This window comes from Acipenser ruthenus, chromosome 45, assembly GCF_902713425.1.
Source record: "Acipenser ruthenus chromosome 45, fAciRut3.2 maternal haplotype, whole genome shotgun sequence".
NCBI classification, from domain to species: domain Eukaryota; kingdom Metazoa; phylum Chordata; class Actinopteri; order Acipenseriformes; family Acipenseridae; genus Acipenser; species Acipenser ruthenus.
Window position 1 is genome coordinate 5,215,623 of NC_081233.1, and position 71,443 is coordinate 5,287,065.

At 45.0% G+C, this 71,443-nt stretch overlaps 3 protein-coding genes and 1 non-coding gene across 7 annotated transcripts in view; 3 read left to right on the forward strand and 1 right to left on the reverse strand.

Annotated features, from left to right (window-relative positions):
* Window positions 1-13,285: 13,285 nt before the first annotated feature.
* On the forward strand, window positions 13,286-27,460 carry LOC117401067 (peripherin). The gene is made up of 9 exons (XM_059013357.1): window positions 13,286-13,867; window positions 19,237-19,297; window positions 21,139-21,234; window positions 21,727-21,888; window positions 23,457-23,582; window positions 24,376-24,596; window positions 24,866-24,915; window positions 25,024-25,097; window positions 25,718-27,460. The coding sequence occupies exons 1-9, from the start codon at window positions 13,338-13,340 to the stop codon at window positions 25,763-25,765; spliced, it is 1,368 nt and encodes a 455-aa protein (XP_058869340.1). The 5' UTR covers window positions 13,286-13,337; the 3' UTR covers window positions 25,766-27,460.
* Window positions 27,461-35,956: 8,496 nt separating this feature from the next.
* LOC117401065 (zinc finger protein 845-like) lies at window positions 35,957-46,435 on the forward strand. Of its 3 annotated transcripts, none has more exons than XM_059013439.1 (3): window positions 35,957-36,258; window positions 37,272-38,189; window positions 43,589-46,435. In XM_059013439.1, exon 3 carries the CDS (start codon window positions 43,895-43,897, stop codon window positions 45,653-45,655), a length of 1,761 nt encoding a protein of 586 aa, XP_058869422.1. In that variant the 5' UTR covers window positions 35,957-36,258; window positions 37,272-38,189; window positions 43,589-43,894; the 3' UTR covers window positions 45,656-46,435. The 3 variants fall into 3 exon arrangements, with proteins under 3 accessions (XP_058869422.1, XP_058869425.1, XP_058869426.1); XM_059013442.1 differs by having other exon boundaries at window positions 35,957-36,046; XM_059013443.1 differs by having other exon boundaries at window positions 43,589-44,707.
* Window positions 46,436-50,158: 3,723 nt separating this feature from the next.
* Window positions 50,159-50,240, reverse strand: trnas-cga (transfer RNA serine (anticodon CGA)). Its single transcript has one exon. It is a non-coding gene; the product is annotated as a tRNA-Ser (tRNA).
* Window positions 50,241-51,574: 1,334 nt separating this feature from the next.
* The window catches only part of LOC117967039 (protein timeless homolog), a 26,372-nt gene continuing 6,503 nt past the window's right edge, over window positions 51,575-71,443 (forward strand). For both annotated transcript variants that reach the window (XM_059013284.1, XM_059013285.1), the window contains exons 1-24: window positions 51,575-51,781; window positions 52,517-52,640; window positions 52,947-53,100; window positions 54,707-54,821; window positions 55,606-55,668; window positions 56,431-56,532; window positions 56,687-56,842; window positions 56,991-57,124; window positions 58,341-58,428; window positions 59,262-59,438; window positions 59,720-59,937; window positions 60,586-60,689; window positions 61,508-61,677; window positions 62,011-62,142; window positions 62,355-62,506; window positions 65,000-65,097; window positions 65,243-65,357; window positions 65,642-65,846; window positions 65,938-66,089; window positions 66,327-66,412; window positions 67,293-67,416; window positions 67,834-67,922; window positions 68,506-68,654; window positions 69,229-69,430. In XM_059013284.1, the coding sequence (XP_058869267.1) occupies window positions 52,559-52,640; window positions 52,947-53,100; window positions 54,707-54,821; window positions 55,606-55,668; window positions 56,431-56,532; window positions 56,687-56,842; window positions 56,991-57,124; window positions 58,341-58,428; window positions 59,262-59,438; window positions 59,720-59,937; window positions 60,586-60,689; window positions 61,508-61,677; window positions 62,011-62,142; window positions 62,355-62,506; window positions 65,000-65,097; window positions 65,243-65,357; window positions 65,642-65,846; window positions 65,938-66,089; window positions 66,327-66,412; window positions 67,293-67,416; window positions 67,834-67,922; window positions 68,506-68,654; window positions 69,229-69,430 (3,067 nt within the window). In that variant the 5' untranslated portion in view covers window positions 51,575-51,781; window positions 52,517-52,558. The remainder of the gene's footprint in view (window positions 51,782-52,516; window positions 52,641-52,946; window positions 53,101-54,706; window positions 54,822-55,605; window positions 55,669-56,430; window positions 56,533-56,686; window positions 56,843-56,990; window positions 57,125-58,340; window positions 58,429-59,261; window positions 59,439-59,719; window positions 59,938-60,585; window positions 60,690-61,507; window positions 61,678-62,010; window positions 62,143-62,354; window positions 62,507-64,999; window positions 65,098-65,242; window positions 65,358-65,641; window positions 65,847-65,937; window positions 66,090-66,326; window positions 66,413-67,292; window positions 67,417-67,833; window positions 67,923-68,505; window positions 68,655-69,228; window positions 69,431-71,443) is intronic.

The window sequence follows — 71,443 nt, forward strand, 5'->3', positions numbered from 1 at the left end:
ATATCTTGCTATACCTAAATAGATAGTTGACTTTTCAAACAGGCAAAGATTCAAAGATGGATTTCTGCAGTGGTGCCGGTCGGGAGAGTGGATTTTAAACAGCATTGGCAATGGCAATCAGCTTTAATCACTGGGAGTAGTTCTGAATGCAATGAGGGTTTGAAATGCTCAAAGTCTCAAAGTGCGTTTACCTGTTTAGAAGCTGCTCTTCAGTTCTTTATGGGATTTGCTTCTGTGTTCTGTTGCTTCAATATTGAGTTATTATCTCATATATAATTTTCTTCTCTAAGTCTCCCTTTTCCTGGCTTCCAGCTGTCTCACCGTCACATGTGCTGTGCAGTCCCGGCACTTAGGATTCTCCAGGCAAGCTCAAGGCAGCTCCCAGCCAGGTAAAGGCAGATTTAGAGACAGTGATGATAACTCAATATAAGCAGTCATGGGGAAGTTACTTTGAAAAGTAATCTGTTACAGTTACAAGTTACAAAAATGTAACTAGTTCTAGTTACAGTTACAAATAGTTACTTTTCAGACACAGTTTACATTTTAGAGATTTTTTTTTTTTGGTTTGGTCAGGCTGCAGCTGGAAATATCCTTTGAAGATCCAGCTGTGGAACCCCCTTGTTCCCTCCTCTGACTCTCTTCTAGCAGGATGAAGTGAGAACTGCGTTTGCCTGTTGAAGCGCGTTCTCATTTCAAGTGTAACTAAAAGTAACTACATTACTTGTAATCCGTCACCACATTTAGTTACCTGTCTTAAAAAGGAACCAATACAGTTACTGTACAAGTTACAAAAAAATGGAATCTGCTTACAGTACTGCGTTATTCCCTAAAAACCATGAATGATGTATGAGTCTTTTCTTTAATCAGTAAATTGATCCAGGTTCTAAAGCACATAATAAATTAATTCAATGTATTTAATGTATAATGCCACAGCGCTTCATGACTGGAGTAGCCAACCCCTGGACCTTAAAGCTTTTAGAGTAAAAGTAACCAAAATTACACTGGTAAAAAAACAGAGAGGCTGGCCCTCTGCGGGTGTAATGGTTGCAACAAAACATTTGTCATCCCATTTCATCCCTCAGTGGCTGTAAAAATAATGGAAATAAAGGCATGACAGGAGTGATGGAGGAGTTTACCAAGGGCTCCTTCGGGAGGCATTCAGGAAGAGACGAGACAAAGGCTCTTTGTTTCACCTCAGAGGGGCTCCGCATCAAAGACATCACTGTCCCAAATAAAGCAGGGCTGTGCAGACCCTCCCCTCCAGTTATAAAAGCCTAGCCGTTCTCTACAGAGCTCAAGGGTTAGTGATCACAGTGTATAATGTCATCTAGTGTAGTTTGGGAGAACTTAGAGGTTCTGGCTGCTAGACTGTGAGAAATACAACAACAGACACCCTACACAACTTATTAACTTATTATAAGAAAGGAAAAATACACCAATAAAGCTGCCAAACTGGTTTAATATAGAGGCTTGTAAGGATCCTTCAAGTCTTACAACCTGCAAAGTTTACAAGAAACGCTTTTCTTTTGCTGTGTCCGGATCACAGCGTTACATTTTGAAACATTTACAATTCTTGAAATTTGTAATCACACATCAAGGGTCATAAATCAGCTGGACAATACATTTCTCAACATTTACTCGGGAGCGTTCGCCAAGAGAAGAAAACGTCTTCTAAGGATCGCAGTGTATCTACAGCTATGGTCAAAGGTTTTGCATCACCCAATAGAATGAACTCATTTTGCTTCATAAAGTCGAATGAAACCTGCTGGATAATATTGCGTTAACATATTCTACAATTACATAACAGTTTGTAGTTTTCTGACTTTTGCGATATCATTTTGTAGTTTCATTGATTGAAATGATGTTAACTAAAATATCTAAATTATGTTCATATGGTTTTTAAAATATTTCAATTATGTCTCAATCTAAAATTCTAGGTGATGCAAAACTTTTGTCCATTGCTGTAGATCACGCTCCCTCCTGCAACATGCTGGATTTCTGTTCCCACAATACAACACTCACTTCAACCACCAGCATTGTTGCAGGAGGGAGCATGAAGCGAATACGCTGCCATTGTTATTATTCTGGGGAGGAGCTTCGTAATCTTAATGAATTCAGTCATTTAGTGACTATTGCCAACTTTAACCAGCTTTTCAACACTCTAAGGCGGTCGTGTTTTTGTTGTGAAGCCTGTGCGCCTGTCTTCCCAGGCTCTGCTCCGCAGCCCTGCTCTGGCACCTCCCCATCAGTCTGCGGGAGAATATAGGGTGGCATCTGAGTGCAGCTTCACAGAGCAGTGAAAACAGAAGGTCACATGAGCTCCCATGAAACTGCACTCTCACTAATGTGAGGTCGCGGTCAGGAAAGAGAAGCGCTAGGGGGAGGGGAGGGGCTCTTTGTCCACAAGGAGCTGTTCAGGATATGAGGCATTGCACTCACTTGTCTAAATTGGAGCAGCTGGAATAACCAATTAATCAGGGAGTGTGCGGCTATACAGAAGGACTGAATCACTAAATTAGGAGCATCTCAATCGGGCTTGGAGAACCTTAACCCACAATTTCATTTTCTTTACATATCCTTGCAGCCTTTTACACCTTAGAGAAGTTACATTTGCAGTAATCTTGCAGTTTTCCCATGGTTATACTATGCTTTTACCATAGTGTAACATGGTTTGCCACATCTTTACCATGTTGTCACTGTTTTTTAAAACACTATGCTATTACTACAGTAAGCTGAAATATTTGTGGGTTATCGAGATCTTTTTTTTTGATTTTCCAGTTTTTTCTAGTATTATTAAGCAATCTGATATTGGCATAGCAGACCCCTCTACTGTTAGAGAAATCTACCTAAAGTACAGAATAACCTGGTCCATAGCAAACCAGGGTTTGTTTTTAGTGAAGGGTTTTGATGAAACTGTAATGGTAGAAAATAGGGGGGACATAATTGAAGTCTTTCTTAAAAGGAGTTAACATGCTGGTAGTTAACCTGAATCAATACACTACATTTCTGATGCTCTTAAATGCAATTCCACTTCCAGACACCTGCATGCAATAATATTTGATTAACTGCAGCCCTAGAACAACTTTACTAGACAGAATAACATGTGACCATTTCATGTCAGAGCGCACAGGGAAGGAGAATTAAATAGGAATCCTGCCAAGCCCTCTGCAGATCTGCACATTTACTCTCCTGAATGATTTAAACAGAGGCCATGATAAAAGTTATACAAATTCAATGGAGCCAAGTAACCAATGGCAATCCATTAAACCTGACGTTGGTCGATAAGAGACAAATATATATTAAATAACAAGAAAGAAGAGAAGGCTTTTGGAAGGAAGAGACAGCTATGGCCAAAGGTTTTGCATCACTCTGTAGAATTAACTACAGAATTTTGCAAATGAAACCTGCTGAATAATGAACTTGCTGAATAATGTTAACATATTGAATTACATACAGCTTTGTAGTTTCCATAGACTTAACAAAAAAAATGCAACAATGTGACATTTCAAAATCTAAAAAGAAATACTGGATTACTATTATGGCTTCCGGTAAACTGTATCATTTTGTAGTTTCTTTGATTACATGATGCTAAATAAAATTATGTTCATATAGTATTAGAGGTATGTATCGACTGAATTCTACTGTGGAGACCAAAAGCACAAGTGGATCTTGAATGCAGAATCAGTTTGTCTTATAGTAGATAAAAATACATACTCTGTCTATCTCATTACATTTTTGTCTTTTAACAAAATACTCCATCATTTTTATTATACATCATACAAGTAGCCTATCAGGACCATAACAGGTATTGTGATGCTGTAGGTATCATATTGTAACCTGTGTATTGTGATACGCATCCCATTGTGACATTAGGATTAAACTGCTATGTTTAGGTGGCCCTGAAGTTTTATTTCCTGCCATGCATTTTAAAAGATGCACGCTATGTTTTTGAAGACACTCGTTTTTTTGGCATGCATTTTAAAAGCTTCATTAAAAAAATGCACACTTCTTTTAGAAAAATGCACACTTCTTTTAGAAAAATGCACACTTCTTTTAGAAAAATGCACACTGCTTTTAGAAAAAATGCACACTACTTTTAGAAGACACTTTTTTTTTGGCATGGTTTCTTTTTGTTTTCATTTTCCACTCCTGGGCCACTGTAAAAAATTGAAAAAAAAGTAATAAAAAGAGCAGGTTTAACCAGACCACACAAAGACTGCACTGCGCTCATTGAAACATGCTGCATGTTTAAACTCAACACCCGTTTGTTGCGTTGTGACTGAACTTGCATTCCCCAGTGACTCTTGCAGTCTTCAAACCCAGTGACTCCCTCCGATGGGATACTTCACCTCAGAGCTGGACTGTGGAGCTCAGCGTTTCCATTGGACAGGCCTGAACTAAAGAAAAGATTCAATTAGAAAATGACACAGACCTGTTACTAGAGACTTCAGAGCTGTCTTCTCGTTGCGTTAGTGGACAGGCTCCAATTGGATCTCAGCTTTTAGAAGTTTGTTCTGCATTTCTTGGGTGTTGCATTCTCAGAGCCATGTAGCTTGCACAGAAAGGTGGTTGTCGTATGTACTGCTGAATAATAGATGCAGTGAATTGTAAGGAGTAATGCACATCCGACTGTACTTAATAAGCCTGCCATTCCTTTGAGGGGTTTTGCTGTTGTATAATTGATCAGTGTCATCAGTAACCCAAGGTGGAATTACAGCCTTCTCTTTACAGTAGGACGGACTTGCTTTGTTAGTTGTGAACAATTCGGTCAATTTCTCTAGTTTCTTCCGTTCGTATTAAATGTGTTCAATGCTCATTGCTGCAGCATTTCTGTCTCCTTCTAAATCAAAATCATTTGCAATCTGGACGGCACTTTGACCTGTTGGTTTTGCTGGTTGATTTGTACAGCTGTTCTGTGGCAGTGAAGACGTTTCTATTTATTAACCATAAAGTCTTATTATCTTACAGGGACCGCAGAACAAATCCAATAAATTGGCATTTATACACATGGAGACATTTACTGCTAATTTTAAGGCTGTTATTTGCATTAATGATAACATTATAATTCATGACAGTGAAAGCATGATTAAGTTGTGATTAAAATACAAATCATGTGTAAATACAGCAACCCAAATAGTAACTTTATTTATAAGATATAAAAGAGTTGGTAAAAAAGAATCTGCATTTCATCTTAAAAACACTGTTAAACAAAAAACCAAATCGCAGTCACAGCAGTTTAAAAGATTCACTGAAACTGGGAAATGCATGTCAATGTGACGACACATCAAGGATTGACTTATTGATGTGCTGTTGCTGACTGTTTCAGTGTGTGATAGGACTCGCGTATACAGCGTTTATCCTTATATTGAAACAGTGCAGACCAGCGATCTATTCAGTCACTAATGTCAATGTGTCTTTCCCTGACCAGCTGTTCTTATCCAGTACATTTTACGTTTTCAGTTTGAAGGCAAGGATTTTAATTTTATCAAGGAAGTCATGAAATATTAAACATCTCTGAAGCCGAATTGTACTTTGCTGTGCGGTTATTCATTTTTTGACAATGTAATTGACTAGTGTAATAGCCCCAGGGTCCAATACGCTGTGATGTATTGGCAGGCCGTGCTGATAAGGCTCTGCACTGTACATCATGCTAGAAGAATGGGTTTACTGAGAAGTGTGCAATCCTGCTGTTAAGCATAAAAGGTTCAAACTTAGTTTTTTAAGCCAGAAACCATGCCCAGGTCTCCTCTTTCAAAACATCCAACCCACAAAAAAATTGTGACCCAGATCTGCTACCTGGAGTTGAAAAATCGAGTTGAGATCATCCCTATACACGTTTCCCACAGTAAAACAAAGAATGAATGCAATCAGTTCAGGTCACTTCTGTATCAGCCCCGGTTAGGATTGTGGCTCACAGTCAGTACTCAAAGAGATCAGTAGACGCTCTAGTTTGATGGTGCTGATAGAAAGTAATTTGCAATGACAGTTCGGAGGGACTCTCCTGCTTCTTGGCATCAATCGAGCACTGAAGAGCCGAATGCCCTTCTCTTATTAACTTTGGTGTGTCACAGTGACTTGGTTATTATGAGTTGAAGCTAATGACTGGAGTGTTTCTACTGAAGTGGCCACACCTCTCTTTCTTGATGAAACACCTATCCCATGACCCCCTGGGCAGTGTGTTACACAGCCTCCTCTCTCCCTGCTCTCAGTATTTGTAGTGTGTACTGCCTGCACTGCCAATGAAGATCATTCGTGTTTTACTTGCTTGAAGTTATAAATCTAAATGAACAGTTGCAAATAAATCTAAATGAACAGTAGCATTCTGAGATGTGTGCAGATCACGGGTGAGGTCTGATCCTGCAGTCTTGCATTCTGAGATGTGAGCAGATCACGGGTGAGGTCTGATCCTGCAGTCTAGCATTCTGAGATGTGAGCAGATCACGGGTGAGGTCTGATCCTGCAGTCTTGCATTCTGAGATGTGTGCAGATCACGGGTGAGGTCTGATCCTGCAGTCTTGCATTCTGAGATGTGTGCAGATCACGGGTGAGGTCTGATCCTGCAGTCTAGCATTCTGAGATGTGTGCAGATCACGGGTGAGGTCTGATCCTGCAGTCTAACATTCTGAGACGTGTGCAGATCAGAATACAATATGGTGCTGCTGCAGTGCAGGGATATGTGCTACACAGCACTGTGTGGAGTCTCAGATATCTGTTACAATAGCAGTGACTGGATGAGAGAGGAGCAGATCGATAGATGAAACCCGATCAACAGCCATCTGGGAGGTCTCTTACCAGAACTGTCTGCTAAGGCATTACTGCAGAACGTCATTTCCATTTGGACTCGAGACAAATCGCTTGCTTTTATTACATTATTGGTTATACTAATGCACCAGGAAATCTATTACACAGACAGCCAGACACAGACAGCCAGACCCTGGAAAGCAGCCAGATTGAATTTTCAGAATGACAATCAGAGTCGCGGGCGTGTCTGCTTGTTTAGAGTAGCACTATTGCTGCTGACTGCTAATTCTCTACAGCAGAACACTAGCCATCATTATCCCTGGAGCAGAGTGACCACAAGCAGTGGTCAGTCAGCTTCCCCACCTTGCTCCACGAGCATGGAATTGTGTCCTAAATTGGAGGGTCAGAGGGTGAGGGAGCAGTTCAGTCTCCATGCTTCAAGCCTGCCCTGAACTGGAGGAAGCACCCTTTCTCTTAGGGGGTGAGGGAGCAGTTCAGTCTGCATGCCTCAAGCCTGCCCTGGACTGGAGGGAGCACCCTTCCTCTTAGGGGGTGAGGGAGCAGTTCAGTCTGCATGCCTCAAGCCTGCCCTGGACTGGAGGGAGCACCCTTTCTCTTAGGGGGTGAGGGAGCAGTTCAGTCTGCATGCCTCAAGCCTGCCCTGGACTGGAGGGAGCACCCTTTCTCTTAGGGGGTGATGGAGCAGTTCAGTCTGCATGCCTCAAGCCTGCCCTGGACTGGAGGGAGCACCCTTTCTCTTAGGGGGTGAGGGAGCAGTTCAGTCTCCATGCCTCAAGCCTGCTCTGGACTGGAGGGAGCACCCTTTCTCTTAGGGGGTGATGGAGCAGTTCAGTCTGCATGCCTCAAGCCTGCCCTGGACTGGAGGGAGCACCCTTTCTCTTAGGGGGTGATGGAGCAGTTCAGTCTGCATGCCTCAAGCCTGCCCTGGACTGGAGGGAGCACCCTTTCTCTTAGGGGTTGAGGGAGCAGTTCAGTCTCCATGCCTCAAGCCTGCTCTGGACTGGAGGGAGCGCCCTTTCTCTTAGGGGGTGAGGGAGCAGTTCAGTCTGCATGCCTCAAGCCTGCCCTGGACTGGAGGGTGCACCCTTTCTCTTAGGGGGTGAGGGAGCAGCTCAGTCTCCATGCCTCAAGCCTGCCCTGGACTGGAGGGTGCACCCTTTCTCTTAGGGGGTGAGGGAGCAGTTCAGTCTGCATGCCTCAAGCCTGCCCTGGACTGGAGGGAGCACCCTTTCTTTTAGGGTGTGACAGAGCAGTTCAGGAAGGATTAGAGTACACATGATTGACTAAAAGATATTAGTCATGTTGGTCAAATAAGCATTTCCAGGTCACCACCAGCATATGAATATGTCCAACTAATTACCACCTAAGTGGTGCTGCAAACTAAATGCACCAGCAAGCCTGATCGTTGCTTCAAAGGGGTTCGGTCTCTCTGTAACACTGAGCAGCACCTTATAAGAACACCACTTTGCATTTTACACAATTGGCAAGACCTAAGATTTGATGGGCATTGGGACCTGCTTCTGAATCTGCAGTGCAGTTCAGCTCTTTTTAGTTCAATAAAGCAGCTTTTGCATCATATTCATTGTAGAGCTGTGCCGTGTAGTTGCTATTGCTTTGCAGTATAACTTTGCTGTGCCCTTGCAGTGCTGGCAGTAATGTCCTCTGCTGCGCCAGGCTCTTGTGCAATTCATTTGATGGTCGTTATAATCGAAGGACCTCTTCTGTTCCTTTCTGCAACTCATAAATCAGACACAGCTAGAGAAGGGTATTTGATGGGCTTGACCGTCTGACAACCGTACTGGAGACATAAGACAGGACCAGGTCATGTTACAGTGAATAAATACAGCAGTCCCCCAATAGTCTCGCTTTACTACCTATTCAGAATGACTGGGTGGGGCTTTTCATCTTCACTGTAATCCAAAAAAAAGTGCTTCTGCAGCGGTGACGTCAAAACAACTTCAAGGGATTGTAGCAAACAAATGAATTCCGTACATCTTCCACACCATGAACACCATTTCAATATAAACCTTCCAGGGACATCTTTCCTCTCAGTAACCAACCAGCTGCTTCGCTTAATAGCTAAAATGACCTTGAAGTGAAGCAGGCGCAGATTTCCTAGACAGCAAACTGAGAACTTTCACTAACCCAGTACCAGGTGTTTTATTATGATAGTACATGTTTGCTGTAACATGTGTTTCTTTCCAAACTGCACATTTATATAGTCCCCATTTTGAAGAGTCCCCTGTTCTAGTGTCATTGTATTGAGATGCAGTTTGGCAGGAATAGGGTCAAACCTCCTGCTGTCTACATGGAAATTAGCCCCAATACTTGCTGTAGTGCCGTGGATTGTTTGTAACAGTGCCACACCCTAGTAGGGAGAGCAGCGTGTGTTATTAAGCTGAGCAGCCTGCCGGGGACTTCCCCGGTCCCTAATGCAGTTTGCGCATTCATTATTCATCTTCCCAGCTCCCTCCTGGCACTGCGCTGGAGCTCAGCTGTGATCTTTAACCCCCGGTGCTTCAATCACACTCCAGGTTCCTGTGAGAGATGAGTCACTGGGGTGGGGGGAGGGGTGGACATGTTACCCTCTGTGCCGGGGCTGGGGCTCTGCACGGAAAATGTGTTTTTGAGTTTTGTTTATTTTTCTGGGGTTTTTGTAAAATAAATAAATAAATATAGTCTGACTCTCTGTCTCGCACATGCTACCTGCTGGTGATTGGCCAGCTGCGGATTCCAAACCAGCTGGTGGGCGTGTCCCTGCGGAGAGTCTCGCGATATAGGGGTCAGCTGACACACGTCCAGGCTGCAGCCAAGCACAGGACTGTCCACGCTACCCTGGACAAGAAACCTATCACCACTATACAGAAGGAACCGTGTGTGGAACCGGGAGTTTGGATTAATATTAGAAGTTTAGGGATTAGAAATCCTGGGAGTGTAGTGAGGAAGGCCTCCTGGATTAGCGGAGCTGCGCTCGCTGTACTAACGGACGCTTCTGTAGTTGTGTGTTTCCAGTCTTTTCGGTTTGCTCTTGTTTTGTTCACTTGTGAAGGGGTTCTTCAACCTCTCCATTGTTGGCAGCATCACGCGGTCTCTCTGTTCTCAATCCTGAGTGACGGTGTGGCATTTCAGCCGTGTCTCTCCCCGTCGTTCAGTGGGTAACCCACAAGACCCTATCCTCTCACTACCATCTCCTGGCAAGGCTTCCGTCTTTCTACTCTTCAATGGTTCACACGTGGAAGCAATGCTGGCAGCTCCGAGGTGTGGGAGCTGGAGGCCTCACACTTCGGCTTCTCAGTCACCAATTGCAGCTTTGCCTCTGTGTAAATCATGGGACTCAGAAGTGCATGACTGAAAAACTGAGTGTTAGGCAATGAATAATCAAATACACAGTTATCATAATGATAGGACCAATTACATTAGGACCGGTCCTGGAATTGTGCCTTCTTTTAAAGAGAAACGTACTCTGAAGAGACTCCCACACACACAGTGTTAGAGACACGTACTCTGAAGAGACTCACACACACACAGTGTTAGAGACACGTACTCTGAAGAGACTCACACACACAGTGTTAGAGACACGTACTCTGAAGAGACTCACACACACAGTGTTAGAGAAACGTACTCTGAAGAGACTCACACATACAGTGTTAGAGACACGTACTCTGAAGAGACTCACACACACACAGTGTTAGAGAAACGTACTCTGAAGAGACTCACACACACACACACAGTGTTAGAGAAACGTACTCTGAAGAGACTCACACACACACAGTGTTAGAGGCACGTACTCTGAAGAGACTCACACACACACACACAGTGTTAGAGACACGTACTCTGAAGAGACTCACACACACACAGTGTTAGAGACACGTACTCTGAAGAGACTCACACACACACAGTGTTAGAGACACGTACTCTGAAGAGACTCACACACACACACAGTGTTAGAGACACGTACTCTGAAGAGACTCACACACACACAGTGTTAGAGACACGTACTCTGAAGAGACTCACACACACACAGTGTTAGAGACACGTACTCTGAAGAGACTCACACACACACAGTGTTAGAGAAACGTACTCTGAAGAGACTCACACACACACAGTGTTAGAGACACGTACTCTGAAGAGACTCACACACACACAGTGTTAGAGACACGTACTCTGAAGAGACTCACACACACACAGTGTTAGAGACACGTACTCTGAAGAGACTCACACACACACAGTGTTAGAGACACGTACTCTGAAGAGACTCACACACACACAGTGTTAGAGACACGTACTCTGAAGAGACTCACACACACACAGTGTTAGAGACACGTACTCTGAAGAGACTCACACACACACAGTGTTAGAGACACGTACTCTGAAGAGATTCACACACACAGTTAGAGAAGCTGGTTTGTCAAAGTCTCATCCACATAAACAAAGTGCCAGTTTAGTTATTGGTTATTGATTAGGGAAGATGCATTTGACATATATTGACACATGATCATTCTAAAAGAGTTTTACAGTGCGATATTCATTAAATAAATCACTTTTAAACAAAGTCCCTGAACGTATAGCGAAACAGGCTACACATTAACTCATGTGAACAATATATCATGAAAACCAAATCTAACAAACCTGTCATGATGAAATACAGAGAGAGAGAGGGAGCAGGGATCAAAGATACCAGCTACAAACATAATGACAATGACCTGAGGAACAGGAACTCATGGTAGCTGTGCTTTGAGTGATTCTGATATGCTATCATGAACTGTAATGATTCAAACCACAGTACTGGGGTCCAGTTGAATACAGTGTAGCACAAAGTGTGTGTCGCTCATATAAGCAGGAACATGTGGGGCCTTTGAATCGATGGGAACTCATTTAAGATTTACTGGGATTATTTGGTTAGCTCCTTTTGAAAAGATTGCATACGTGCTGTGAAGGAATTATCTGAACACAACAAAAGGAGAGCATAGTTACTGATATTTTCACAGTAATAAATAACACACCCAATAAAGTTACATTCATGCTGAAAAACAGTGTGAAAATATGTGAATGATTAATAGTCAGTCATTGATAAATTATTGATGTAGTAGGTTTCACACACAGGTTGACATGACTACGCTGTGATCAATCAATCCTTTTTTTAAACAGGAGTCATTTGTGACAGTGATAAGGACTGATGCATGCTTTCAGTTTGCTTTCCTACACTATTCTTAAGCACATTTGAATTAGTTCCTGTGTGTGGGTGGGTGTGTGTGTTGTGAAACAGCTGTGCAGTGACAGGTGTAATGGTAAGGGGTGCTGAGTGACAGGTGTTCATGGTAAGGGGTGCAGTGACAGGTGTAATGGTAAGGGGTGCTGAGTGACAGGTGTTCATGGTAAGGGGTGCTGAGTGACAGGTGTTCATGGTAAGGGGTGCTGAGTGACAGGTGTTCATGGTAAGGGGTGCAGTGACAGGTGTAATGATAAGGGGTGCTGAGTGACAGGTGTTCATGGTAAGGGGTGCTGAGTGACAGGTGTAATGGTAAGGGGTGCTGAGTGACAGGTGTTCATGGTAAGGGGTGCTGAGTGACAGGTGTTCATGGTAAGGGGTGATGAGTGACAGGTGTAATGGTAAGGGGTGCTGAGTGACAGGTGTAATGGTAAGGGGTGTTGAGTGACAGATGTAATGGTAAGAGGTGCTGAATTATTTATAAATTTTATATTAGAATTCAGGACTGAGGGGTTAAAGTTAAGGATTAGAGAGATTTTACATCACGGTACAGCAGAATCATTGCTGTGTTTTTATTTGTACCAGTAAATGTAAGATATAGAATACAATTAATCTGTGGTTTGGCTTTGGTGTGTGTCTATCACTTATATTATAGGAAACAATGAAACAATCTCCATCATCAGTTGTCCACGGTAGTGAAGCTGGGAATAGTAAATATTTCAATAGAAAGCTGCATAGCCTCTGTTTGTAACCGTTTGCATTTAATAATGAAAACACTCCATTAGAAGAAAATCCTAAAGAAATGATACATTGCTTTAGAAAAACAAGATTTTTTTTCCTGCCATTTGAATCCAGATGTATCTGTGTATTACACCTGCTCATATAAATATGTATCTATTTCTAGATTTCTGTCATTTTCTACCTACGATACATTTCTATGAAAATCTATAGAATTCCACAGGGTTCCAAAAGGAATCAGGTAGCAATTTCATTATCAAATTATATCAAAAACTTCATGCTCACATATTGATAGAAATACCAAAGAATGTCAGCTTCGAGCTCTTTCATTTAATAGCTGCTTGAGTGTCTGTGTGTCAGCGTGTGGCTTTGTAGATGTGTGCCTGTGTGAGAGAGGGAGAGAGCAAGACTGAGGTGATGCAGTGATGTGGAAGGGAGTTTGGAGATTTTTCCAGAAGTGGTTTAAGGAGGGGGAGGGGGGGCATCGTCTAGCGGCAGGGAGGGGGGTTGTGAAGATGGGAGTGGCTGCACAGTGGAGGGCTGAACCGACACGGGGTATAAAACCCTCTGAACAGCAGCATCCTGAATCCTTCAGTCTCTCTTTCTCTCCACGAGCAACACAGACATCATGAGCCACCACAGGACTTCCACCACCTCCACCTCTTACCGGCGCACTTTCGGGGCGCCCCCGATGTTCTCCCCAGTCTCCTACACCCCAGTCTCCTCCCGCCTCTCAGCCGGGGGGCGGCTCATGAGCTCCCCGACCTCAGCCTCCTCGCACCGCTCCGTCTCGTACAGGGCCCGCAGCAGCACCCCGGCCCTGCGACTCGGCTACGACAAGGTGGACTTCGCAGGGGCCGAGGCCCTGAACCAGGAGTTCATGACGACCCGCAGCAACGAGAAGGCGGAGCTGCAGGAGCTAAATGACCGCTTCGCCAGCTTCATCGAGAAGGTGCACTACCTGGAGCAGCAGAACACCATGCTGTCTGGGGAGCTGAGCCAGCTCAGGGGCCAGCAGGAGCCGGGCCGGGCCAGCACGCTCTTCCAGCAGGAGCTGCGGGAGCTGCGCAGGCAGCTGGAGCAGGTGGGGGAGGAGAGGGACCGCTTCCATGTGGAGAGGGACAACCTGGCAGAGGACGTGGCGCTGCTGAAGCAGAGGTCAGTGTCATTACATCAGTTAAACTAGGGGTGGCATCAGTCGAATAGCCAAGTAACAGTGGACCTCACAAACTGGCAGTCCACTAATCTTTTATTTTGTCTCCTCTAAGCTAAAGGTACTGACAGTCCCCACGTGTAGCATTGGAATTCTATTCAGCTGAATTGAAATGGGTGCTTTCAGATAGACAGAGGTGGAGTTGCAATCCATGACATATAAATGAAGTTTTAGAACATTAATGAATAGTTTCAAAAATATAATAATAAATATAATGCGCAAACAGCAGTGTTACGAAACAGTACGTTCACAAATAGAGCAGCATTATAAAATACATGATTCATTCATTTCTTTTTTGAAATCATAACTAATCAACTATGAGAAACTAAGGTAGAGACAAAGAGAGAGAAGTTTGTGTGTGTGTGTGTGTGTGTGTGCCTGGAAATAAAGTGACAGTCTTGGTCCAGATGTAATCCCACCAGTTTAGATTAATTGAATAGCACCTCTTGAACTTGAATACATGTGTTTGGTCCCAGAACATTTAAACAGTTGAAAGGTTAGTAGGTTATGAATTGAGTAGATGACTGGGGTAGTAAGATGTCTTTCTGATTGTCTTTGAACATGTAGATCTATAAGAAACTCAGATCAGCTTTAAATTGAATTTCTTTGCTTACAACTAAATTATCTAATGAAATATGTTTTTTCTGTCTCATTTTGAGAACCTTATAAATTAGCAATACTCCTGACCTGGTCTGCATGGTGACTTGATTAAAATCCCATTGGATTACCCAGAACAAACTAGCAGAACTGTTAGCATAACAATATCCACACAATAGACCTGGAGCCAGATACTGTGCTGGATTACCAATCTATTGTACAACAGATCCCATTGTAGCTGCCCTTGTGCTAGCCTTGCCCCACCCTAGTATTGCCACTGCTGCACTGCTGTTGAAGAATATTCTGCTGGGGGATAATACAATACAATGCAATAGTATTGCTTAGAGCCCAAATCACTTCAGTTTAAGTTCATGCATTCGACAGGATAGATGCAGTAGTTTACCATTCAGTGAATTTATGTGTCATTCAAACATCATTATTTATTTAATTCAATCCAAATACTGATTCTCAAAAAGCTGTGGACGCTCATGAACTGTGCTTTTGCCCAAATGCATCTATTTTATCCCCGGTTGCAGTTGGTGTTTTGTGCTAATAAAAGATGTGGGCATATAAATGAAACGCTAAAGCCACAGGGTGATGCAGGATTACAAGGCGTTTCTGCAGGGGAGTTCCCAGAGGTGAGATGAGTTACACTGCAGTGCTGTGTCTGGAATACACTGAACAGAACTCCCTCTGCAGTAAAGAAAGGTGTGTCTCTCCACTCACTGATCTGGGGACAGAACAGACCATCTTACTGTGGAGACGGCCTGGGAGAACACATGGGACATATACCCATATACCTGGGAGAACACATGGGACATATACCCATATACCTGGGAGAACACATGGGACATATACCCATATACCTGGGAGAACACATGGGACATATACCCATATACCTGGTTGATCTCAACACTTTGTCTTTAAGGATGCCAGCGATTCAGGTGACCCATCCCATACTCTCACCCGTGTACCCTTGTAATACCCTTGTGCTTTTGCATGTTTCCCCCATGCTTTCTCGTGGTTATACTATGCATTTACCTACCAGTTTGACATGCTTTCCCTTGTGTTTTATTATACCATACCTCTCTGTGCTTTAAAGTGCTTACCTATGCTTTACCATGCTTTCAGTATGCTTTATTACACTTTGCAGTGCGTTGGCTATGTTAAAGTTTTATAAGGGTACATTTTATGACAGTGAAAACAACTCTGTCAAGTAGTGTTAATGTATGGAGTTCCATCCTCACACTCACAGACTTGTGTACTAAGTCCATGTAAGAAATATTATAAACGGTAACTACAGTGTGACTGCATGTCTTGAATGTATTTTGAAGTGTATGAAATTTGTGTTATCATTAAGCAACGGCTACCGGCACGTCGGGTGTACCAGGGTCCCTGCTCATGCCTTCTTTAGTGTTTCGGTCTTCCCCTTTTTAAATCAGTTAAGTACCTGTTAAGAGTCTCGCTTTATCTGAATCAGTCATTGGCAGCAGGCTGCTGTCGCCGTGCAGTCCATGGGAGCCTTAGTGACGTTTGTTTAGACTCCCTATGAAAGTAAATGGCTGAGATTCCACTTGTCGTATCAAGCTGTATTTCTAAAGCCTCTTATTCGAAGATCCTTAAACCAATTTGGTAATTGGCACTATGATCTTTGTGACAGCATCTGGAAAAATCAATAGGTCCCGTTAACGTGTCCTGTTACTGCAGTCACATTAGGAGGCACTCAGCTCCCTGCATGAATAATAGACAACACCTGCCTGTCTGACGTCCTGCTGTGTAACCCATTGGACTCTGCAGCCTAGCAACTAGAAGACCAGGGGTGTGTTCAGAACCAGGGACTCCACTTCAACTCTGCTGTGAATGCATACTGTCTGCTACTGTCATCTGTAGACAAAGGATTTGCATCACCCTATAGAATGAACTCATTGTGCTTCATCATGTTGAATAAAACCTGCTGAATAATGTTACGTTAACATATTGAATTACACACCGCTTTGTAGTTTTCCATGTACTTAACAAAAAACTGACAAAAATAGAGAAGTGTGACATTTCAAAATCTAATATGAAATACTGTACTAGTATTATGGTTTTGCGATATCATTTAGTAGTTTCTTTGATTACATGATGTTAAATTTAAAAAATAAGGTCTCATAGTTTGTTTTTTTAATTGTCTCAATCCTACAATTCTAGGTGATGCAAACCTTTTGGCCCTAGCTGTAGGGGTGTTAATAGTTGAGTCGTTTAAATGTTAGTCCATTGATAAACATCTAGAGTGTTTAACCATTGTCAGGAACATGCAGACAGATAGGTGTTAGCCTGCAGTGTAGGCCAGTTTCATATTCGATATTTCTTCCCAGTTTGCATGTACAGTGAAATGCTGCACACCACACAGTCTGCTTATGATGGCTTTGTTACAAATACCCCCGATTTAATCAAATTTAATTAAAAAGTTTAGTAAAAATAAAAACCCTGCATGAAGAACACAAGAAGCTTTTCCACACACTGTAAATCATTCATTTCAACACACTTTACCAGGATACTAACACTTTAAATTCCACCGATTTTCATTAAACATTTCATTGGCAATTCTTTTGATGGTTGTTCATGGAAGTTCATGGGAGTTGATGGGTGTTGATGGGTGTTGATGGGAGTTCATGGAAGTTCATGGGAGTTGATGGAAGTTCATGGGAGTTGATGGGTGTTGATGGGAGTTCATGGGAGTTCATGGGTGTTGATGGGAGTTGATGGGAGTTGATGAGAGTTCATGGGTGTTGATGGGAGTTGATGGGTGTTGATGAGAGTTCATGGGTGTTGATGGGAGTTGATGGGTGTTGATGGGAGTTGATGGGTGTTGATAAGAGTTCATGGGTGTTGATGGGAGTTGATGGGTGTTGATAAGAGTTCATGGGTGTTGATGGGTGTTGATGGGTGTTGATGGGTGTTGATGAGAGTTCATGGGTGTTGTTGGGAGTCCATGGGTGTTGATGGGAGTTGATGGGTGTTGATGAGAGTTCATGGGTGTTGTTGGGAGTCCATGGGTGTTGATGGGTGTTGATGGGTGTTGATGAGAGTTCATGGGTGTTGTTGGGAGTTCATGGGTGTTGATGGGAGTTGATGGGTGTTGATGAGAGTTCATGGGTGTTGATGGGAGTTCATGGGTGTTGATGGGTGTTGATGGGTGTTGATGGGAGTTCATGGGTGTTGATGGGTGTTGATGGGTGTTGATGGGAGTTCATGGGTGTTGTTGGGAGTTCATGGGTGTTGATGGGAGTTCATTGGTGTTGATGGGAGTTCATGGGTGTTGATGGGAGTTCATGGGAGTTCATGGGTGTTTATGGATGTTGATAGGTATTATGTGTTGTTCCAGTTGGCATCACTGCTCTGAGCTGCTTCTCTGCAGTTTCAGTGTTTTTTCCACAGCCTGCCTGCATTGCTTTAGTGGTGTCTCCGGAGCTCTGGGGTTGTGGGGGTGTTGAAAGCAGCGGATTGTGGAATAAAGGCTCGGGGGAGGGGGCAGCTGGGAGCTTTGTGTTCCCTTCTGAAGAGAGGGACGCAGGGGGTCATGGATCTGCAATTCCAATGAGGGTCAGTCTTTTCTCACCAATCCCACTTAAAGAGGTCAGGGGGGTCAAAGCGGAACAAGAGGAAGGAAAAGATAGAGGGGGAGACATTAAATATTTCAAAGCAACACCATTTAAAAAATGAGAAGTGAAGGAACTTTGCCCTGTGCATTTCAGCTCTGAATCGTTAAAGGATGTGCTGTTTTCTGTTTTTAATGATGGAAAATCAGGGAGCGGGCGGTGAGCTGAGGACACCCTGGCCGATCTAATCTATTCACTAGAAGAAAGTGTGTCTGTTTAAAGGGCAGTGCAGTGTTAAACGTTTTGCTTAAAATATGCATCACCGTATTGTTAATATACAGTATTACTTGTACAGTGTACAGGTACAGTTCCTTCTCAAATTCAATTATTACAGCAAATACATGTACAAACGTAGTCTTATAAACATTAATGCTGCGTTCTGGGTAAAGTCCGATCACCCTGATGTTCTTATGCAGAGTAGAATACACTTGTTTCTTTTTTTTCCAGTCATTGAGTTTTATTATTCAGTGGACAACAACAGGCTTCATTGAAATGGTAGAAAAGGTCTATGGTTAAAATGTCACAGCAGCAATTTGTTTGACTGAGTTAAGAAGCCAGTTTGAATGTGTACATGCATTTAGATACGTAAGATAAACCGAAACAGTGGGAACTGGACTGCCTGTGCAGATTGCATGTAGGACACAAAGGAATGTTGCACCTGTCAGCTGCCTGTAGCTGAATATCTACAGGCCAGTCCTAGTTCAATATCATTCACAAAGCCAGGTTCATTTGCCTAAGAAATCGCTGCTAGATACTTACAGTTAAAGATAAGCATGTTTTAAATGCTGGCAGATTTACAGGGTATTCGTTTTTACAAAAGCAGTGAGCATTTGCGCGCCAACAGTAAAAGTGTTACTAGCAAACAATCGGACAGTGACACCTGCTGGCAGGTAGAGGGAATGCACCTAGTGTTTTTAGGTACATTTGGGGCATTAAGATCTGTTCGGTTGTAGTTACAGTCTTCAGGGAGAAAGGAAGGTGTTATTTCACTCCCTCCCCTGATCAGAACTCCCTGATACTGTGGCGGGTGTGTCTGTATATTTGCTAACACTGTGTCCTCTCTGTGTGTCACCCAGGCTGGAGGATGAAGCTCAGAAGAGAATAGAAGCTGAGAATAACCTGGTCCTCTTCCGCAAGGTGAGCATTACAACCCTGCGAGCTGCTTCACACTGTACATGCTGAGCAGCGATACAGCACAGCCCTGCGAGCTGCTTCACACTGTACACGCTGAGCAGCGATACAGCACAGCCCTGCGAGCTGCTTCACACTGTACACGCTGAGCAGCCACACAGCACAGCCCTGCAAGCTGCTTCACACTGTACGCACTGAGCAGCCACACAGCACAGCCCTGCGAGCTGCTTCACACTGTACGCACTGAGCAGCCACACAGCACAGCCCTGCGAGCTGCTTCACACTGTACACGCTGAGCAGCCACACAGCACAGCCCTGCAAGCTGCTTCACACTGTACACGCTGAGCAGCCACACAGCACAGCCCTGCGAGCTGCTTCACACTGTACACGCTGAGCAGCGATACAGCACAGCCCTGCGAGCTGCTTCACACTGTACGCACTGAGCAGCCACACAGCACAGCCCTGCGAGCTGCTTCACACTGTACGCACTGAGCAGCGATACAGCACAGCCCTGCGAGCTGCTTCACACTGTACACGCTGAGCAGCCACACAGCACAGCCCTGCGAGCTGCTTCACACTGTACACGCTGAGCAGCGATACAGCACAGCCCTGCGAGCTGCTTCACACTGTACACGCTGAGCAGCGATACAGCACAGCCCTGCGAGCTGCTTCACACTGTACACGCTGAGCAGCGATACAGCACAGCCCTGCAAGCTGCTTCACACTGTACGCACTGAGCAGCGATACAGCACAGCCCTGCGGGCTGCCTCACACTGTACACGATGAGCAGCGATATAGCACAGCCCTGCGAGCTGCTTCACACTGTACACGCTGAGCAGCGATACAGCACAGCCCTGCGAGCTGCTTCACACTGTACGCGCTGAGCAGCGATACAGCACAGCCCTGCGAGCTGCTTCACACTGTACACGCTGTGCAGTGATACAGCACAGCCCTGCGGGCTGCCTCACACTGTACACGCTGAGCAGCGATACAGCACAGTACAAACTGCATGTATATAACCAGTGAACAGAAGCCAAGTATAAATACAGTCATTCCGGAGTCTGCATCTCTAACACTGCAGCCGGCTTCATTCAGACCCTGTAGTAGGGATTAGAAGAAGGTCCTGAGATCTCATCACAGTTAAAGGTCCCATCCAGAATATAATGGGAGTCAATAGGCGAGCTCCTGATAATATCACTATAGCTATCAGAACATAAGAACATTTACGAACGAGAGGAGGCCATTCGGCCCATCCAAGCTTCTTAGAACTGTGTCAAGTCAGGTCTTAAAGGATCCCAGTGATTCTGCCTCAACAACATGACCAGGTAACCCATTCCACACCCTCAACCCTCTCTGTCTCTGATTCCACACCCTGCCTCTCTGATCCTGCAGGATGTGATTCCACACCCTGCCCTCTCCCTATCTGTGATCCCTGTCTCTCTGATCCCTGTCTCTCCGATCCCTGTCTCTGATCCCTGTCTCTCTGATCCCTGTCTCTCCGATCCCTGTCTCTGATCCCTGTCTCTGATCCCTGTCTCTCCGATCCCTGTCTCACCGATCCCTGTCTCCGATCCCTGTCTCTCTGATCCCTGTCTCTCTGATCCCTGTCTCTCTGATCCCTGTCTCACTGATCCCTGTCTCTCCGATCCCTGTCTCTCCGATCCCTGTCTCTCCGATCCCTGTCTCTCTGATCCCTGTCTCTCTGATCCCTGTCTCACCGATCCCTGTCTCTCTGATCCCTGTCTCTCTGATCCCTGTCTCACCGATCCCTGTCTCTCTGATCCCTGTCTCACCGATCCCTGTCTCTCTGATCCCTGTCTCACCGATCCCTGTCTTTGATCCTGCAGGATGTGGATGACGCCACGCTGTCCCGTCTGGAGCTGGAGAGGAAGATTGAGTCTCTGATGGACGAGATTGCGTTCCTCAAGAAAATGCACGATGAGGTGAGTGGCGCCCCCTGCCCCCTGGCATGAAGCGCTCATGAGGATGCCCCTCATTCGTGGAATCACTGCATGAATGTCTGGGGGTTATCCTCTATTACACAACAAGCGCTGAGAGATCTGGCGTCCAATAGCTTTTCATATCCGGTGGTCCTGAGTCAATATTTATCTTACTGGATCTCATTCTGGAATCTCGAATTCATTCAAATCTAATAACAGAATGTGTGGTGTTGAGGTGAATGGTGTGTGTGGTGTTGAGGTGAATGGTGTGTGTGGTGTTGAGGTGAATGGTGTGTGTGGTGTTGAGGTGAATGGTGTGTGTGGTGTTGAGGTGAATGGTGTGTGTGGTGTTGAGGTGAATGGTGTGTGTGGTGTTGAGGTGAATGGTGTGTGTGGTGTTGAGGTGAATGGTGTGTGTGGTATTGAAGTGAATGGTGTGTGTGGTGTTGAGGTGAATGGAGCTGTACTGATCAGCTCTGCCCTGTGTCCCTGCAGGAGATCCAGGAGGTGCAGGTGAGCGTGCAGACCCAGCAGCTGCAGGTGGAGGTGGACTCGCACAAACCTGACCTGACGGGGGCGCTGCGGGACATCCGGGCGCAATACGAGAACATCGCTGCCAAGAACATGCAGGAGTCCGAGGAGTGGTACAAGTCCAAGGTGAGAGACTGGCTTACACACAGCACACACAGACTGACACACAGCACGCACACACTGACACACAGCACACACAGACTGACACACAGCACACACAGACTGACACACAGCACGCACACACTGACACACAGCACACACACACTGACATACAGCACACACACACTGACACACAGCACACACAGACTGACACACAGCACGCACACACTGACACACAGCACACACAGACTGACACACAGCACACACAGACTGACACACAGCACGCACACACTGACACACAGCACACACACACTGACATACAGCACACACACACTGACACACAGCACACACACACTGACACACAGCACGCACACACTGACACACAGCACACACAGACTGACACACAGCACACACAGACTGACACACAGCACGCACACACTGACACACAGCACACACACACTGACATACAGCACACACACACTGACACACAGCACACACACACTGACACACACAGACTGACACACAGCACACACAGACTGACACACAGCACACACACACTGACACACAGCACACACACAGCACACACACACTGACACACACAGACTGACACACAGCACACACAGACTGACACATAGCACACACACACTGACACACAGCACACACACAGCACACACACACTGACACACAGCACACACACACTGACACACACAGACTGACACACAGCACGCACACACTGACACACAGCACGCACACACTGACACACAGCACACACACACTGACACACAGCACACACACACTGACACACAGCATACAGCACACACACACTGACACACAGCATACAGACACACAGCACACAGACACAGACTGACACACAGCATACAGACTGACACACAGCATACAGACAGACAGCATACAGACACAGACTGACACATGTAACGTGTTCCTGTAATCTGATTACACTTTTCTGCAATCTGATCACATTTTTCAGTAATTTGAAACTGTAATGGTTCCTTTTTCAGGCAGGTAACAAAATGTGAAAAAAAACTCTTGCTAATGCATAACATGGAGATGAGAAAGCACTTCGACAGTGCAAGTCAGTCCTTACATGTCACACGAACGCAGTTCACATGTCATCGCAAGTCAGGGAACGAGGGGGTCCCACAGCTGGATCTTCAAAGGATATTTCGATATGCAGCCTGATATCTCTGTAAAATGTAAACTGTAACTAGTTACAGTTTTGTTCAAGTAACTAGAAAGTAAACAGACAACAATACCAGCGTTTTATGAATCACCCGATACAGCTAAAACACACAGAGTACATCCAGATATAAAGAGATCAAACGCATCCTTTCTTCTGACAAACATGTTTAGAACTGCATCCAAGTAACCTGAACGATCCAATCCAAAAAAACATACAACCACAAACAATGCCCTTTTACACCAGAGCGTGTGTTTTATAATAGAAGTAATACCCTCGGCAGCAGCCATTACCTGGAGATTATTATTATTGACCCATATTGCAACTCTTGTGAGTTCCCCAGTCAGTAATGACAGCTGCTTCATTGATCATGTTTCACTGCTGTTTGTGTTTCCAGTTTGCAGACCTGACTGACTCAGCCAATCGGAACGGAGAGGCCCTGCGCCAGGCCAAACAGGAAGCCAATGAGTCTCGGAGGCAGATCCAGAGCCTGACCTGTGAGGTGGACGCTCTGAAGGGCATGGTGAGAAAAGGCTGTTCGCCCATCAAGGCTCAGATGTTGTTAGCACACCATGTTTAAATGTTCCCAGTGTTTTAGATCCTACTACTTCACCTGGTAGGCTATTCCATGCATTCATAACTCTGTGTAAAAAAGTGCTTCCTAACTTCTGTTCTAAACTTTTACTCAGATTCCATTTATGCTGTCTTGTTGTTCTCTCTGTGCTACATTTGAGGTAATGACTCGGGTTCACTGTATCTAGATCATTTCTGATTTTAAAGACTTCAATCAAGTCCCCTCTTTACCTTCTTTTTTCTAAGCTGATGAGATTTCATTATTTTTACCTTTTCTCGTAGCTCATGTCTTAAGTCCTGGGATCAGCCTAGCTGCCCGTCTCTGTACCTTCTCGAGTGCAATGATGTATTTTTTGTAGTGAGGCGACCAGAACAGCACATAGTATTCTAACTAGAGAATTATATAGACTTAACCTCCCCAGACTTGTATTCCACACTTTCACAATATAGCCGATTTGTCTATTTCCCTTTTTAATTGCCTCACCACAGCGAGATACTTTCAATGATGACTCCACTGTAACCCTGAGATCCTTTTCAAACTCTTCATTTCCATCCTGTTCATTTTATACTTATAACTTGGATTATTATGCCCAACATGCAGGACTTTACATTTCTTAACATTAAAATGAATGCTCCACGAGTCTGCCCAGTTACAGCTCCACTTCAGCCTGATTTGAGGTGTCATATTCAGTGCCCGGCGCAGGGGCGGGGTCTAACCTCACAAGCCCCTCCCTCTCCCCCAGAACGAGGCTCTCCTGCGGCAGATGCGTGAGATGGAGGAGCAGTTCAGCGTGGAGGCGGCCGGTTACCAGGACAACGTGTCCCGGCTGGAGCAGGAAATCCGACACCTGAAGGAGGAGATGTCCCGGCACCTGCGGGAATACCAGGACCTGCTCAACGTGAAGATGGCGCTGGACATCGAGATCGCCACCTACAGGAAGCTGCTGGAAGGAGAGGAGAGCAGGTCAGGGCAGGGTGATTTCTCAGTGTCTGCACTGTAAATCCGAAGACAAAAGTCTTTCTCGATGTCTTTATTGAAATTTAATTCATTGAAATGCTTTTCCCATGTACCACATTTACCAGGGTTTGCCATGTTTTTAAAACACTTTACAATGCTTACCTATGCTTTATTGCTGTGCTTTTACTATGGGACGCCTTTCTAAGAGTTCTTTTTAATTGTGCCCATGAAGACACTGCTTTAGAATCACACTGTGTTTGTTTTTTCTGTTGCAGGATCACAATTCCGGTTCACAGCATGGCCTCTCTAAGCTTCCGCAGTGCTGGTGAGTGTCAGAGTTTGGGGTTTGTGTGGAGAATGGGATGATCTGGGATGAGAGCATGTCATGATATCAGGGCTCACTACTGTAACTCAACGTCTCTTATTGTTTCAGACTATGACCATGGCCAGGATAGTCACAGCAAGAGGACAGTGATGATTAAGACGATCGAGACTCGTGATGACGAGGTAATCTCATCTCCTAATGTGCAGGAATTTTGAATTAGTCATTCAGCAGATGCTTTTATCTAAAGCGACTTACAGAGACTAGGGGGTGAACTATGCATCAACAACTGCTGCTGCAGAATCACTTACAGGAGGACCACGGTTTGACGTCTCATCCGAATAACTTGCAAAATCACTCCAGTAAATCTTATCTAATATGTATTACCATCACTTCATCTCACCGAGACTTCATGCGCGACAGACAGCTTCATTCTATGGTTCTCTAGGTCAAGTAGTAGCCACATATCTGAGACACCATCTGAGATAGCAACTTCATATTTTCAGGGTGCACACTGCATGCTAAATGAGTTGGTGATTATTACATTGACCCTTCTGAAATGTTTCCCATATAAAAGCACAGCAAAGTGTAATAAACCACAGTGAAAGCATGGTTAACCCTGGCTAAGCACTGTGAAGCCCAGAGGTATGTAAAGTATATTAAAAAAACAAATCATGGTAAAATATTGAGGTTAGGTGACTTCTGGGCACAGACTCAATACACTCCTCACTTTTGGCAGAGAGCTGTACTCTGTGATCTTCTCAGGGTATCGTGTGTGTGTTAAGGGGCTGCGTTTGTGTTTCAGGTGGTGAAGGAATCGAGGAAGGAGCAGCAGTGTGAGCAGGACGAGTAGAGTCCAAGAAGAAAGAAACAGGAGCCAGGAATCACAGCTCACTGAGAGATACAAGACAACCAAGCCACCAGAACAACTACCAATGCCTTATTACCCTCCACTGCCCTAGTACCTAGAGATTGCAGAACAGCTACCAATGCCTTATTACCCTCCACTGCCCCAATACCTTGAGAATGCAGAATAGCTACCAATGCCTTATTACCCTCCACTGCCCCAGTACCTTGAGAATGCAGAACAGCTACCAATGCCTTATTACCCTCCACTGCCCCAGTACCTAGAGAATGCAGAACAGCTACCAATGCCTTATTACCCTCCACTGCCCCAATACCTTGAGAATGCATGGCAGGAAACGTAGCTGAGCACAGAGTTCTGTTCCATTACAGTCAGGTCAGCACTACAGAATAGTTTAGCTCTCACAGCCTCCCAACACCTATCTAAAGCAGTGGCATTTAAGGTACCAATTATAATCCCATTGTATTACTGAATAAACCTCTGCATTACCAGCAATGGCAACACAATGGAACTAATATTGCCCAGTGGTGCTGACACATTAACACGCTGTCTGGTACTAATGTAATGCATTGCTATTGTGATGTCATCACTATGTGTTGTGCCATTGTAGCTGCTACCATTCCCAGTACAGACCCATTGCTGCTATTGCAGTGCATCTGCATTGGGAAGTGACATGTCTTGGTTCTGTTTGTAGACACAGGGATGTCCCTGTTTAAAGGGGATGATAAGTGATGGGTGAGGCGTTTGCATTTGGAGCCCCCTAATGCTGTCAGAGTCCAGCACACACCCCTCTAACTGCTCCCCCTAATGCTGTCAGAGCCCAGCACACACCCCTCTAACTGCTCCCCCTAATGCTGTCAGAGCCCAGCACACACCCCTCTAACTGCTCCCCCTAATGCTGTCAGAGCCCAGCACACACCCCTCTAACTGCTCCCCCTAATGCTGTCAGAGCCCAGCACACACCCCTCTAACTGCTCCCCCTAATGCTGTCAGAGCCCAGCACACACCCCTCTAACTGCTCCCCCTAATGCTGTCAGAGCCCAGCACACACCCCTCTAACTGCTCCCCCTAATGGTGTCAGAGCCCAGCACACACCCCTCTAACTGTTCCCCCTAATGCTGTCAGAGCCCAGCACACACCCCTCTAACTGCTCCCCCTAATGCTGTCAGAGCCCAGCACACACCCCTCTAACTGTTCCCCCTAATGCTGTCAGGCCCAGCACACACCCCTCTAACTGTTCCCCCTAATGCTGTCAGAGCCCAGCACACACCCCTCTAACTGCTCCCCCTAATGCTGTCAGGCCCAGCACACACCCCTCTAACTGCTCCCCCTAATGCTGTCAGAGCCCAGCACACACCCCTCTAACTGCTCCCCCTAATGCTGTCAGAGCCCAGCACACACCCCTCTAACTGCTCCCCCTAATGCTGTCAGAGCCCAGCACACACCCCTCTAACTGCTCCCCCTAATGCTGTCAGAGCCCAGCACACACCCCTCTAACTGCTCCCCCTAATGCTGTCAGAGCCCAGCACACACACCTCTAACTGCATCAGAGAAATGGGAATTCTGTGCTCAGTTTGTCCTGTGTTAAAGAAACCCATTGTGTTCCATGGTCCAATGCTGTAGCCGTGTGATAATGATAATGTGTATGCTTAGCAGACAAAATAAAGAATAAAAGGAATTCAATGGTTGTCTTTTTTATTGATCTCAGCCAACTGCGTTCCAAATGGAACGGTCATTGTCCTGTGGCAGTCTTGTGCTATGGCAGTCATTGTCCTATGGCAGTCATTGTCTCATGGCAGTCATTGTCCTATTGCAGTCATTGTCCCATGGTAGTCATTGTCCCATGGTAGTCATTGTTCTATGGCAGTCATTGTCCTATGGCAGTCATTGTCCTAGGGCAGTCATTGTCCCATGGTAGTCTTGTCCTATGGCAGTCATTGTCCTATGGCAGTCATTGTCCTATGGCAGTCATTGTCCTATGGTAGATGATCTCTAAAAGCTAACAGGAATCTTGAAACTTGAAGCATTAAATTGCCTTATAAAAGTTCCCCATAGTAAAAGCATAGCAAAGTGTGATAAAGCACAGTGAAAGCATAGAAAGCTTATTTTAAAATGGTAAACTATGGTAAATGCATGTCTAACCATGGGAAGAGATAACTGCAAAATGACCATGCAAATGTACTGTCGTAAACTTTTATAACAGTACTACTGCTAATAATAATGATAATAATAATAACAATAATAATAATAATAATAATAATAATAATAATAATAATAATAATAATAATAATAGTAGTCTATATTCTAAGGAACAGGCATTTCATGTATGATGCACCTATTTTACAAACACAAATTACATTTCTAGCTGCTGCCATAGACAATGCAACCCAAGCAAACGTGTCTCTGGATTACTGAGCGCCAGCCCCCTCTAGTGCACTGCAGTGCTATCACATACAAGCCACTGGGAGACACGGCTCTTCTGTAAACACTGGCTGATCTAGTCTAGGAGACACATCTCTATAGCAAGCAGCTAGAACTGAGGATTATAAAGCACAGCATTGAGATAACAAGCATGCCTGTTCTTCTGTGGAACTCCAGATATAACAAGGAGTACTGCGTACTATAGTGATTGTTACAAAAACAGCAAGCTGCTCTCTATCCAATGAGATCCAACAGGATGCTCATCAATCACTAGAAATACTTCATGAAGAACAAAAGCCACTGATAAACTGATAACTCATTCTTTTAATAATTAGCTACAACATTTCAGCTTCCGCCTTCTTCAGACCGCAGCACAGTAGAATAGCCAGGTAGAGTGATGCTGTTCTTTAGTGTGAAAGTTTCAAGGCTGCAGTGGACTGTACTGTAAATCTACAACACACATACTAATTAGAAACATAACAAAGCTGTAAATACCCTGGCAATGCCCTGAACACCAGCATGCAATCCTAGGAACACACGGAAAGGGTACTCGAAGGAGGCCTCACTTGAAGGGGCAGGGCAGGCCAACACATGTGTCTGTAAACAATAGGTCACATTACATGTGTGTTTGACATTTGTGTCTTGTGTAATAAACGTGGACTTAGTACTTTCTTGTGTTTACATGTAAAGCCTTTCATTTTCCTGGAAACGCCTACTTTTCCCTGAACGCTATGCAAATGAAGGAAAGTGGGAGATACAGACCTCAGCTAGCTAGTCAATCAACTTTTATTCAACTGAACTTTTTCACATGTCCACCAGATGGCTGTATGATAAATGCAAGCAGTAATACTTATGACAATCTGTGTTTAAATGTGAAGGTGGGCGTTGGTTTCACAAGCATTTCCTGGAATCTCACAAGAAATTGAGTCTTTTCACTGTAAAATACTGAGACCTTTTCTGGGACATTTTCACTGGCTTTCTCTGCCGAAGCTTTACACGTGTCGATATTCATGTGAGTTAAACCACACATGGAAAATGTCTATTGAAAATCTTTCCTTTTTAACTTTTATCTGATAAGTTCTTTCTATATTTTAGGTTTGGATTATTTCGTGTTTTTTTATTGTTTATATTGCACTCTAAAACACTTTGAAGTACTTTAAAAATAGAAGTAACAGAATTACAGATCTTTCTAAATGGTAATTTGGCTTGCCATACTAATGTTGTGAAATCAACTCTAAAAAAAAATTAAAAAAACAGCTTAAGTCAATACAAAACTGTTTAAGCAGGAGTTAAATTGACAACACTAACAATTTTTTTTTTTTTGTTTCCTGGGTAGTAAGTGTTATTTCCTAATTGCTTATGCCTCAAAAGTATAGAAAATGGCTATTATTCCCCACAAACTTTGCTTTTGTGACCAGGACAGTGATATTTTAAAATTTACCTATTTTCCAGAACATTCCAGATAGATTCAGTGCTGAGTAAACTTGGAGTAACTTCTAGAACTTTCTAGAACTTTCCAGTAATATAAATAGTAGTATAAATACAGGGGCCTTAAGCCCACCAGTTCAGTTTAGTTCCAGCTGCCTAAGTGGATACATATCTGCATTTTTCTGAGATGGCATCAAGAGGCTGCAAGCATCCGGCAGACGCATTTTGCTATGTCTGCGGCCAATTTATCAAGACAAGAGCGAAAAAGTACTCAGTGGAAGCATCTGCTAAGATGTGTGAGGCCTACAAGGCATATTTCGGCATGCCTGTTGGGGATCAAGACAAACCCTGGGCACCTCATTTCACCTGCGAGCACTGCAAAAAAACTCTGGAAGGTAAGATGGACAATTGTTGCTCGGAATTTTATGTTATAAAATTTGTTAAAATTTTTAAAATTGTAAAAGTTTTTAATTTTAGAATGTTTTACAGTTTTCAATGTTATTGAAAAAATATATCATATATGAAAAATGTTGCGAGAATCTCTTACACATTAGTCATGGGTGAAATAAATGTATTTTTGTAGGATGGTACAGAGGGGAAAAGAGAGCCATGAAGTTCGCTATCCCAAGAATTTGGAGGGAACCCACTGACCACTCAAGCAACTGCTACTTCTGCATGGTGGACCCTTCCAAACGTCGGACTGGAGAGAATGCACCTGCTATCACGTATCCGGACCTTCCTTCATCCATCGCCCCGGTGCCACACTGCCATGAGCTCCCCGTACCCATTCCTCCGGAGAGAGAGCAGCCGTCTTTAGAAGAGAGCAGCAAGTCAGAGAGCGAGGAAGACGTTGTAGATCCAGATGACAATTTCAGAGGTGGAGCTGAGGAGAGAAACCCATACTACCCCAACCAAAAAGACCTTAATGACTTGATTAGAGATCTTGGTCTCACCAAGTCCAATGCCGAGCTTTTGACGTCTAGGCTCAAGCAGTGGAACTTGTTGGATGAAAGTGTGCAAGTCGCAGATCAGAGGAAGCATCACCAACCTTTTTCCAGCTTCTTCACCCGTCAAGATGGGCTCTGCTTCTGCCACAATGTGACCAGTCTGTTCGAGGCAATCGCCTGTAACCAGAATGAGTGGCGCCTCTTCATTGACAGCTCATCTAGGAACCTCAAAGCCGTGCTGATCCATAATGGTAACAAGTACCCGTCTCTTCCCCTGGCTCACTCGGTGCACCTCAAAGAGGATTACAACAGCATCAAGACCTTGCTGGACGCCTTGAAGTATGATGAGTACGGCTGGGAGGTCATAGGAGACTTCAAAATGGTGGCATTCCTGATGGGTCTCCAAGGCGGTTTTACCAAGTTTCCCTGCTATCTTTGCCTTTGGGACAGCAAGGACACCAAGGCACACTACCACAGGTGGGACTGGCCACAGCGGACCGAGTTCTCTGTGGGGAGGAACAACGTCAAGTGGGAGCCACTGGTGGACCCCCGGAAGGTGCTGATGCCACCACTGCACATCAAATTGGGCCTTATGAAACAATTTGTCAGAGCTCTAGATAAGGAGTCGGCAGCCTTCAAGTACCTTCAAGACTTCTTCCCTAAGCTGTCTGAGGCAAAGGTCAAAGCTGGTGTCTTCGTCGGACCACAGATAAAGAAGATCCTGGAGTGCAATGAATTCCCCAAGAAGCTCACTAGTAAGGAGAAAGCGGCTTGGAACAGCTTTGTCGCAGTGGTTCGGGGCTTCATGGGCAATCACAAGGCCGAAAACTATGTGGAGCTGGTTGAGACTCTGGTGAAGAACTACGGCACAATGGGCTGTAGGATGTCCCTCAAAGTCCATATCCTTGATGCTCATCTTGATAAATTCAAGGAGAACATGGGAGCATACTCGGAGGAGCAAGGCGAGCGCTTCCACCAGGATATACTGGACTTTGAATGCCGCTACCAAGGACAGTATAACGAGAACATGATGGGAGACTACATTTGGGGGCTGATTCGCGAAAGTGATTTACAGTATAATCGTAAATCTTGAAAAACTACTCACTTCTAAATCTTTTGTAGTCATTTTTGTATTACTTTAGTATAAATACATGTTAATTTGGATTCATATGTTGTTTTTTTCTGACTTTATGTGAACGAAAAGACACAAATTCGCCCGTTTTCTCATTGGAAATAGGTAAATTTCAAAATATCACTGTCCTGGTCACAAAAGCAAAGTTTGTGGGGAATAATAGCCATTTTCTATACTTTTGAGGCATAAGCAATTAGGAAATAACACTTACTACCCAGGAACAAAAATTGTGTTACATAGTATAATATAATAGTATAATATAATATATATAGTATAGTATATATATATAGTATAGTATAATATATAATTATAATCCACCCGATTGGTTACTAAATAAATAGAATGGAGATTATTTCTAAGAGATAAACATGTAAATAGAATCACTTTATTATTAGTGTGTATTTATTTTACAGACGCCTTTATTAGGACGACTTACAGCTGTTACAATATATCTCACTACAAAACAAAATCACAGTACAGTTAAGAGCAAAGTTACTATATATATATATATATATATATACACATTGACTGTCTTCAGAGCTAAATAAGAGCAAGTACTATATACAGATAGACAGATATTGATAGATTTTGGTTCTCGCAAGCAGGCGCATCACACAGTGCGAGGCAATCCACACACAGGCGGAGGGCGGACGCAAACCTGGGACCTCTCGCACTAAGGCATAGCCGATACCGCTGTACAAAACAATCTATTTTCAATTATTTATTTATGAACAGAATCAGATAGGAATTTTCCACAAAATTTACCAAATTAACATAGGAACTTAATAGCCCACTTAACATTTGTATCCAGTGGTGTAGTGGTAAAAAAAAAAGTAGCGGAGCGGTCCCAATGAGAATCAATTAAATAGTTAACGAGGTATTAACAGTTACGCCCACTTTCCATTTAACGCGATTTAATCGGGGTTTTTTTTAATAATAATATAACACATATTTTACTTAACAAATTTCTGTAAAATCTCCCCTCTCTATAGAAAATTAAAAGTTGCACTTACCAATCACAGGTTGTTTTTAGTCAACTATAGGAACTGCCACAGAGCGTCAGGGGAGTCGCTGGAAATTGGAGCTGCCACCCGTGTACGGCTGTCATCTGCGGATCGATGATTGTGTCGCAACCAAGTGGTCACATAAGGGCTTGGATTCCACTGTCTCAAAGGGGGTCCATGAAGCTTGATAAACATTAAGGCTGAAGCATGTTTGATTAAAATTTTGGAACGCTGATCAGTTATAATTAAGTTCATTTGGCTGAATCCCCTTTCACATTCAGCAGTACTGCACGGGATCACACGTGTGCAGTTAATAAGTGGAGCTAAATCATCTGGAATTCTTCCGTTGTTCTCCTTAAAATCTCGAAATGCATTTTTGATAATACGTTCATTTAGCTGAAAGCGCCGACACAATCTTTCAACTTCATTTTCGCCATAACCCTGGGGTAGTTCTGCAGGCCAGTGGTGTGGATCCAGGACCAAGAGCTCAGAAAGAAGACTTTCATATTTTTGGCAATTCACCTCGGAAGAAGCCTGAAAGAATAAGCTATTTGAAATTAATGGTAGCATTTCTAAAATGTATTTTCGAAACCTTAACTGTATGTATATATATATATATATATATATATATATATATATATATATATATATATATATATATATATGCGTTTTGTAGTTTTGAGTAGGATTAAATAAAGTAAATAATAAAAGTACGATTTTGCAGAATACATATACTGTTCAGGAGTGTTTTTCTATTCTTATATTTACATTAGCCTATGCACCTGCGATGAGACTGACAGGAGTGCAGATGTTTATAATTTATTTGTTATACTTCTCAGTTGCAGTTTTATACTACACATGAAACTGAAATTAACGCCCCCCTCTGCTCGTTAATTGCAAACAATTAGGCTAGCTATTAAAATTAAAAAAATCTGTACAAGGTTTATGAACATACCTTCTCATTTGATCCAGTGGTTGTAAAAAGTCGTTCTTTCATATGATTGGCGAGTTTGGTAAGGAATTGTTTATGATTTATTTTTACATGTTTGGGATTCGACGTCAGCACTGTAGATTTAAATGTTCCTTCCATGGCAGCTATCTGCGCTTCAAGAGTATTTGTACCTACATTCTCATTCATGGATGCAAAAATCCTTACTGTTCTACGTGCCATTTTATCTGCATAAACCAATGTAGTAGTCCGTTTCTGGAGAATCTCTGACAGCAGTGAAAGTTCGTATAAGGCATCGTACATAACTCCGAGGTCAATGAGAAATTCTGGCGAGCACAGCCTTTTCAGTAGACCGCTGTATGTCGCTCTTTCAGCAGAAGTCCGCTTAGAGCTTACGGCAGCTTTAAAATGAGTCGACAGAACTTCAAAACTTTCCCACACAGCGGAGACAGTCCTGAACGAACTGGAAACCCATCTCACATCCAGTACACGACCAATTTTCCTCAAGACAGCATCCAGTTCCTTCGCACAATTTCGGAGTTCTTGCTGATTTAGTGCTGATCTACTGTAGACTGAGTATAGCTTGTCCATGAAAGAATGAAAATGGTTCATGCCAGTAGTCTCAGAAACACTATCGGCAACTGCAAGTTCGAGTCTGTGATTTAGACAGTGCCAGACAACAATGTTGGGGTACATGTCTGAAATTCGTTTTGCCACACCAGATTTTTTCCCAAGCATTACACTTGCACCGTCACTTGCAAATGCAACAAGATTCTTCTGTAAGTATGCATGGTCAAACCCGTGTTTTTGAAGACACTTAGTAAGCGCTAACACTATGGACTCAGCTGACTGATCAAAAAGTTCAACTAACTCCAAAAACATGAAGTGAGGGTCACGTGTCTTGTCTGTCTCGCATTTGAGATGCACAATAAGTGCTGGGGAACCATTCAGAGCTGTTGATTCATCAATTAACACAGCAATTTTTCCATCGATGTGTATTATTCTCTCACAGGCCTTTTTGACCATTTCATCAGAAACGTGGTTGATAATTTGAGTGGCGCTGTATCTGGAATGAAGACCAGTTCCCACATTAACACCATGTATTTCTTGCAGTTCCAGTAAGGCCTGGTGATCAGAATAGGGTCGATTTTGTTTTGCAAGGTAGTAAGCAGTAGAAAATATTTTACAGGTAGTTTCGTGATCTCGCCTTTTTGCACTGTCAACACATTTCCCAATAATGTCCTCTGTGTTCTGCTGTAACAATGCAGTGGCCTTGTTATGAGCGCTGGATTTCTTGTGTTCAGCTATCTTTTTTCTCAAAGATCGTAGCTGTTGCTCTCGAGTTTTTCCATTGTACCCAACACTGTAATTTTTCCACTCAGAAGACAGAGAAACACCCTGACTTTTCAAAACTGACAGCGCAGAAACACGTCTACAAACACGACAGCCCAGATTACCATCCGCACAGTCAAGGAAAGTGTAAAGTTGTTTCTTTTCTTCCCATACCTCAGAACTCCAGATGTTTGGCCATGGCTGTTTCTCCGCGCTTTTTTCTTCAACTGCTGTAGGTTCTGGTTCCACTGTAGGTTCTGCTTCTGCCGTACAACAAACGATCTTCTGTTTTTTACTACTATTGCCAAAATATTGTATCAAAGTCTCTTGACGAGTTCGTTTACTACCTCCGAGACCAGACATTTTTGATTTGCGAGTTGTTTTTTATTATTATTAATACCGTTACTAATATCATCACCTCAGTTACGGCCAAGGAACGAACCGCCTCCTTCTCTGATTGGTTGTCAGCAACATCACTTTCAAAAGTGATTTGCTAAAAAAAAAAAACTGGAATGACAGCATATTTTAATGGCATAATAATGGACCAATCAAAAGCAGCAACTGTGCTGCTTATTGTGGTGACATCGTTTTTCAGATTACTTGATGTTTTAGCCGACAGCTTGTCTTTATTAAACGTATAGCTAGCTGTCTGTCTGTCGCAAATTCGCACAGCTGGCACAGAGCCGCAGGCAATGCTTACTACAAGTGTTTAGACAAAATTCGAACACGAAAATATTTTAAATATATGTATTTATAAATGTGAACATTTGCAATTGAAAAACATGGATTGAAAAAGTGCCGGAGCGCTGCTCCGCCCCGCTCCGGCTCCACTACACCCCTGTTTGTATCCAAGAACAGGACCGTGCGTTTAGATGTAACTTATAACTTGCGCGGGTATACGGTTACAGTGAATCTGCGGAGGTGACGTCACGACGCACCGGTTTCCATGGGAACTGCAGCAGGCAGCGGAAGGTATGGTTTACATCTTGTCTGTGCGGTTCAGTGTAGATATATTATTTTAAAAAATCACATTTTAAGTTATTTTATGAGTACCAGGTAGGTCATAACACTTGTTATTACAATAGTTAGAAAATGAATCAAATTTGAAGCGCATGTAATTGAAAATCCACGAGCTGTGTAGTTAAGGCGCTATAACGTTTATTCGCGGGGTGTTTTTTTTTGGTTTGTCTGTTTTTTGTTTTGTTTTGCGTTTTGCTGTGATTTCACGCAATTACGTTAATCCCACACATGACCATAACATATCCGAGGTGAGTTCGTCTGAATTTTAGCATCGTTCTAATAAGCAGCTCAGTAAATCTGATTATAGAATAGACCCTCTCAACAGGATTAAGCGGTTACAGATCATACTGGATGGACAGACATATGTAGAATATAGAATAAACGGGAACCTTTTTTAAATGTAACGCAGTGAGGAAATAGGAATGACAGGTAAGCAGTAGATGTGAATGTATTATTAAAATAAAAATATTGTTTCGACTACCACCATACTACTGTGAAAGTGAGTGTACATGCATTATTAAACTGTATAAAACAAATATCTAATGTAATAAAACTACAGACCCAGAAAGCTTACGTAAGTCAGTGGTGTTTGTATTACAGGCGGCGGTGTTTGTATTATAGGCAGTGGGGAGTTGTTCGCTGTTTTCTTTAGTAGTTTTGAAGTAGCGCTTCCTTGTTTGTGTTCTGTATAAAGTTTGCTAGGGTTCTCGGCTAGGCTGTCCCTATCAGCACCCTATCATGGGTTGATTGACAGAAATTCCATCCACTCACTTTCACGGTAGCCTACAATAAATAATCACTAGATTGACATTCGAGCTATGTTTTTTTTTAATTAATTAATGTACTATTATTAATGTATATTAGATCTCATGCTTTACAGTGCTTCCCGGTGCTTTACAGTGCTTCCCTATTCTTTGCAATGCTTCCCTATGCTTTACAGTGCTTCCCTATGCTTTGCAATGCTTCCCCATGCTTTACAGTGCTTCCCTGTGCTTTACAGTGCTTCCCTGTGCTTTACAGTGCTTCCCCGTACTTTGCAATGCTTCCCCATGCTTCACAGTACTTCCCTATGCTTTACAGTGCTTCCCTATGCTTTACAGTGGGAACTTGCCAAAAATGTGTCAAATTAAAGATTCTGTACCATAACATAACAGATTTTTTGTGACATTTGAAAAACAGACAGATATTTGTCGCCAAGTCTGTTTTATACAAGATTATAATCTGTCTTTTTGTTTTGTTTTTTGCTGTCTCTTTTCTACAGCTTCCCAAGACAGCAGCCTGACATCTATATGTGATTCTGAAGTGGAAGAAGGACCGAAAATCCAATCTGCTTACACGCTAAGGGAGTGTTCTGAAATGCACATCACAGATCTGAAGTTTGTGGGAGATCATCATGAAGGAGAAGAAGGAGGAGGGGAGAGAGCGAGAGATAGAGAGGAGGAGGAGGAGAAGATCCCAGAATTGAAAGAGGAATTGTTAGAACAGGACATTGGAGTGTGTAAATCTGAGGGGAGCGACATGGGGCTGAAGTTTGTGGGAGATCATCATGAAGGAGAAGAAGGAGGAGGGGAGAGAGCGAGAGATAGAGAGGAGGAGGAGGAGAAGATCCCAGAATTGAAAGAGGAATTGTTAGAACAGGACATTGGAGTGTGTAGATCTGAGGGGAGCGACATGGGGCTGAAGTTTGTGGGAGATCATCATGAAGGAGAAGAAGGAGGAGGGGAGAGAGCGAGAGATAGAGAGGAGGAGGAGGAGAAGATCCCAGAATTGAAAGAGGAATTGTTAGAACAGGACATTGGAGTGTGTAGATCTGAGGGGAGCGACATGGGGCTGAAGTTTGTGGGAGATCATCATGAAGGAGAAGAAGGAGGAGGGGAGAGAGCGAGAGATAGAGAGGAGGAGGAGGAGAAGATCCCAGAATTGAAAGAGGAATTGTTAGAACAGGACATTGGAGTGTGTAGATCTGAGGGGAGCGACATGGGGCTGAAGTTTGTGGGAGATCATCGTGAAGGAGAAGAAGAAGGAGGGGAGAGAGCAAGAGATAGAGAGGAGGAGGAGGAGGAGAAGAAGATCCCAGAATTGAAAGAGGAATTGTTAGAACAGGACATTGGAGTGTGTAAATCTGAGGGGAGCGACATGGGGCTGGCTTGTCACTTGTGTGGGGAACTCAGAGTAAAAGGTAAGCATTGCAGTTATAAAGTAGCCTCCAGAATTATTCATACCCTTAACCCTATGCTGCCTACAGGGAATGACCATATTCGGTCATAAATATGAACACTTTCTGTTTAAACGCTTGTAGTTTTGGAACCTTAAATCAGAAATTAAAACCCAATACACCTACAGAAAGGCATCAAGCAGATCTTTCCATTGATGTATTTTGTTATTGGGTGATTTTTTTTTTCATATGAGCTACACCTCCCAAAAAATTATTGAAATATGAAAAATAATAAATAATATTTTTTAAAATTGTCACTTTCAACCTCTTTCCCAGTGTTATATAAAAAAACTTATATATATTGTAGCTGCACAATTTTCCAAGGATCTCAAATCTGAAATCAGAATTGAGATATCTTGAACAGTTGCAGAGCTAGATAAGCTTTTATAATGCATAGTATTTTACAAAAAGTTAACTAACGAAATGGCAAATGTAAAATATTAATAAATCATTTAAAAAATGGGCAATTTCAACCTCTTTACAAGTTTTATAGAAAAAAACTTAGAGTATATTGTAGCTTCACAATTTGTCAAGGATTTCTAATCTGAAATCAGAATTGAAATATCTTGCACAGTTGCAGAGCTACATAAGGTTTTGCAATGCATAGTATTTTACAAAAATCAACCTCTGAAATGGCAAAGGCAGACTAGGGTTAAAACTTGGCAAAAAGTGAGACTGATAACACTATTGCCCTGTTTGAGATACAATTATATTTCAGTATAAAAATAAAGAAACAACACACACGTTATCCAAGTAAAATGTTAATTTTTTTATTTTTTTAAAAAAAAGTATATTACAAATAAAACTTTGAAATTAAGAATTTTATTTGGGAGGGAGACAAAAAAAAACCCTTCCATATTGTGCTGTATTTATTTATTTTCAAAACTACCCTGCAGTTGAAGTGCTGGGCTGGGGCTCCTCCAAACCACTCTCCTCCTCATCCTCCTGCAGCAGCTCTTCATCAAGGAGGTCAGCCTCCATGGTGTACATGCCCTCGATCTCTTCCTCAGTCAGGGCTCTCCTCCTCTTCAGTGACTGAACCAGATGCTAGAGCTGATTGTCTCCATCCATTTTCTGGCTTACACACACCCACATAAACATTAAAATAAATATCAATTATTAATAATAATAATAATAATAATAATAATAATAATAATAATAATAATAATAATAATAATAATAATAATAATATTCTCCTCCATCCTTTTTCACACACATACAAAAGTAAACTAATAATAATGACTCTTCATAGCCACACAAAGTAAAAGTAAACTAATAATAAAATACATGGCTAAATAATAATAGTGACTAAAGCTAAATAATGTTTTCTGTTCTTTACACACAGTAAACTAGTAATAAAATACTTGGCTAAATAATAATAATAATAACTACAGCTAAATGTCTTTGTTCTTTATATAGGCTACATACACAACGTAAAAATAAAAACTAAACCAGTAATAAAAAAAACAACGAGATGTAGTCCTCATTCTTTTACACATCGAATAAAAAAATAATAGATGCATAGCTAAATAGCAATGACTACAGATAAATAATGAATCGACTAGAAAAAGTAATAGCTAACACAGACGTACACAAACACCTAACTTTGCATCACATCCGATAGACCTATTAGTTTTGCCTTCTTTCCTGAGGAGAAACAAGTTCAAAAAATGGAAAAACAAGTTTAAAATTAAAACGTATGTGAAACTAACTATAAGAAAGATGTTTTAAAACAAAAAACGTGATGCTGCTACAGTAGTTACTCTTGTCTTTAGCAGTCATAAAGTTAGCCCTGCCCAGCAAGCAAGCGCGCACACAAAAGACACAGCGAAAAAAAAAAAGAAAAAAACACTGCAGATGTACTCGGCACAAAAAAACGAATATGAAGTTGAAAAACAAAAAAACAACAATATGGCTAATTAGCCCAAGTACTTACCGTTTAGATGATATGTAGATTAGCACTCTTGGGATTGTAAAACCGGAGATACAGAGCTTCGAATCTGCTGTGCACTCAGTCATAATGGCGCTGGCAAAGACTCGGCCTTGTAATCAAAATATTATATGTCCCGCCCACCCTAGCACCCAGCATCACCCCCCTCCGTCCCCCACTCAACAAAGCCCAGCTTACCTGTACATCAGCGTTTCTTTCTTTCTATTGTGCTTGAGATCCCCAGCCAGAATCTTTCCGTCTCTTCACTGTGCGACACAACTCTTGGCCACTGAATCCGATGTCTCTGAGAAACCGGGTTGTAGAGTGTGCCACAAATCCTCGACAACCCACCTCCACTGGGTAAACCCGGACTCTCCATCCTCGCTGTTCCGCTTCAGTGGCTAGTTGAGCATACCGCAGTTTCTTCCTCTCATACGCCTCATCTACAGCAACTTCCCATGGCACTGTTAACTCTACCAGGTGAACAAGGCGTGCTGATCCAGACCACAAGACAATATCTGGTCGAAGGTTAGTCGTGGCAATCTCAGGTGGAAAAATAAGCCGTTGACCAACATCTGCCATTATTTTCCAGTCTCTAGCAGCTTCCAGTTGTCCTGGGTGAGGATTGGATTTAGCACCTTTTCTAGGTGGTTGCTCTCCTGGGTGTAGGAATGTTGTCTTTTGTGTGTAATGTTTTGATGGAACAGGTGGCAACTTATTGGTCATGTTACGCTTGTCTTCCAATGCTAAGGCCAAACATCGCAGCACCTGGTCATGGCGCCAAGTAAACCGTCCTTGGCTAAGAGCCACCTTACATCCTGTCAAAATGTGCCTTAATGTTGCAGGTGTTGAACACAAAGGGCATGAGGGATCCTCTCCTACCCAGAGGTTTAGGTTCTGTGGTGATGGGAGAACATCATATGTTGACCTGATGATGAAACTGATCCTGCTCTGTTCCATTGACCATAGGTCTTGCCAGCCAATCTTGCGTTGTTCCACACTCTCCCATCTCATCCATTCTCCCTGCTTGGCCTGGGAAATGGCCTTTATACACCTCATCCTCTCCTGCTTTTGCACCTCGTTGACTACCAGCTTCCTCCTTTGAGCTGGGGCTGCCTTGTGCCATGTAGGAGGAGCTGAACTGAGACCAAGACCCCCTCTTCCATGCTGAACTTGCCCCATGATATCACCAATTCCAAGGGCAGCCTTTGCATCTTCCACAGCTTTCTTTGCCACCCACTTTCTTCCAGTTTTCAGCACAGGTGCTGCCTCCCTTACGCATTTGTCGCGTGACTCTACTAATGTCATTTCCAGTCTGACCTTGGCGCACTTAAACTCCACGGTTAGAGCGGAGACTGGTAGCGGCAGTATTCCTTTACCATAAAGTCTCACTCTGCTGAGGCAGCGTGGAACACACACACACACACACACACACAAAGGTGCTTAAAAGTTGGCCAGTATTTGGACTTCAGCTTGTGCAGATGGGGCTATAATAATTAAACTAAATCACTGGCATCCTGAAATAAACAGTGAATCTTTCAGCGTCTAGTCTGAGCTCCTGAACCAGCCTGTGATACTTTCCCAGCTGTTTCGTCTGGTTTTGCGCTTTCAGCTTCTATTTGATAGTATGAGCAATCGTCTTCCTCACTGCTGGAGCTGCTCAAGGATATAACTTAGGGCATTTTCAATGCGATTTTAACGCATTGTATGTGCAATGGACCAACGTGCGAATTTTTCGGAACACAGATGATGAATGACGCATTGGATCCATTGTGCAACGGTCTTTATATAATGTATCTGTCTGTCTCTAACTACCTAGCTGTCTGTCTAGCATGTCTGTCTAACTAGCTAGCTAGTTATATCTTCTCTATCCATTGAGCTAGCTAGCTGTCTGAATGTCTGTCTGTGCATCTACAGTAGCCTCCCGAATTATTTAGACCCTTAATACAATGTAATTGGTTTTAGCAAAATAAATGCAATTATAAAATGGCTTGGATAAATTAGGTGCTGTGATTGGCTAAACCAGATCACATGACCGTGCAGTAATAATTGTATTATCCCCCACGGCTATGACATCATAGACCTACTTACTTGCCTGATCAGTTAATATTACTCCGCCTTAATAATAACAGTAAAAATCAAATTAATAAAATTAGTACATTTGTTTTAATCTCTGTTGTTAAGAATCACAGAACAATGGTTAAAGATGCATCCCAGCACCACCCTTCAATTTCAGAAACTGATTTAAATAAAATTCAGATAGCCACCCTCTCTTTTAAACAAGGTTTGGTTTGGCATACAGTTCTATCTATTTTGCGCGTCGTAGTCGGGCAGGGCTGCGCAGCCTGACACGGAGGTCCTTTAAAACACCCCAGCAAATTCACACAGGAGAGATTAGACAGATACATATAGATAGACAGATGAGACATATCTACCTAGACAGACAAATAGATTGACGGCTGGATTGACAGACATGCTAGACAGATATACAACTAGATTGATAGCTAGACAGGTAACACTTTACGTTAAGTAGGCAATTTTGAGTGTAACAATTACTTATGTACTTCCAATGTATTTACAGTGTAATTACACATAGTTACAATGTAGGTAATGTGTAACTAGTTGTGTTGTTACAGTATTATACATCTTTATGTGTAATTATACAATAGCATACATAATTACACATTCCCTACATTGCAACATATTGTAATTACATAGTAAATACACTGTAAATACTTAAGTAATTACTTAGTAATTACAATCGAAATTGCCTACTTAATGTAAAGTGTTACCGTTAGACAAACAGATAAAGATAGACAGGTAAGACATAGCTAGCTAGTTAGACGTACAATGATAGCTACATTGTACACCAGTGTTTCCCAATCCTGGTCCTGGGGACCCCCTGTGTCTTCTGGTTTTGGTTCCAACTGAGCTCTCAATTACTTAATTGAATGCTCAATTAAACTAACAATGTACTTAATTAGACTTTTTAAATGGTTTCGCATATAAAAAGGTTGGAGTTTTCAAGTTCCTTATACAATTCTATATGTATTTGAAATCTCCAAATCTTTAAAATAATTACAAAGCTCTGATTAGGCAAATTGTTGGTTCAACCAAGGCTTCAATTTAGTAATTGAGAGCAGCTCAGTTGGAACAAAAATCAGCAGTACTAGGGGGTCCCCAGGACCGGATTGAGAACCACTGAGCTACATAGACAGTTATTTAGATAGATACCTAGATAAATAGATAGCTAGGTAGACAGACTAGTTAGACAAACAGCTAGCTGCTTCTACACACATCTAGTTAGACAGCTAGCTAGACAGACATCTTTAAACTTTCATGCTAGCAGTAGCTCTCTGATCCTTCAAGTGGTGTGCTTCCATTAACAGTAACCTTTGTCTCTCTCCTCTCTTTCATTCCATCGCTTCTAAAGTCGAAGAAGAACAGCGCTCCACCACTCCTCCTCCTCCTCCTCTGCAAACCGAGATGGACAGACAGGTGCATGGACAGACAAACACCCAGACAGAAGAGAATGTAAAAACACTCAGATCTCGGTCAGTTCAAATCCCTCTCTGTACAAAACAGACTTACTAAGAAAGCTACAGAGAAGGTAGACAGTGACACGAAGAGCACAGTCAATGTCTCCTCTGGTTCTGTTAATAGTTCCAAGAGCCCCCAGTTAAGCTATGTGAATTGTGACCAGCTTACAAACACACCAGGGATCGCATTTCAGTGTAGCATGTGCGGGGAGACTTTCGAAGATTTATCAAGACTTGAAAGTCAACAGCAAAATCACACAGGAGAGAAACTGCATAGCTGCAGCAAGTGTAATGAGAGTTTTGAAGATTTGTTAAGTCTTAAAAAACACCAGAGAATTCACACAGGGCAGAAACTGCATAGCTGCAAAAACTGTGGGAAGACTTTCACAGATTTATCAAATCTTAAAAAACACATGCAAATTCACCCTGGAGAGAAACTGCATACCTGTACAGAATGCTATAAAAGTTTTAAACTTTTAGCAAGTCTTAAAACACACCAACGAATTCACATAAAAAGGAAACTGCATAACTGTACAGAATGCTATAAGAGTTTTAAACTTTTAGCAAGTCTTAAAACACACCAACGAATTCACATAAAAGGGAAACTGCATAACTGTACAGAATGTGGTAAAACTTTCAAACATACAGCAAACCTTAAAACACACCAACGAATTCACACGGTACCGAAACTGCATAGCTGCAAAGAATGTAAAGAGAGTTTTGAAGATTTATCAAGTCTTAAAAAACACATGCGAATTCACACAGGGCAGAAACTGTATACCTGCAGAAACTGTGGGAAGACTTTCACAGATTTATCAAATCTTAAAAAACACATGCAAATTCACCCTGGAGAGAAACTGCATACCTGTACAGAATGCTATAAAAGTTTTAAACTTTTAGCAAGTCTTAAAACACACCAACGAATTCACATAAAAGGGAAACTGCATAACTGTACAGAATGCTATAAAAGTTTTAAACTTTTAGCAAGCCTTAAAACACACCAACGAATTCACCCAGGAGAGAAACTGCTTAACTGTACAGAATGCGGTAAAACTTTCAAACATACAGCAAACCTTAAAACACACCAACGAATTCACACGGTACCGAAACTGCATAGCTGCAAAGAATGTAAAGAAACTTTTGAAGATTTATCAAGTCTTAAAAAACACATGCGAATTCACACAGGAGAGAAACCGCATCGCTGTAGCGAATGTGGCAAATGTTATACTTTCTTAAAAGGTCTAAGAGTTCACCAACTTTCTCACAAAAAAGAAAAACCATATAGATGTGACAATGCTGAATGCGGTAAAGAATTTTACAGGGCTGATCAACTCCGATTTCACCTTCAAACTCACACTGGTATCAAATCTCGTAGCTGTCCAGACTGCGGTAAAAAGTTTTTCAATGGATCGAGCTTAAAGATTCACCGCAGACTTCACACAGGCGAAAAACCGTATCGCTGTTCAGAATGCAGAGAAATGTTTTGCCGGTTACAGGATTTAAAAATTCACAATGAGAAACACACTGGTGTAAAACCTTACGGTTGTTTAATTTGTGGAGAAAAATTTAGTCGAGGGGATAAATATCGACGGCACAAATTGAAACACACGGGACAAAAAACGTTCGGTTGTAAAACGTGCGGGAAAAGTTTTCGACAAAAATGTTCTCTTCAAAGACACGAATTGATTCACTCCGGGGAAAAGCCATTTGGTTGTTCAGTTTGCGGGAAGAATTTTAATTCTTCCGGGAGTTTGACGACTCATAAACGGATTCACATTGACAGTAGGAATTTTCGCTGCAGAGAATGTGGGAAAGGTTTTAACGCAGCTGGAACTTTGAAGACGCATCTCCGGATTCATACCGGAGAGAAACCGTGTTTGTGCCGTCACTGCGGCAGAGGATTTAGAGCACCTGGACAATTAGCCAGACACCGTAGAATTCATGAGAAATCTAACACTTAGTTCAGAAAAGGCCTGGAGAGCCCCTATCCTATCTAATACAGTGTGTCTCCAATCCTGGTCCTGGAGAACGCTTCCTATCCTATCTAATACAGTGTGTCTCCAACCCTTGTCCTGGAGAACGCTTCCTATCCTATCTAATACAGTGTGTCTCCAGCCCTGGTCCTGGAGAACGCTTCCTATCCTATCTAATACAGTGTGTCTCCAATCCTGGTCCTGGAGAACACTTTGTATCCTATCTAATACAGTGTGTCTCCAATCCTGGTCCTGGAGAACACTTTGTATCCTATCTAATACAGTGTGTCTCCAATCCTGGTCCCGGAGAACGCTTCCTATCCTATCTAATACAGTGTGTCTCCAATCCTGGTCCTGGAGAACGCTTCCTATCCTATCTAATACAGTGTGTCTCCAATCCTGGTCCTGGAGAGCCCCCCTTATTCCAGAATGTTAACAGTGAAGGTTCAGATTGCAGGGATGTTATTCTTTACTGAACTGAAACATAAGTTGTATTAATTGATGTATCTATATAATGGTATTGTTAATATTTTACTTAACTTGTAAATGGGAAACTGACTATTTTACGCAGTGGAAGGTTATTTTTAAATGTTTCTTATTAAAATCAATTTGACACACATTCAATTTATGTTATTTTGCTATTTTCTTTGATTACAGTGTGAGGCGTTTTGTATCTATCTGCCTATCTATCTTCCCATCTATCTCTTTCTATATACAGTGGTTTGCAGAAGTATTCACCCCCTTGCAAGGTTGTCACATTTTGTTGGCACCTGAGCGTACTCCATGACACTTTCAAATTAGACTTTACATGTAGAATATACACAAACTACTCCACATTGATAAAGTTAAAAAATGTATATGGAATATAAATAAGCAAGATTTACAAAGAAAAACAGACTAATCTCAGTTGCATAAGTATTCATCCCCTTTGCTACTGCAGCCCTAAATCAGCTCAGGTGCAAATGATTTGTTTGAAAGGTCACAAAATTAGTGGTTTCAGCCTGTGTGTACTCAAAGTGGTTTAACTTGTAGATAATTTCCTTCAGGTATATAAAGACTTTCAAGCTGCAACTCACATAGTGATCCATCAAAGCAACCATGAAGACCAAGGAGCTTTCGAAACAAGACAGGGATAAAGTGGTAGAGAGGCACAGAGCAGGAGAAGGGTACAATAAAATTTCAAAGGCGCTGATTATCCCTCTCAGCACAGTGAAGTCCATCATTAAGAAGTGGAAGATGCATCATACCACCCAGACACTACCCAGATCAGGTCGCCCTCCCAAACTGAGCAGCCGGGCAAGCAGGAAACTGTTTCGGAACATCACTCTGAAGCCAACAATGACCTTGAGAGATCTGCAAAGTTCTGTGTCTGAGATGGGAGTCAGTGTTCACACATCAACAATAAGCCAGTCCCTACACAAAGCTGGCCTGTATGGACGGGTGGCAAGAAAGAAGCCATTACTCAAAAAGCCTCATCTTAAAGCACGTATGGAGTTTGCGAAAAAGCATGTAGATGATACTGCAGACATGTGGAAAAAGGTTTTGTGGTCAGACGAGACAAAAATTGAACTTTTCGGTCTAAATTCCAAGCGTTACGTCTGGCGCAAGCCCCACTGCACATCACCCAGTCAACACCATCCCAACTGTCAAGCATGGTGGTGGCAGCATCGTGTTATGGGGATGCTTCTCTTCAGCAGGGACTGGGAAGCTTGTCAGGATAGAGGGGAGAATGGATGGTGCAAAGTACAGGCGAATCCTTGAGGAAAACCTGTTTGAGTCAGCCAAGACACTGAAACTGGGGAGGAAATTCACATTTCAGCAGGACAATGACCCGAAGCACAAAGCAAAAGCCACACTGGAGTGGTTGAACAAGAAGAGAAAAAATGTTCTTGAGTGGCCCAGTCAGAGTCCTGAAACGTGCGCTAGTGTGAGGCCGTCCGCTTTTATTCTTTCACTCTGCAAGCTGACAGTGAAGCCAGCCAGACCTGTCTATAGCGCTGTCCGGTTACAACACAGGCCACTCACAGACGCCCGGCCACCACAGGAGTCGCTGGTGTGCACTGGTGAGACAAGGATTACCCTCTTGAACCCTCCCAACCCGGCCGGCGCTCGGCCGATTGTGCGCCGCCCCCTGGGAACTCCTGGCCATAGTCGGCAATGGCATAGCTGGGATTGGAACCAGGGATCTCCAGGCTATAGGACACATCCTCCACTCCCGCGACAGCCTTAGCTGGATGCGCACCTTGGGAGCTGCAAAGAGCTATCTTCATATGAATAATATTCTGTGGTTTATTAAAGAAAGATGTTCAAAGAATTGTGTAAACTAACACAGACAGCGGTGGGATATATGAAATCCACAGATAATGAGGTGTGGTTAAATATGAGGAGAATGCATGATCAAAAACATGCAGAAAATAGTAACGTAAACCAAAAGAACATTTAGTAAATTGCAATTAAATTAGTCAGCAGTCACCACCAGGCCTCTATACTGTATTGTAACTGCAGCACTTTCATTGCATCAGTCACATGACCAACAATATCCAATCCAAAGCCACTTTCAGAAAATCCAAAAATACAGCTACACTGTCTTACCAAGTATAGTTTTTTTTTTTTTTTTAGCTTGTTTTTGAGAAGCTGTGCTGCCCTCCCACGGATAAACGGGGTACAGATAAATGAGGTTAAACGGTATATACAGTAGCCTCCGGAATTATTACTACACTTGATACAATGTAACTGAAAGTTGGTTTAGCAACAAAACAAAAGTAGTAGTGTGTGCAGAGAAATTAAAGGCAACCGCAGGACAAATAATAAATACATTTTAAAAAGCCTGTATACATGTTTAGTTATGGTTTTGCATTTAAATGGTTTAAAGAACAAACAAATTAAAAGGCATTCAGAGGACTCCAGAAATACACACCCCAACACGAACATTGGTTTGCCCCGCGGTCTGCACTATTATCAGCGATGTGTCTGCAACACAAGCCGCTGGTAGATTACAAAAACCATCAATTAAACTTAGGCTAGGTAGTAGTTATCTTAGTATGTTTTTATTCTCTATTAATTAAATTATATTCATTGAAAAAGGCAAGAGAGAACCAGATTGTTATTTTTCATTGTTTTGGTTTATTATAATATAGCAGGCTAATGTTCCTATTGAATAGGCTGCAATATTTTTTTTTTCATTAAAAAGTTGTCGTTGTTCTTTGTTGAAATGAATGTTCATCTTTCATATTCTGTTGTGTACTACTCATTTAATTAAACCAAGTAGTGTAAGAAGTTGCTTGTGGCGTTCATGACGTTTTTCAAATCAAGTAAGCTTATTTGTGTAGAAAACATGGTCTGTAAATCTGCAGGAAGGCTTTGTGAAATCACTGCTTCTCAGACACATGGTCTGTAAATCTGCAGGAAGGCTTTGTGAAATCACTGCTTCTCAGACACATGGTCTGTAAATCTGCAGGAAGGCTTTGTGAAATCACTGCTTCTCAGACACATGGTCTGTAAATCTGCAGGAAGGCTTTGTGAAATCACTGCTTCTCAGACACATGGTCTGTAAATCTGCAGGAAGGCTTTGTGAAATCACTGCTTCTCAGACACATGGTCTGTAAATCTGCAGGAAGGCTTTGTGAAATCACTGCTTCTCAGACACATGGTCTGTAAATCTGCAGGGAGGCTTTGTGAAATCACTGCTTCTCAGACACATGGTCTGTAAATCTGCAGGAAGGCTTTGTGAAATCACTGCTTCTCAGACACATGGTCTGTAAATCTGCAGGAAGGCTTTGTGAAATCACTGCTTCTCAGACACATGACTGCTGACTAGATCACACGGCACGGAGACAAAGACCTGCATCTTGGCTTTACTTTTTGGAACAGTCGAGGACAAATCTATCAAATATACAGCATTGGCTCGCCAGTGTTTATAGAAGCCAGACAGCGCCCTCTAGTGTCGCTTTGGGCGAGGTTTCTTTTTGTTTGACAAGCACGGCGCTGGTGCTCACCCGCAGGCTGAGATGTTGTTATGCAATTGCTCACATATAAAAGTTTACCACAGTAAATTTGCACAGTCATTCTGCAGTTTGCTCATGGTTTAACTGTGCGTTTACCATAGTTTATTATGTTTTGTAATAGACTGACCATACTTCTCAGGGCTTTACAATGCTACCTATGCGTTATGCCTTTAGTATGATTTACAAGGACATTACTATCACATCATCATCATCATCATCGTCATCATCATAATATCTGTATCCGTAATGTGACGGGTAACCCTGCTGAAACACACTCCGCGTCTCCCTCACTTCAGAGCAGCGGTACAATGGGGAGAGCGACGATAAATGTGGGTGAGCCAGCAGCAAACCGGAACTGTCTTCCACAGTGAAAGATCTGTCCGCCAGAATATAATTTATAAATGCGCTCTAGTGCTTTGAGGATATTACAAAAAATAATGTACGATGTGTATGATTTATTTCTTTATGAAAACAAAAAAACACAGGCCGTCACGAACAGGATTCGAACCTGTGCGGGGAAACCCCATTGGATTTCGAGTCCAACGCCTTAACCACTCGGCCACCGTGACTGGCAGGGAAAAAAACTGTGCGGCGCCCACATGAAAGCATTTCAAAACAGATTTCCGGCTGCCTAAAACGGTAAATTTACAGTAGAAGAAACTTACATTTCAGCCTGTTTAACGTGTTTATCTTCGTTTTGAATTGATAATTGTATAGGAACGCTGAACAACAAAAAGCCTGGAGAAAACGAAATATCTTTTAAAACCTGTTATTGTCAAATTCAAAAACCTACCGTTCACCAATGTGGTGTTATAAAGTGGTACCTCGTCATAATGTGGTAGTGTACAAAAACGTGACCATGTGATGTCAGAAAGTGATACGCAGTCACATATTCGCATACTATTTTCTTAATGGTTTGAAAAATATGATGAATTCATTAAAAAAAAAATCGAAAAAGACCTAAAACAGCATAATGTACAAGATTTGAATTGGCGCTTCCCTGCTTTCTTACCATAAGTTGTTTATGCCTACGCGAGCAAGCGCGGTGCGGTGCGTACCACTTTTTACCGCGTACCTGAAAATAACACGACACCGGTGTTTCTGCAGGTCTGTACAGGAAGCTGCCCGGTATGTGTTGTGCTCTTTGGTTTCGATTCTAAACATCTTTCCAAGAGGGGCGCTCTTCATCAAGGAACGCCAGCAGCTATTCTAAACTAACTAAACAGTAAATTGAGCTCTTGCTGAAAATGAGGAGTAACAGTTAATATATTTCGATACTACAAACATATTGAGAATTAAAAGCTTTCAGAGAAAAAGCGGCCCCCCTTTTTGTCGGAATTGCACATTATCCAAACAATGCAATGTTGTGATACAAATAAAATCCAACTAATATCCCCGTGCAGCGCTGCGAGTATTATTATTAAGTATGGATTACAGCTCTGGGTGTATTAATGAAGCGACTCGCAGCGATAGTGAGATATGTTATTTGTAAATGATATATTTAATGCAATGTTTAAAAGTTATATTTTTTGGAATGCAATGCTGTATGAATCTCATATGGGGTGTCTATCCTGTCACGTTCATTTAGATAACTGCACTTCTGCATGAGCTCGTCATCTTAATGTACGATACAACGCAGCCGGCGATGCGTTTCCTATACCGTGTACGCAGCAGTGTGTATAGATAAGAAGATATTTCAAGGATATTGTTGCATTTTGTATCCACACTACAATAAGCTGGGTCGTTATATTTACTGAAGGTACATGTTGAGAGTTTTAATAACACTAAAGCACATGTTGGAATGTTTTGAAGTGGAATAACAGATAAACACGTATCTGTATTTTATAGTATTATTTTATGGTATTTTATAGTGCACTGAGCTTGTGTGCGCGGGTCCCCGTGTTATGACGTCACCGCTGTTTTTCCTGTGCTTTGTTTTGGCGCGAGATAGTTGAGTTTTGGTTTTCAGAAAAAGAAGAGCAGCCGGCTCGCTCTGTAGCGGAGCAAAATACAGAGCTGCAATCAAATTATACCGTGTCAAGAAACAACCCGAGCAGAGTCTGGTGAGGGTGCACATAGTGTACAGGCAGGAACTTCAGATTTGACTAAGGTTTGTTAAGAAGTTAAGCAATATATATAGGTCTTGCAAATCGTGATGCAGTAAAAGTCCGGTACGGTGACGCTTTGAGAGTCCATGCTTCATGATATTAATAATATGCTATGTATGCATTGTAATGCGTGTGTGTGTTTTATAGTTGGCTACTGTAGAATTATGACTGAGTTGCTTACTGGCGCGTTTTCATTGTTAGAAACACACTATCACTCTACTACTAAATGATCTCGCTCTATAAGATGCACACCTTATAAAAAAAACATAGAAAAAACACATTGTATTTATAAGATAGGCTGATCAAATGACCAATTCATAATAATAATAAGGAGACAGTCTTTTCGCCCGGCCCATGTCAATGAGTGCCGGCGGGCTCACGCATTGAATCAGTTTACGCTGTGCGTGGTTGTTTTCACGTTGGCGCTGCAGCAGGTCCAGACGCTCACGTGCTCCCTCCAGCTGTTTGGCAGAACCGAATTTATTATCGATGAACACGGTCCGGTTCTGACCACTCAAGTGTTGCTAGCGTAGCCCTGCAGCATCACGCCACGTACCGTACGGCGGCTGCAAGTTCTGACGCGCACTGTGTTGTCATGTAATCGCTCCACTGCGTTTGTGGGACACACTGCTATTTAACATTTAAACAGTTATCTGTTCATAGCAAGAGTTAGCAAATCAAAAACGAGCCGCCCCCAGTGGCTCTGTGTGTGTGTAACCCTGCCTCTCCTGTTTCAGTTTGCACCCCTGTCAGGACTGTAATTTCTGGACTTGTACACGATGAACTGTGAGCTTTTAGCAACCTGCAATGGCTTAGGATATCTGGAGGAAGACACGTACCACCGCGAGCCAGACTGTCTGGGTGAGTGAGATGCTAATCTGACAGCACTGGAACCAGTTCTTCATTGAATAGTTCTTAGCCGCTTGTGGCATCACTAGAATGCTTTTTCTGGTCCACTTAAACCACCTGCACTAAAAATAATTTCATCAGTCCGACCTGTTTTGCACTTTTAGCTTCACGTTTAAGTGGGGTGCTACTTAGGGTTTATTCAGTGGAACAGTATGATGGACAGGGTTTTCTCACTAGAGTATGTGACCCTGTATCAGTGCTTCAGTGTGTTAAACAGACTGAAACCCTAAAGCGTGTTCGCTGTGCTTCCCCCTGCAGAGAGCGTGAAGGATCTGATCCGATACCTGCGCCATGAGGACGACACGAGAGACATCCGGCAGCAGCTGGGAGCTGGGCAGATCCTGCAGAACGACCTGCTGCCCCTCGTCATACAGCACCACCAGGAGGGGGCGCTGTTTGACGCCTGCATCCGGTACCCGCACTGCACAGTCTGGGTTTGCAGTCAGTGTTTCTGTGTTCCCTTGCTCCAATTCCAGATATTATCATGCCTTTACCTGGCTGCTCTGAGCTTGTCTGGAGAAACATACTGAGAGTAGGGCTGACAGAGCTGAAATCATGATGTGAATGGAGAGACAGGGCTGAAATCATTCTGTGAATGGAGGGGCAGAGCTGAAATCATGCTGTGAATGGAGAGACAGAGCTGAAATCATGCTGTGAATGGAGAGACATAGATGAAATCATGCTGTGAATGGAGGGGGCAGAGCTGAAATCATCCTGTGAATGGAGGGGCAGAGCTGAAATCATTCTGTGAATGGAGGGGCAGAGCTGAAATCATTCTGTGAATGGAGCGACAGAGCTGAAATCATTCTGTGAATGGAGGGGCAGAGCTGAAATCATGATGTGAATGGAGGGGCAGAGCTGAAATCATTCTGTGAATGGAGGGGCAGAGTTGAAATCATTCTGTGAATGGAGGGGCAGAGCTGAAATCATGCTGTGAATGGAGGGGGCAGAGCTGAAATCATGCTGTGAATGGAGAGACAGAGCTGAAATCATGCTGTGAATGGAGAGACAGAGCTGAAATCATGCTGTGAATGGAGAGACATAGATGAAATCATGCTGTGAATGGAGAGACAGAGCTGAAATCATGCTGTGAATGGAGACAGAGCTGAAATCATGCTGTGAATGGAGAGGATAGAGCTGAAATCATGCTGTGAATGGGGAGGACAGAGCTGAAATCATGCTGTGAATGGAGAGACAGAGATGAAATCATGCTGTGAATGGAGAGGATAGAGCTGAAATCATGCTGTGAATGGGGAGGACAGAGCTGAAATCATGCTGTGAATGGAGAGACAGAGCTGAAATCATGCTGTGAATGGAGAGGACAGAGCTGAAATCATGCTGTGAATGGAGAGGACAGAGCTGAAATCATGCTGTGAATGGAGACAGAGCTGAAATCATGCTGTGAATGGAGAGACAGAGCTGAAATCATGCTGTGAATGGAGAGGACAGAGCTGAAATCATGCTGTGACTGGAGGGGGCAGAGCTGAAATCATGCTGTGAATGGAGTGACAGAGATGAAATCATGCTGTGAATGGAGGGGGCAGAGCTGAAATCATGCTGTGAATTGAGAGACAGAGCTGAAATCATGCTGTGAATGGAGAGACAGAGCTGAAATCATGCTGTGAATGGAGGGAGGAAGGCTGTTCAGTCCCAGCATGTAGGAGTCTCCAGACAAGCTCAGAGCAGGTAGAGGCAGATACAGAGAACAACTCCATATCAGAGAAACAGAACCACTAACATAGCAAGGAACATTTTAAACAAGCCAGTACAATGGACGCATGTTTCTTAAAGGGGATCTATTCAGTCTGAAGACCCTTAGGGAGATGCAAGGCATGGAACACATGCTGTAATCCTGTCCCATGACTTCCTGTCCTCACTGTGTCTTGTATACAGTGTCAATGCAGAATCATTGGGCATCTATCAATGGAATGGCTTACAGCACTGAGAGTCCGATTTCTGGGCTCCTGGTAGCCATGGTAACCAGTTATTGACTTGATCCTCTCTCCTGTTCGGCCCAGGCTAATGGTGAATCTTACCCAGCCGGCCCGGCTCTGTTTCGGGAAGGTCCCGGATGATCCCGCCTTCCGACATCACTTCCTGCAGGTGGAGTCCTCTCTGCAGGCCTATAAGGAGGTGAGTCTGAGTACTTCCTGTGACATCATTTAATACACTTGAAACTAGAGAGTCCCACTGTGATCCTAACATGAACCAGCATGTGAGGGACAGCGTGTTTTAAATATGAAGAGAGCAGTTCATTTATTACTGCAGCTGTCATTTCCAGCACCAACTGGACAGGTAGTCATGCTAACACTAAATGCATCAGTCAGCAACAGGCTGCTTCAAGACAGGGAGCTCCTTATTCAAGTTCAGGCCTCTCTCATTCTCTTAGATTGAAACTGTTTTAGGTCCCTGAGGGTCTCCACTGGTAAAGGCATGTCTGCGTGGTGTGCAGGGTGAGTCACACAGTCAGGGGAGCTAGGGGTCCCCGAGGGTCTCCCCTGGTAAAGGCATGGCCGTGTGGTGTGCAGGGTGAGTCACACAGGCAGGGGAGCGCAGGGGTCCCCGAGGGTCTCCCCTGGTAAAGGCACGGCCGCGTGGTGTGCAGGGTGAGTCACACAGTCAGCGGAGCGCAGGGGTCCCCGAGGGTCTCCCCTGGTAAAGGCACGGCCGCATGGTGTGCAGGGTGAGTCACAAAGTCAGGGGAGCACAGGGGTCCCTGAGGGTCTCCCCTGGTAAAGGCACGGCCGCATGGTGTGCAGGGTGAGTCACACAGTCGGGAGTGCAGGGGTCACCGAGGGTCTCCCCTGGTAAACGCACGGCCGCGTGGTGTGCAGGGTGAGTCACAAAGTCAGGGGATCGCAGTCGCTGTGTTTGGGGTTGCTGGATGCTGATTGAGTATCTGTGTCTGTTTTCTCAGGCCTTTGCTAATGAGAAGGTGTTTGGGGTGCTCAGCGAGAAACTCTACACCCTGCTACAGCTGGTGAGTTAACCCTTTATCACGAAGGCTACAATATTGTCATGTGGTAGTGAATTTGAATAAAGTCAAAACTGCAGCACGTCATGCACTGAAAATCCAGATCTGCGAGTATCTGTAAGTTGTTTGGTTGCGTATGCAGCACGCAGCATTTCCGTGTAGCTGTGTAGATCAGCGAATGAGGTTTGAAGCTGAGCGATGCAAGCATGTGAATGAGTGGAGTGGAAGGTTATGGGGTGAAAAAATAACGACAGAAGTGCAAGCTAAGTGTCAAATATCAGAAGTGAAAAATATGTGTCCTCTAAAATAACATTTAAACTGGCCCGTAGTCAAAAGCAATAGTCTTTATATTATTGGGTTTGGTGTGCTATTTAAAAACTCTTGTGTATGTTGGTGTAGCTAAACCTACATTATTTGGTGACCTTTCCGTGAATTCTTGTTGTTTTTTGCTGCACCTTGCTCATGAAATGTACAAAAAATGACCGTGCCAAATTCATAGGCTTAGTTGTCACCCATAATTAAAACACTGAACAGTGCTGAATCTGGAAAGATAAAGACACTTTATACAGTCAATCACAGACCTTTCCACTGTAAGTCTTTCTCGATCTCTTTGAAATGTTTGTCTCTGATGTATGAAGTGTTTATTGTTTCTGATGTAACCCTTTACTCGCCAGTGCTTTGAACCCCGTCTCTGGGGCTGCAGTTCAGAGTCGATCACAGAGCTTGTATGACATTGGCGTGCCCTAAGCGTGTTGTTCCTGTGTGCAGGACTGGGAACAGAGGCAGGAGGAAGATAACTTGCTGATCGAGAGGATCCTGCTGCTGGTCAGGAATGTGCTGCATGTGCCAGCGGACCCCAGCGAAGAGAAGGTGAGAGAGGAGCTGAATTATTCGCTGTGTTTAAGAAGCTTTGCTCTGCAGCTAGGCCCAAAAGTTTGGCACCCCCCTCTATATAGAATGAACACATTTTGCTTCATAAAGTCGAATGAAACTTGCTGAATAATGGCTGCCTGTCTGTCTGCAGAGCCTGGATGATGATGCCAGCCTGCATGACAAGCTGCTCTGGGCGATCCACATGAGTGGCATGGACGACCTCATCAAGTTCCTAGCCAGCTCCCCGAGCGAGCACCAGTGGAGCATGCACATCCTGGAGGTGATCTCACTGCTGTTCAGAGAGCAGGTGAGGGGCGAGGCAGGGGCTGGGGATGGGGAGCAGGGACTAGGGGAGAGTGTGGCTCTCGTGGTTAGAGCTGAGGGACTGGGAGGGAGGCAGTGTGTGTTAGTCGTGTGAGTGGAGGGTCAGTAATGTTCACTGGTCTGTGTCTCAGACTCCGGAGCAGCTGGCCAGCACTGGGCAGGCGCGCTCGGCTCGTGAGAAGGACAAGGACTCTCAGGAGCTGGAGATCCTGAGACAGAGAGAGCTGGCTGAGAAGAGGAGCCGCTCCCTGCACCGAGGCAACAGGTACCCAGGCACTGAGCAGCACAGACACCGGGCTGCGTGCTTCATACCGCACACACCACTGAGCAGCACAGACACCGGGCTGCACGCTTCATACCGCACACACCACTGAGCAGCACAGACACCGGGCTGCACGCTTCATACCGCACACACCACTGAGCAGCACAGACACCGGGCTGCACGCTTCATACCGCACACACCACTGAGCAGCGCAGACACCGGGCTGCACGCTTCATACCGCACACACCACTGAGCAGCACAGACACCGGGCTGCACGCTTCATACCGCACACACCACTGAGCAGCACAGACACCGGGCTGCACGCTTCATACCGCACACCACTGAGCAGCACAGACACCGGGCTGCACGCTTCATACCGCACACACCACTGAGCAGCACAGACACCGGGCTGCACGCTTCATACCGCACACACCACTGAGCAGCACAGACACCGGGCTGCACGCTTCATACCGCACACACCACTGAGCAGCACAGACACCGGGCTGCACGCTTCATACCGCACACACCACTGAGCAGCACAGACACCGGGCTGCACGCTTCATACCGCACACACCACTGAGCAGCACAGACACCGGGCTGCACGCTTCATACCGCACACACCACTGAGCAGCACAGACACCGGGCTGCGTGCTTCATACCGCACACACCACTGAGCAGCACAGACACCGGGCTGCACGCTTCATACCGCACACACCACTGAGCAGCACAGACACCGGGCTGCACGCTTCATACCGCACACACCACTGAGCAGCACAGACACCGGGCTGCACGCTTCATACCGCACACACCACTGAGCAGCACAGACACCGGGCTGCGTGCTTCATACCGCACACACCACTGAGCAGCACAGACACCGGGCTGCGCGCTTCATACCGCACACACCACTGAGCTGCATCAAACACAGCTCCCAGCAAACCTACCGGCATTAGATTGAAGGAGGTCTGACCCAGACACACAGATTAAAAGCCACATCAAACTCGTTCCAGCTTTACACGGCCAAATAAAAATAGAGCATAGCTTTAAAAACCGATCTGTATTCTCTAAATACAAGTGAAAATAACCACCATTCCCTCCCTCTCCCTCTCTCTCTCTCACTCTTGCTCGCTCTCTCTCTCTCCCTCTCTCCCCCTCTCCCTCTCTCTCCTCCTCTCTTCCCCCCTTTCCTTCTCTCTCTCGCCCCCTCTCTCCCCCCTCTCAGGCACTCCCGGTTTGGTGGCTCCTACGTTGTCCAGGGGTTGAAGTCAATCGGAGACAATGATGTCATTTACCACAGGGGCCTGCACACTGTGAGTGTGCTGCACTTCCATTGAGTACAGTCACAGGGCTCGCTGGCAGGGGGTTCCTCCATTGAGTACAGTCACAGGGCTCGCTGGCAGGGGGTTCTTCCATTGAGTACAGTCACAGGGCTCGCTGGCAGGGGGTTCCTCCATTGAGTACAGTCACAGGGCTCGCTGGCAGGGGGTTCTTCCATTGAGTACAGTCACAGGGCTCGCTGGCAGGGGGTTCTTCCATTGAGTACAGTCACAGGGCTCGCTGGCAGGGGGTTCTTCCATTGAGTACAGTCACAGGGCTCGCTGGCAGGGGGTTCTTCCATTGAGTACAGTCACAGGGCTCGCTGGCAGGGGGTTCCTCCATTGAGTACAGTCACAGGGCTCGCTGGCAGGGGGTTCTTGCTGTGTTTGCTGCTGTACTTCACCATTTATTGGGTTTCAAACTACAGCTGTGGCCAAACATTTTGCATCACCTAGAAATTTAGGGTTAGACATTACAAAAAAAACTATATGAACATAATTTTGATCTTTTTTTAACATCATGTAGTCAAAGAAACTACAAAATGATATCGCAGAGGTCTACTGGAAGCCATAATAGTAGTCCAGTATTTCATGTTAGATTTCGAAATGTCACATTTTTCAATTGTCAGTATTTCATTAAGTATATGGAAAACTACAATATTTTACACGTAACATTATTCAGCAGGTGAAGCAAAACTTTTGGCCATAGCTGTACAAATCACCAGTGGATTGATGCTTCTATTAGGATTCACAGAGCAGGCATTCACTGGGGCCCGGCCCCCCGTCGCGCTGCATTTCCAACGCCTGTGTTTGTGTTTCCGCTGCAGTTCAAGGACTACAGCCACGACTGTGGGAAAGCAGTGCGGAGAGTTCCTAAGAGACGGCAGGCAGCGCGGGAGAGCGAGGGCAAGCGCCGCTCCGCCCTCAACGTGAGGCTCTTCCTGAAGGAGTTCTGCACCGACTTTCTGCAGAACTGCTACAACAGCCTCATGTACCAGGTCAAGGTGAGACCGAGAGAGAGAGAGAGAGAGAGACCGAGAGAGAGAGACCCCTGTGTGTGTGTGTGTGTGTGTGAGAGAGAGAGAGCCCTGTGTGTGTGTGTGTGAGAGAGAGAGAGCCCTGTGTGTGTGTGTGTGTGTGTGTGTGTGAGAGAGAGAGAGAGCCCTGTGTGTGTGTGTGTGTGTGTGTGAGAGAGACCCCTGTGTGTGTGTGTGTGTGAGAGAGAGCCCTGGTCTCTGCTCTGTGTGGATGTGAGATGTGAGCGCCGTCTCTCTCTCCCCTGCAGGACGGACTGATCAGAGAGAGGGCTCAGCAGCATGATGAGACCTACTACCTGTGGGCTGTGTCCTTCTTCATGGGCTTCAACCGCAGCCTCCGCTTCCAGCCCGAGCTGGTGTCCGAGACCGTGTCCATCCGCACCTTCCACTACATCGAGCAGAACCTGACCAACTACTACGAGATGATGGTGACCGACCGCAGGGAGGCCTCCGCCTGGGCCCGCAGGTCAGGGGGGAGCGGGGAGGGGGAGCGGGGAGGGGGAGCGGGGTCCACCCCAGGAGAGGCTTGCTGACTGCTTGTATCTTGCACAGCGTGTAATAGATTGTTATAATATTTATAAGGGGGTTGTCTGGTAAAGGCACGACTGCGTGGTGTGCAGGGTGACAAGTTGCTAATGTTCACTGGGGATTCCAGAGGGAGAGCATTGGGGTTAGGGAGGCAAAACTGTTTCTCCTGACTACAGAGGACGCTACTGGTCAGGCGCCCATTCTAAACTGGGGAGAAAATCAGGGGTAAAATAATTGGGCACTCCTAAATTGATTTAAAAAAAAAAACAGATATATACAGTATAGCTCATATCTTAATTTGATGTCATTGTCATTTCTGAAGTGTAAATTTGCTGTACTTTTGCAGTTAAATGAATGTTAATCCATGACATCAGCACAGTCTAGAAAAGAGACTGCTTTGTCCTGTTAACTGTTCAATACTTTGTGTGTATTAGTATTATAATAGACATCATTTCACACAGTTTGACATACAATAAGAGACTTGCGGTGTCTTGTCCGTAAGGACTATTACAAGTGGACAGTTTGTCTCTAAGGCCTCTTGCCTTGTTTCCAGTTAGCTGATGTGTCCACCCCCCTTCCCTCCCAGAATGCACCTGGCTCTGAAGGCGTACCAGGAGCTGCTGATGACGGTGAACGAGATGGACCGCTCGAAAGACGAGAACATCCGAGAGAGCGCCAGGGTGATCAAGAGTAAGAACTCCACACTGCAGCATTGCACAGGATCAGTACAGAGCATCCACACTGACACTGCACAGCCCTGAACACACAGGATCAATACAGAGCATCCACACTGACACTGCACACACAGGATCAATACAGATCATCCACACTGACACCGCACAGCCCTGAACACACAGGATCAATACAGAGCATCCACACTGACACTGCACAGCCCTGAACACACAGGATCAATACAGAGCAGCCACACTGACACTGCACACACAGGATCAATACAGAGCATCCACACTGACACTGCACAGCCATGAACACACAGGATCAATACAGAGCATCCACACTGACACTGCACACACAGGATCAATACAGAGCATCCACACTGACACTGCACAGCCATGAACACACAGGATCAATACTGAGCATCCACACTGACACTGAACACACAGGATCAGTACAGAGCATCCACACTGACACTGAACACACAGGATCAATACAGAGCATCCACACTGACACTGCACACACAGGATCAATACAGAGCATCCACACTGACACTGCACACCTCTTTAGTCGTCCATAATGATCTCATTGAAGACATTGGGAAAGACTTGTAGTTGAAACGTTTATCATTGGATTTACAAAGTTTCTTTTAGTATTTCTAAAAACAAAATTTGTAGAAGTGAATATGCGAGCACTTTGGCTGGGCAAAAGGACCATGAATCCAACGCAAGCGATCTTGCCCCCGTATAATATGAATCCTGTTGTAATAACAGGAAGAATCACACGGCTCCTCTGGGAGGGATGTTGAACCCGTGTGTGGTCCTCTCTGTGTGCAGGTAACATCTTCTACCTGATGGAGTTCCGGGAGATCTTCCTGGCTCTGCTGCGCAGGTTCGATGAGACCCGGCAGCCACGCTCCTTCCTGCAGGACCTGGTGGAGACCACTCACCTGTTCCTGCGCATGCTGGAACGCTTCTGCAAGGGCCGCAACCACCTCCTCGTGCAGGTAGGGGGCGCCAGAGGAGGGCGCAGAGATAGTGGATAGAGAAAAAAAAAAAAGAATTTGAAAAATATTTTGTCCATGATCTGTAATTGTGTTCCCCTGCGCAAGTACCAAAGTTCAGAACTGCCTTGGCTGTGTTGGAAAGCTGCAGAATGCCCTGTGCAGTGATTCCTTCCACAGCTGCACAGCTACACTGCAAATGGAAATGCAGAACAGGGAAGATGAATGCAGTCATTTCAATAAGGAGAACCTTTTAAAATGGATTTTGTAGCACAGCAGACCTTGCTCTGTTCAGAAACACGCTAATGTCAGGCTGTCTGTCTCTCCTCCTAACAGAAGAAGAAGGTGCATAAGAGGAGGAAGTCCAAGTCGAAGAAGAGACAGGGAGCGCACAAGGAGAGCTCCCCCGAAGCCCTGGAGGAGGCATGGCAGGCTGTGTCTCAAGAGCTGCGGGCCATTGGCTCAAAGGTAGCGTCCTTTATTAACCCTTCACTGCTCCGGGTGTTCCCATGCCCAGTTAATGCCTGTTTTCTCAATGCCAAATATACTGGACAATGGGCAGCACCAGAGAACTCCTCTCAGCAGCAAACCAGTGAGCTGATCCTGGATATGAAAACAACACCTTTATAAAGACAATTCCAGTGTGTTAGTAATCGGGGCTCTGTGTGTCTCTCCCGCAGTTGTCAGAGTCGGTGGTAGAGGGCGCTGTCCCGTTTGATGCAGCCTCAGAGGTTCCACTTGAAGATCAGAGAGCAGAGGCCATGGTGCGCATACAGGACATTCTACTGGCCAAGCAGGGTCCGGAGGCGCTGGGGCTGCTGAGAGCTGCACGGTGAGAGAGGGGGAGAGGAGCATGAGCCACTGCAGAGAGAGGGGGAGGGGGGGTACATGAGCCACTGCAGAGAGAGGGACATGAGCCACTGCAGAGAGAGGGGGAGGGGGTGGGCATGAGCCACTACAGAGAGAGGGGGAGGGGGTGGGCATGAGCCACTACAGAGAGAGGGGGAGGGGGTGGGCATGAACCACTGCAGAGAGAGGGGGAGGGGGTGGGCATGAGCCACTGCAGAGAGAGGGACATGTGCCACTGCAGAGAGAGGGGGAGGGGGGGCATGAGCCACTGCAGAGAGAGGGACATGAACCACTGCAGAGAGAGGGGGAGAGGGACATGAGCCACTGCAGAGAGAGGGGGAGGGGGTGGGCATGAGCCACTGCAGAGAGAGGGGGAGGGGGTGGGCATGAGCCACTGCAGAGAGAGGGGGAGGGGGTGGGCATGAGCCACTGCAGAGAGAGGGGCATGAGCCACTACAGAGAGAGGGACATGAGCCACTGCAGAGAGAGGGGGAGGGGGGGGCATGAGCCACTGCAGAGAGAGGGGGAGGTGGGGGTACATGAGTCACTGCAGAGAGAGGGGGAGGGGGTGGGCATGAGCCACTGCAGAGAGAGGGGGAGGGGGGCATGAGCCACTGCAGAGAGAGGGGGAGGGGGTGGGCATGAGCCACTGCAGAGAGAGGGGGAGGGGGGGCATGAGCCACTGCAGAGAGAGGGGGAGGGGGTGGGCATGAGCCACTGCAGAGAGAGGGGGAGGGGGGGCATGAGCCACTGCAGAGAGAGGGGGAGGGGGTGGGCATGAGCCACTGCAGAGAGAGGGGGAGGGGGTGGGCATGAGCCACTGCAGAGAGAGGGGCATGAGCCACTACAGAGAGAGGGGGAGGGGGGGCATGAGCCACTGCAGAGAGAGGGGGAGGGGGGGTACATGAGTCACTGCAGAGAGAGGGGGAGGGGGTGGGCATGAGCCACTGCAGAGAGAGGGGGAGGGGGTGGGCATGAGCCACTGCAGAGAGAGGGGGAGGGGGTGGGCATGAGCCACTACAGAGAGAGAGGGAGGGGGTGGGCATGAGTCACTGCAGAGAGAGGGGGAGGGGGTGGGCATGAGCCACTGCAGAGAGAGGGGGAGGGGGTGGGCATGAGCCACTGCAGAGAGAGGGGGAGGGGGGGCATGAGCCACTGCAGAGAGAGGGGGAGGGGGTGGGCATGAGCCACTGCAGAGAGAGGGGGAGGGGGTGGGCATGAGCCACTGCAGAGAGAGGAGAGGGGGGGCATGAGCCACTGCAGAAAGGGGGAGGGGAGGGGGTACATGAGTCACTGCAGAGAGGGAGGGGGGGCATGAGTCACTGCAGAGAGAGGGGGAGGGGGGGTACATGAGTCACTGCAGAGAGAGAGGGAGGGGAGGGGGTACATGAGTCACTGCAGAGAGAGGGAGGGGAGGGGGTACATGAGTCACTGCAGAGAGAGGGAGGGGAGGGGGTACATGAGTCACTGCAGAGAGAGGGAGGGGAGGGGGTACATGAGTCACTGCAGAGAGAGGGAGGGGAGGGGGTACATGAGTCACTGCAGAGAGAGGGAGGGGAGGGGGTACATGAGTCACTGCAGAGAGAGAGGGAGGGGAGGGGGTACATGAGTCACTGCAGAGAGAGGGAGGGGAGGGGGTACATGAGTCACTGCAGAGAGAGAGGGAGGGGAGGGGGTACATGAGTCACTGCAGAGAGAGGGAGGGAAGGGGTACATGATTCACTGCAGAGAGAGGGAGGGGAGGGGGTACATGAGTCACTGCAGAGAGGGAGGGGGGGCATGAGTCACTGCAGAGAGAGGGGGGGGTACATGAGTCACTACAGAAACAACCTGGGGCTGTCACCTGGCAAAGTGGCGTGGCTGGCTCTGTGAATCGCAGCACTGCTTATTAAACATTGTATGCCAGGCCTGGGGTCAATTACAGTTACTGCAGCGTTGCACAGTTACACTGAAAAGTAACAAACAGCTCCACACACTAACATGTTTACTCTGTTTATTCTACCAGGCAGTAATCACAGGTACAAACACACAAACATACTGCAGGACTTTTATTGTTTCAAACACACGGTCACTAAAAGTGGTTTGAAACACAATGAGAATGTTGGCTGTGTGTAAAACACAACATGGTGCTGTGAATGATGCAGCGTGGAAAGGTGTGTGATTGAAATGTAACTGATCAGTTACATGGCACAATTACTATTGCAACTCCAGTTATGCAGGTGTGCTAATGTTCAACTACACTGGGATTGCAATCAATTACAGATGACACAGCTCTGATTGGAGTTGAGCCCAGGTTTGCTCATTCTGCTGCATTGGCTTTACATGTTTCTCCCTGAAGCTTGTTAAATGGGATCCTTCAAGAGAGCCACAAAGTGCTTCCAGTTCCTGTTGCTTTGCTGCCTTGTTCTGTGTGTAATGATAATGCAGGTGCCAGCATGGTATACTGAACTGGCACACTGTCTCTTCCCATTGGCAGGGAGGTGTGGCCAGAGGGGGACGTGTTTGGAGCACCTGACCTGGAGCAGGAGGAGGAGCTTGAACTCCTGAAGCAGATCCTATTCGCCAACCTGCCCAGTAAGAACGAATTCCTGAGGGCAGTCTTTACAAAGCGTTTGGCGCCATCTTGTGACTGCATATTGAAACTGCACTACTTCTCAGGAAGTGCATTTTGAAGGTAAGCTTTGCTGGCTGACAGCGTCTCTCTCTGATTGGTTGTCAGGGTCAACCGCCCCTGAGCCCGAGGAGGAAGAGGCGGGAGAGGAGGCGGAGGAAGAGGAGCTAGAGTCTGTGCGTGTCTCGGAGACGGAATTCAACTTCCTCGACTATATAAAGAGGTGAATGACACTCAACTGCACTGCAAGGGGTTCCTGTTAACAGGAGCCTTAAATACAACTTCAGATAAGCAGGAAAACCCTTTGTGAACACAGCTGAAGGCAGGAGCTCACATTCTTGTCTGTTTGCGGCTTGTCCTCCAGGGGGCGGTAGCTCACCTCCGCTGTGGAGCTCCGGGGTGTAAAGAGGCGATTGATTTGGGGATCGGAGGATGCACACTGACCTTCAGCTCTCCTGAGCCAATCCCTAACCCTTGTACTGTCCCCGCCCCTTCGTTTAACACCAGGTTTGCCAACGCGAACATCTTGAAGCCCTACATCCAGCTGCTGAAGAGCTACCACCAGAACAGCAGCCACACCAACCACTGCATCGTGCGCATGCTGCACCGCATAGCCTACGACCTCAAGATGGAGCCCCTGCTCTTCCAGCTGTCCGTCTTCTGTGTGTTCAACAGGATCCTGGGAGACCCGGCCGCCGCGGCAGCATACAAGGTGAGGAGAGCTCAGCAGCCCCGACACGGCCCCGCACCGTCTCTGCTCTTTCTCTCTCTTCTCTGACGGCTGTGTTTTGTGTGCCCTGCAGGAGCTGGTGACCTTCGCCAAGTTCGTGCTGAGCCGCTTCTTCACCCTGGCGACGCGGAACGACAAGGCGTACGTGGAGCTGCTGTTCTGGAAGAACGTGGGGACGGTGAGAGAGATGACCGAGGGGTACCGCAAACCAGGAGAGGAGGACAGGTGAGCAGCGAGTGTCCAGGTGCAAAAGTGAATGATTTTTTTAATGGCATTTTCATTTTAATTTGTGAACTTAAAATTGGTGAATGTCTCTTGTACATATAGAAAGTACAATGCATGGAACAGAAGAGTTCATAATGAATTGTTCTGATCAGAGACTGGGTGCAGCAGCAGTAACATGTTTTGTTAGTATGTTGTCTGCCTGGTTCCTCACAGTCCTCTCTCTGTCTCTCTGTGTAGCGATGGCTCGAAAAAGCGAGTGACGTGGACAGAGGAGGAGGAGGAGGAACTGAGACAGCTCTACATGCAGCACTGCAAGGCTGAGGGTACGAGACCACCGCCCGGCCCCCATTCGCTAACCCTGTGAATCCTGTCTTCAGCAAAGACAGGCTGGCTTCAATCTCTCCTTACGAAGCAAAACTCAAAGCACTGTGCTGTGTGTATACCAAGTGCAACGTATGCACAAGAAAGTTATGTTTAAAACTACATTAAGCAGCTGAATTCAGAGAGTTGCTTTCCTTTGACCAAGTTCTGCACCTGCTTTGCAGCGCAGTGTCATTTAGAGCAGTGTGATTCTGTTGTTTTGGATTTGAATGATTGCACATGGTGAATATGCTAGTAGATTTGTAAATCATGCATGTGTCTGTGTCATTCCCTCCCTCTGCTCTCTCTCTTCTCTGACCCTGTGTCTCTCCCTCTCTCCTCTGACCCTGTGTGTCTCTCTCTCTCCCTCTCTCCTCTGACCCCATGTCTCTCTCTCCTCTGACCCCGTGTCTCTCCCTCTCTCTCTCTCTCCTCTGACCCCCGTGTCTCTCTCTCTCACTCTCTCTCTCTCTCTCCTGACCTTGTATCTCTTTCTGTCCTCTGACCCCGTGTCTCTCTCTCTCTCTCTCTCTCTCTCTCCTCTGACCCCGTGTCTCTCTCTCTCTCTCCTCTGACCCTGTGTCTCTCCCTCTCTCTCTCTCTCTCCTCTGACCCCGTGTCTCTCCCTCTCTTGCTCTCTCTCTCCTCTGACCCTGTGTCTCTCTCACTCTCTCTCTCTCTCCTGACCCTGTATCTCTCTTTCTGTCCTCTGACCCCATGTCTCTCTCCCTCTCTCTCTCTCTCTCCTCTGACCCTGTATCTCTCTCTCCTCTGACCCCGTGTCTCTCTCCCTCTCTCTCTCTCTCACTCTCCTCTGACCCCGTGTCTCTCCCTCTCTCTCAGACGCTGATGTGATTGAGAGCCTGCTCCCTCGCCTGCAGAACCCTAACCGCACGCGCCGTCAGGTAGCCAATCACCTGGTCCAGATGGGACTGGTGCACAGCATCAAGGACCTGAAGAAGGAGAGGTCAGTAGAGTGTCCAAGCCGCTGACCAGCCTGACCGTGCTGCTGAGATCGGAGTCGTGCGCAGTGCTGCCATGTGACACACACAGCTCTCATGATTACATGTTACCGTTTTATTTAAAATTGCAGTGAGCTGGTTCTGCTATTTACGATATTAAACACTAAATATTTACACACCACTGGAACATTTTTTGATGTGTCGGATGTTTTGTTTGCTGTCTGAAATAAAAAAAATAAACTTAAAAAAAAAATGGTGAAAAAAAAAAGGCTAACCTTACCTGTACAGGGGCTAAGCACAGCTTTACAGAGGAGAGCCACGATCCTGAGAATGAAGTGGATGTCAGCGCAGGAGTCGTGTGTTCAGAGATGCGGCACAGCGGTGGTGTTCTCAATACTGAGTCTCTCTCTCTGTGTCTCTAGGAAGGGCAAAGGCACCCGCATTGTGCTGTGGACAGAGGAGCAGGAGCTGGAGCTGCAGACTCTCTTTGAGGAGTTCAAAGACACTGCTGGTAATTATTATTATTATTATTATTATTATTATTATTATTATTATTATTATTAGTTTATTTAGCAGACGCCTTTATCCAAGGCGACTTACAGAGACTAGGGTGTGTGAACTATGCATCAGCTGCAGTGTCACTTACAATTACGTCTCACCCGAAAGACGGAGCACAAGGAGGTTAAGTGACTTGCTCAGGGTCAGGTGGGATTTGAACCGGGGACCTCCTGTTTACAAGCCCTTTTCTTTAACCACTGGACCACATAGCCTCCTCACTATAACCACTGGACCACACAGCCTGTGGATATTGTGCCATTTCAAGATCCTAATGCACTTCTGCACCACGCAGCTCGCCATCTAATAATGAATTCTTACAAGCTAATGCTACTCTCACTACTGACCCAGCTGCAGTCACAAACCTACAAGTCAGCAGTTTGATCTCTACTGTGGATCGGAGGATGCCCACCGACCTTCAGTTCTTCTTGGTTAGGGAAAATAACTGCGTGTCGAAAATGATGCATGTGATTATTAGCAGGGATTTCCTCTGGTGCCCAGCGAGTGTGTAAGATGCAGTGGCGTGTGCTTTGTTTCAGATGTCCTGGGGAGCATCATGAAGCTCATCACTGCGAAGCGCTCCAAGCCTCGCCTGGTGGAGAAGCTGCTCAGTATGGGGCTGGTCTCCGATCGCAAGGAGCTCTACAAGAAACCCAGACGCAGGGCGGCCGGCAAGCCCTCCGGCATGGTACCCCTCTCCTTTCAGTTCAGAGGTTAACCTTGTAAAGACCAACACTGACTCCTTCGCATTACACTGATGGAGCCGCTAGCAGAAAAGCTTCCTAAAATAAAACGGGCATGCATCAAGAGAACGTGTATCTTTATTTTAATCAGTAGGTTCACATGCACTAATGTATGCGTCATATAAGTCTGGGTGGTATTCCTCATATTGTGTTTAATTCATATAGAATTTGCTATTCTTCCAAGAATTTCCATGCAACTATGGTAGGATGCTAGATACTAAGCACTAGGCAATTACCATGCAAGGGAAGAAAGCCCATGAAATTCAGTGTGCATGCATCTTCTTAAGGGAGGATTTCACCAGAATGCTACATACTGCAAAATGGACTCCTGGTATTCTGCATATACCATGGCATAGTTACAGGTGCAGTGTTCAGTTGATACGCAGTCTCTGTTGTGCATCAGTGTTACACAGCATGTGTAGTACTGATTGCAATTCATTAACATGCTGCTTGAGTGTCAGGATCAGGAAATCAGCCATTTCTCCGTCCGTCACACTCTCAAACTTCTCTAACTTCCAGACGGAAGAGGAGTTCTTCACTGAGCTGGGGGCCGAACCTCACGAGGAATTATCAGAGGAGGAGGAGGAGGAGGAGGAGGAGAGTGAGAGCGAAGGAGAGGAAAGCAAGCAGAAGAGAGAGAGAGCCAGGGGGGAGGGCAGGAGAAGAGCAGGATGGGCAGACAGCAGCGTGCAGAAAATGGTGCACAAACTGAGACAGGAAGGTAAGCGCGCGCACACACACACACACCAGTGTTTCTGAGGACAATGCATTGACTCTCAGAGTGTAGATTTCTTCTTCTCCAGAGGGGCATGGATCACCACAGTCATGCATTGTTTTTTCTTTTTGAATGAAGGGACGTTGCTCTGTAGTTTCGGTAGGTTTTCCTTCCTTCTGGTAGAAAGACTACTTCTGTTATAGACAGTAATGTGTAATAGTTTGAAAGGGGCTTGTGTGATTCTCTGGATTAGGACTCCAATTCATATTTAACTAAGCCCTGGTGCCCCTCCTGTCAAAAGGGTCTGTCTATCACTAAATAATGTATTGACTTTTATTTAATTTATGAATCGATTCAAATTTCAAATGACTGTTCTTGCTGGTTTGCTGACACTACTTGCTTGGCTTTAAGTACATTTACTGCAGATTTATGTAGAATCTATTTTTTGTCTACTTAAACATGTTTAATAGATGCACAGGGGGCAGTGTTTAATAGATGCACAGGGGCAGTGTTTAATAGATGCACAGGGGGCAGTGTTTAATAGATGCACAGGGGCAGTGTTTAATAGATGCACAGGGGGGCAGTGTTTAATAGATGCACAGGGGGCAGTGTTTAATAGATGCACAGGGGGCAGTGTTTAATAGATGCACAGGGGGCAGTGTTTAATAGATGCACAGGGGGCAGTGTTTAATAGATGCACAGGGGGCAGTGTTTAATAGATGCACAGGGGGCAGTGTTTAATAGATGCACAGGGGGCAGTGTTTAATAGATGCACGGGGGGCAGTGTTTAATAGATGCACAGGGGGCAGTGTTTAATAGATGCACAGGGGGCAGTGTTTAATAGATGCACAGGAGGCAGTGTTTAATAGATGCACAGGGGCAGTGTTTAATAGATGCACAGGGGGCAGTGTTTAATAGATGCACGGGGGCAGTGTTTAATAGATGCACAGGGGGCAGTGTTTAATAGATGCACAGGGGCAGTGTTTAATAGATGCACAGGGGCAGTGTTTAATAGATGCACAGGGGCAGTGTTTAATAGATGCACAGGGGGCAGTGTTTAATAGATGCACAGGGGGCAGTGTTTAATAGATGCACCGGGGGCAGTGTTTAATAGATGCACCGGGGGCAGTGTTTAATAGATGCACCGGGGGCAGTGTTTAATAGATGCACCGGGGGCAGTGTTTAATAGATGCACCGGGGGCAGTGTTTAATAGATGCACCGGGGGCAGTGTTTAATAGATGCACCGGGGGCAGTGTTTAATAGATGCACCGGGGGCAGTGTTTAATAGATGCACAGGGGGCAGTGTTTAATAGATGCACAGGAGGCAGTGTTTAATAGATGCACAGGGGGCAGTGTTTAATAGATGCACGGGGGCAGTGTTTAATAGATGCACAGGGGCAGTGTTTAATAGATGCACAGGGGGCAGTGTTTAATAGATGCACAGGGGGGCAGTGTTTAATAGATGCACAGGGGGCAGTGTTTAATAGATGCACAGGGGGCAGTGTTTAATAGATGCACAGGGGGCAGTGTTTAATAGATGCACAGGGGGCAGTGTTTAATAGATGCACAGGGGGCAGTGTTTAATAGATGCACAGGGGGCAGTGTTTAATAGATGCACGGGGGCAGTGTTTAATAGATGCACAGGGGGCAGTGTTTAATAGATGCACGGGGGCAGTGTTTAATAGATGCACAGGGGGCAGTGTTTAATAGATGCACAGGGGGCAGTGTTTAATAGATGCACAGGGGGCAGTGTTTAATAGATGCACAGGGGGCAGTGTTTAATAGATGCACAGGGGCAGTGTTTAATAGATGCACAGGGGCAGTGTTTAATAGATGCACAGGGGGCAGTGTTTAATAGATGCATGGGGGGCAGTGTTTAATAGATGCACAGGGGCAGTGTTTAATAGATGCACAGGGTGATATTTAATGTGTTCAGGGTTTTAAATGATTCGTTGTGAAGTCAGTCATTGCCCCTCAGATTGCCATTCTGAGCTGCACCACTGATCATGTGACTTCCG

Coding starts and splice junctions, on each gene's coding strand:
- LOC117401067 (XM_059013357.1), top strand. CDS start 13,338: ATGAGCCACCACAGGACTTCCACCACCTCCACCTCTTACCGGCGCACT. Junction 19,298..21,138: donor ACCTGGTCCTCTTCCGCAAG/GTGAGCATTACA, acceptor TTGATCCTGCAG/GATGTGGATGACGCCACGCT. Junction 21,889..23,456: donor AGGAGTGGTACAAGTCCAAG/GTGAGAGACTGG, acceptor TTGTGTTTCCAG/TTTGCAGACCTGACTGACTC.
- LOC117401065 (XM_059013439.1), top strand. CDS start 43,895: ATGTGCGGGGAGACTTTCGAAGATTTATCAAGACTTGAAAGTCAACAG.